The sequence below is a fragment of the Ictidomys tridecemlineatus genome, chromosome 10 (assembly GCF_052094955.1).
Source record: "Ictidomys tridecemlineatus isolate mIctTri1 chromosome 10, mIctTri1.hap1, whole genome shotgun sequence".
Lineage (NCBI taxonomy): Eukaryota > Metazoa > Chordata > Mammalia > Rodentia > Sciuridae > Ictidomys > Ictidomys tridecemlineatus.
This window is the reverse complement of record NC_135486.1, coordinates 127,623,565-127,687,234: the sequence shown is the minus strand read 5'-3', so window position 1 is coordinate 127,687,234 and position 63,670 is coordinate 127,623,565. Positions and strand designations below refer to the sequence as shown.

Below are 63,670 nucleotides of genomic sequence, written 5' to 3'. Positions count from 1 at the left end.
CACATCCCCTCCCCTCCCCTCCCATCACTTCGCTCTACCTAATCTAAGGTAATGCTATTCTTCCCTAGTGACATTCGCCTTATATGAATTAGCATCTGCATATTAGAGAAAACATTCAGACTTTGGTTTTGTGGGATTGGCTTATTTTTGCTTAGCATGATATTCTCCAACTCCAACCATTTACTGGAAAATGCTGTTATTTTTCTCTTCTTTAAAGCTGAGTAATATTTCATTGAAAAAAAAAATACACACACACACACACCTCATTTTACCAACCTAGGTGTCCCTCAATAGATGAATGGATAAAAAGGTGACTTTTTAAAAATAATCAAGAAGCAATAATTACACTGAGGTTTATAGCAGCACTATTCATTCACAATCACCAAGTGACGGAAATAACCCCCATGTCCATCAACAGATGAATGCACAAACCAAAACTGATATACACCTACTGTGGGATAGTATGCACTTACAAAAAAGCAGTGAAATCTTGACATGTGCTACAACGTGGCAGAGCCTTGAGGATATTATTAAAGAAAATAAGCCAGACCAGAAAGGGAACACGCTGTGATTCCACATACGTCACTTTCCTGGGGCAGTCAGACTCGTGGAGACAGAAAGTACTGTGGTGGCTTCCAGATCCTCGGAAAGGGGCAAATGGGAAGCAGCTGTTGAGTGGTACAGAATTTTAGTTTTACAAGATGGAAGAGTTCTGGAGGTGGTGGCTGCTGAACAATAAGGACATAGTTAGTGAGACTTAAAAATGGTGAGAATAGTACACTTTACGTTAGGTGTATTTTACCAAAATAAAATATTACGAGAGAAAAATCATTATAAATGAGTCTGGGAGGAAGGATGCCCTTTTCCCCCAGGCCTCTTGATAAATACTTGTTTCAAAGTTTCCCAGGGCTTTGTTCTGAACACAAAAGAGGTCAGTAAGAACTTGCTGGATACAGCATTAAAGCAACTGGAGATATTCCAGCCCCATCCCCAGGGCAGAAGTAATTTTTGAACCAACATTGAGACTATCCTCTCCAGAGTGCCAGGTCACACCCTGAATGCCTAGGTCTGTTCAGGGACCCTGGCAGTGTCTTAGAGAGGCTTTGATAATCAGTATGTGGATGTCAGAAAGAGGAGACTTCCCCCCAAGATTGCAAATCACTTTATGTTCTCAACCAGTTTTGCCTACCGCCCCTCCCCCCAGCCACCCAAGAGGATATCAGGCAGTGTCCAGATGGGGTGGTGGAGGGTGCTACCGGTATCTTGTGGACAGAGGCCAGAGATGCAGTCAAACAAGCCACATTGCACAGAACCAGCCCCACAATAGAGCTATTCAGTCCTAAATAGTAATAGTGTGTGGGGGGCTGAGCCTCAGCCTGGGAAGTCCTCTTACACATCCAAGGGCTTAACCCGCGTCCCCCCCCCCCCCCCCCCCCGGCCACTTTCTCTCTCTTACCTATACCCTCCTCAGTCCCTTCCTGGTATTTATTATGTTTTGATGAATCACAAGAAGTTTACAGCATAAAAATACACTTCTAAAATTAGCCTCTTGCTCAATATCCTTTAAAGCAAATGGCCATGCCATAAACATGCCTTGGATTTGATTCTGTGCCTGGGATTCTGCATAATAGGTCAGAGAGAGGTAGAGGGAGGAAGAGAGGGGCATCAGGGTGCAACGCCCCCTCTTTCTGCAGGGCCCCAGGAACCATCCCGACCTCAACAGACATTTAAATGTCAATCAGCCAGTTAAGTCTGGCACACAGACCACCCGAGGTAAGGAAGGGATGGTGTATTGTTTGAAAAACTATGTCTAATTTAATATACAACTTCAATAATAATAATAATAATAACAATAATAATAACAACAACAACAACAATGCTTAATATAATCACACAGTTTTGTTTTGAAATAAAACTGAGCAAATCATTGGCATTTGGTGTTTCTCAAGAGGTGCCCCCTCCACACTTAAGGCATGATGCAGAGAGACACATTGGATCAGAATCAGAAGTTAAATTTTCCATTTAATTGACAAAATTGTTCTTTTAAAGGTTTTATACAAAGCCATCTTCTGTTTGGATGAGTTAGTCGTTTTTAAAGTCACCCAACGGGGGCTGGGGATGTGGCTCAAGCGGTAGTGCACTCGCCTGGCGTAGAGTGCGGCCAGGGTTCGATCCTCAGCACCACATACCAACAAAGATGTTGTGTCCGCTGGTAACTAAAAAATAAATATTGAAAAAATTCTCTCTCTCTCTCTCTCTCTCTCTCTTTCCTCTCTCACTCTATCTTTAAAAAAAAATAAATAAAGTCACCCAACGGTCCTGGTAGCTCTTCCACTTTCAGTCTAAACACAGGTCTAGCCAGGCCCAGCGGTGTGACCTGTCATGCCAACTGCTCAAGAGGCCGAAGCAGAAGGATTCCGAGTTTGGGCCAGCCCAGGAAACTTGTGACACCCTATTTCAGAATACAAAAGCTTTTTGGGCACGGCGGTGCATGCAGATAATCCTAGCGGCTCAGAAGGCTGAGGCAGGAGGATCACAAGTTCAAAGCCAGCCTCAGCAATTTAGTGAGGCCCTAAGCAGCTCAGCGAGACCCTGTCTCAAAATAAAATGTAAAAAGGGCCGAGGATGTGATTCAGTGGTCAAGCCCCCTTGGGTTCAATCCCTAAAACAAAACAACAACCAACAATCATTCTGAATGGTTTTCCCTAAGTTCTTCATAAAATTTATAGACTCTTACTCCAATAAAAACAAACAAAAAACTGAAACAAAAATAAAGATATTAAGACTGAACATTTACTCTCCTCATCCCATTTATCAAATCTTTCTTATCCCTTAGGTAGTCAAGATATCTTTTCTCCAATAATTGGGGTAAAATACTGCTCTGAGCTTTTGAGAAAAGCATATTTTTTCTCATTTGGATTTGTTTTCTGAAGAAGACAGAAATATTTGGTGAAAAGGAAGGGGGAGAATAAAAGAGATTTCGTGAAGGTCCTTAATTAAGGCCAAGATTGGTTTCTTAACTCTGTCCCAGCATTGCATTTTTGTCATACAAAAGCCTATTTTCACACCCACACAAATACTGTAGTTTACTCCTGATCTCTGGGGATAGTTCCGAGACACTCAGTGGCTGCCTAGAACCATTCCTAGTACCAAACCCTAAATTTTACCCTATTTTTTTCTTATATATACCTATCTATGAAGGTTGAATTTGGGATTCTCTTCTGAGGTGCCATAAATACACCCATGGATTTCCTCTTGATTGGGTCCAGAAGAATAGAAGAGATCTTTTTCTAAGGACAGATTGGTAGTTTTATTTTTAACTTTTTATTGAGGTACAACACCCACAGGAAAGCATATAAATTGTAGCAGCTTAATGCAAGGTGAACCCTCTCCGGCAGCCAGCACCCACCCCCATGAGACACAGAGGACAGCACCCTAAAAGTCTCCATGTGCCTGGTCACAGGACTACCCCAAAGCTGGTGGGATGGTGCTTCACTTAGTTTTGAACTTCGTGGTCCCCGGTGTGTTCTCTTGTGTCTGGCTTCTTGTGCTCTGTGTTTATAAGGTTCATCAATTCAACCTGCACACGGATTTTCATTTCCCCGATGCTTCTTTCTTGGTCCCTGTGAAGACGTTGTAATCTTATATGTCATCTGTCAATTATTCCTCAATTGAGCTGTTAAAAAATGATCATATCTCAGGGCTGGGGTTGTGATGTTAGACCAGGTGCAAGAAAAGACCACTGACTCCAATTAAAATCAAATTAAAGCAAGCTTATTATTTCGACCGGCCGGGCTGCCTCTCCCTCCCAAAACGGCGGGAACAAGACAGCCCCAAGGCTTCTTTGTGGCCCAGTTTTATAGCCCAAAAAGTTACACAAAGGGGGGTTACAGATAACAACACTCCGAGGAGCATAACACAAGTTTACATTTTTGCTGGCCCCGGCATCAGAATTTATGGAGATCTTAAAGACTCAGAGAGGGTCGTTATCCGGCCAGGGAAGGCCAGAATTTATGAGGCGTCACTAAGGTTTAGGAAAGGGTTGTTATCTGGTCAGGGAAAATCGGACATGGGTGAGTTCAGGGCACGGGCAGGCATTCCAAGTAGGTTCAGAATTTGCAGTAATTTATAGTAAAGCCGAAATTATCTTTTCATGGTTTTATGGCAAGATGCCCAATTTTAAGAAAAGATCAAGTTGGGTCTATCAGTGGCTGATTGGTAGAGCATGGGCCTCTCACATGTGAGACCCTGGGTTCGATCCTCAGCACCACATAGAAAGAAATAAACAAAAAGAAAGACATTGTGTCCATGTATAACTAAAAAAAAAATTTTTTAAAATGATAATATCTTAGTTGATACCTGAAGGATGTGTAGAATTTGCCAGAATCAGGGAACAGTTTGGATGAAAGAAATGGACCATCCAAAGACAGTGAATAAAACTATGGGATGTAGAGGGTGCTGGAGTAGATAGTCCACATTTTACTCAACTGCTGTTTTTAAATCAGGACCATTCAGATTGTCCTCAATGTTTTTCATAATAAACAATTAAACTGAAGTCCCTACACATACCTCTTAATAGGACAGATTTCATAACTGGAAGCTTGCTGGATCTAGCCATGTGTCTATTCAAATGTTTAGTAAATATTGCAAGAGTGGGCCATGAAATATTATAACCATTGTCCTTCTGCCAGCAGTGTCTGAGTTAGCCTATTTCTCCTATCTTCATCAGTATTGAATGTTAGTTGCTTTAAAATTTTTTCTATGGATTTATAGTGAAAATGTTGCTCTCTCTTTTTTTTTTTTTTGGTCTTAATTCTCCCCTCCCAACTATTGGAGAGATTAAGCATCTTTTCATATTTATAGACCATTTGGATTTCTCTCTCTCTCTCTTTCCTCATTGCTGGGGATGGAACCCAGGACTTCACACATCCTAGGCAAGTGCTCTACAACTGACCTGCACCCCAGCCCTCAATTTCTTATTTTATAGAAGTTATTTAATTTAGGTAGTAAGGAAAAGGGTAAAAGAGAAAGAAAAATGAGGTGTGGGAACATTCTGACTATTCATATAAAATACATTCCTAGAGCCAAGCTCCCAATAGGTCCTCAGCAAACGGAAGCCATTTTTACTGTTCAACGCATGCAGATGGCGGGAAGATGGTGCCTTGCTGAGACTTCAGTGGACGGCTTCCTCTGTTCAACAACTTCCCAGCTGTGAAGAGCTCTGACACAGCCAACGCGTCTGGTTACTGGTGTGAAAGACACTTTGAATTTGGTACTGCAGGGAGCAGAGAAGGCTCAGGTGCTTCTGGGAAGCAGGAGATTGCTCGGGTTCAAAGGAGCCCTGCACTGCGAGCAGAGGAAAGACGAAAACCAGGCGCATTGCCAGCGGCCAAGTTGTCCAGGCTCCAGGGTGATCACACATTGAAAACAGCCCAGAGCCATTTCTATAGAGAGTCACTTTCAGAAGCAGGTGTACCTACAGCCAGTCTCAGGAGAGAAAGAAATGGCTCGATTTCAGTTTCTGTGCTTGTCTGCAGGCTGAGTCACCAGGCATCTGCATTGTAAATGGTGGCCAGTTTCCAGAAAAGGTTATTGAACTGAAATGATAAAGAAGCCAGAAATATCTTTCCTGGAAATACCTGGAATAGCAAGACACACAGTGTTTACTTTACAGGCTCCCAAATTTTCTTGGTTCACTCTGTGCCTAGGCCAAAAAGTTACCTAGCAGTTTTGTTTATTAAGTGGTTAAGTAAAAAAAACTTAGTAAATATTGATGTGCTAAAAACTTAGCAGTCATTTGAAAAAAAAATGTATATTGAAAAAAACAATACACATACATTGAAAAAATAATTCATGCATTGTTTGTTCATATAATATTGTATACTGAAGATAACATGCAATACCTAGTGATACACATACATTGAAGAAAACCACATATTTCTTGTTTTCCTCTTAGGTAGCTGTGATTAAACTACATGTTATTTAAGTTCCTAAATAACTTTTTTTGGTATTGGGATTAGTTACTGTGGATGCATGTGACTTTGGGGCGTGGCACAATTCTCAGACCTTGGAATCAGATTGGATGGGTGGACACTGCTGGACTCATTTCTTCTTTCACTTTGACTTTCATGGGACACGTGGATTTTATCATGGCATCTGCTGTACAAACTGCTTCACAAAGATTTTACGTCATTGAAAGGAATGTAGGAGCATCTGAGATTAAAACTGCCATCTATCTTGGCCGAGTAGCTTCAGATATTGAGCAGCACTTTGTTTCCTTTGAAATTTAAAATACTCATAACCCCTTGTGAACTCACTGTGACTCCCTGGGAACTTACAAGCTGGGAACTGCAGATTAAGTGTTTTAACCTTTCCTCCCATGGCTTTATTGAGGTAAAATTGAAGTAGAGTAAAGTGCACATATTTGAGGAATGCAATCTGATGAGTTTTTGACATGTGTGCAATCAATACAATCAATATAAAAAGAATTTCCATCTTTTTTTTTTTTAAAAATTGAAATCATGCAAGCCGTATTTCCTGTATGTTTATTATATTGGAATTCAATCCCTTATGGTATATAGAACCCCATCTCCACAAGTCAACCATTTCAAAATTAAATGGCACACACATAACTATCTCACAGGTCGAGGAAGAAAGCACTAGAAAAGTAAATAAAAAATGCTTTGAACTAAGTGACAATCAAAAGCTTAAAATATCAGAATTTGGGATGAAACAGTACTCAGATGAACATTTATAACTTAAAGTACTTGTATCAGAAAGAAGCTAGATTCACAATCAGATTATTTTCCAATTAGGCAGAAATAGGAGACAGAGAGGAGAAATCATACAGCTAAAAGTTGATAAAAATCAAGTCTGATCAAGAAAAAAGCAAGAACACAAAAATTAAATATCAGTGGAAAGGGAGCTAACAAAATAACCGCACAGATGCTAAAAATAAATTAAGGCAATATGACAATTGTATGCCAACTATGTGATAGCTTACATAACATGGTCTATATTAGAGAAAGATCTGTGTGCTGCTGCAAAGAAAGTGTATGTGGTCATTGATGGGTGAAATATTCTATATATTTCTGTAAACTCTAAATTATTAATTGTATTTTTTAGTTTTATAGCTTCTTTTAAAAAATTCATTTTAGTTGTGGATAAACACAATGCCTTTCTTTCATTTACTTTTAAGTGGTGCCAAGGTCAAACCTGGTGCCTCACATGTGCTAGGCAAGCACTCTACTACTGAGCGACAATCCCAGCCGCTCTGTAACTCCTTTATTTAGTTTTTGTTTGGAGGATCTGTTCAGTAGTGGCTGAGGCATGTTAAAGTCACCCAGTATTGTTGTGTTGTGGTCTATTTGACTCTTGAAACCGAGAAGGGTTTGTTTGATGTACGCAGATGCTCCATTGTTTGGGGCATAAATATTTACGATTGCTATATCTTGTTGTTGTATGATTCCCTTAAGCAGTATGAAATGTCCTTCTGTCCCTTCTGATTAACTTTGTCTTGAAGTCCACTTTGTCTGATATGAGGATAGAAACCCCTGCTTGTTTACTAAATACTTGTGAAGGATATGTTTTTTCCCCATCCTTTTACCTTCAGTCTGTGGATGTCTTTGCCTATGAGGTGAGTCTCTTGAGAGCAGCATATTGTTGGGTCTTATTTTCTCAATCCAATCTATGTCTTTTGATTGATGGGTTTAGGCCTTTTACTTTCAGTGTTATATTGAGAAATGATTTCTATTCCCTTCTATTTTGATTTATTTCTGGTTTTTTTTTTTTTTTTTTTTTTGCTTTGAATTAGTTTCTCATTTGATTGACTAGTCTAATATAGCTCCTCCACTTGATGGTTTTCACTTTTATTTTCATTTCTTCTTCATACAATATTTTATTAAGAATGTCCTATAGTTCAGGCTTTCTAGTTGTGAATTTTATTAACTTTTGTTTATCATGGAAGGTTTTTATTTCATCGTCAGTTCTGAGGCTTAATTTTGCTGGGTATAGTATTCTCAGCCTGCATCCATTTTCTTTCAGAGCTTGGTATATTATTTAAGACCTTCTAGCTCTGAGGGTCTGGGTTGAAAAAAATCATCTGAGATCCAGATTTGTTTTCCTCTAAATTTTACCTGCCATTTTTCTCTGGCAGCTTTAAAATTTTATACTTATTCTGTATATTAGGCATTTTCAAAATAATATGCCTTGATGTGGGTCTGTTGTAATTTTGCATATTTGGGATCTTGTAAGCCTCCTGTATTTTTTTTTAATATTTATTTTTTAGTTTTCGGCGGACACAACATCTTTGTTTGTATGTGGTGCTGAGGATCGAACCTGGGCCGCACGCATGCCAGGCGAGCGCGCTACCGCTTGAGCCACATCCCCAGCCCCAAGCCTCCTGTATTTGATGTTTCATTTCATTCTTAAGGTTTTGGACATTTTCAGATATTATTTCATTGGAAAGATTATGAATTCCTTTGGTTTGTATCTCTGAGCCTTCATTTATCTCCATATATTTTAAATTTGGTCTTTTCAGGTTATCCTATATTTCTGAAGTTCTGTTCATGGTCTCTTAACATCTTTTCTCCACGGTCAACTTTGTTTTCAGGATTATATATTTTGTCTTCATTGTCTAAAACTCTGTTTTCCAAGTGATCTAATCTGTTGGTGATGCTTTCCATTAAATTCATAATTTGGTTTATTGATTCCTTCATTTTGAGGATTTCTGCTTGATTTTTTTTTTCAGAATCTCTATCTCTTTATTGAAGTGATCTTTCACTTCCTGTATTTTCTTTCTGATTTCACTCCTTACATCATCCTTTACTTTGCAGATCAGTTTGACTATGTACATTCTAAATTCCTTCTCTTCCACATCTTCCACTGTGGTATCATTAGATCCTTTGTTGGAGTATCTTAGTTTGTTGGGGTGATTTGTTCCTTTGCTTTTTCATGTTATTTGTTTGTTTACCCATCTATCAGTATGAATCTGAGGTAGTAGAGTTTCTACTCTGTGGACTCATAGTGTCCCTGAAGGTTTCCAATATCTCACAATTTAGGGGGAGACAAATAGTAACAGCTAATGCAAACAATATATAACAATAAACCAGATAGTTCTATGATGTCTTCAATGTTAATTATCACAATAAACAGAAATGATATGATTAGTTATTTCCCACACTAAAAACAGCAAGTTTGCAAAATGGTTCACCATTTCAAATGGTGGACAGGGAGGGAACAGAAATGACATAGGATGTGATAATTATGAGGGAGGAGGAGAGAAGATAGAAGTAAAAAATTAAAGGAAGGGTGAAAGAGAGAGAAAGAAAAGAGAGGACGAGAATGAAGGGAAACAGGTAAGAGAAAACTATATAGAAGTAAAAATTTAAAAAAGAATAAAAATAAAGTAATACAAAAGAAAACTACAATGTACTAATCAAACATCCAAATCCTCAAAAAACTGATCCATGAAAAATAACTGGCTTTATAACAGCTAGAAATGACAAAAAAATATGAGTATGTATAAATGTCCATGTACTGTTAAGGTCACAATTAAATGCAAAAAGAAAGAAGAAAAAAAGAAAAAAAAATAAAGGAGAAAAAAATCTTAAAGAAACGTCAAAGAATTCTTTTAGTTGGAGTTCAAAATATCCTCAGCATCTCTTCTCAGCAGTTTTCGATGGGGCCAGCTGCAGTGTGATCCCCTCCCTCTGGATTGCTGGAGTGAGAGGCAGTCCTGTAGGAGGAATTCCTGGAAGCAGTTTTAGGCTTAGGTGGGCTCCAGGCTCTTTGCTGAATGCCAATTGGGCTGGAGATTTTAAATCAGTGCACCCCCAGCGCCCAGTAATTGCTGATCCACTCGGGAAGACTGTGCCCCAGGGATCTCCGCTGGGTTCCACTCTCCTGGTGCTGGAGCCAATTCTTAGTCCCTTACATCACCTGCGGACCCCACGTTTCCTGATCTTGGGTTCAGTCTCCAAACAATCTCTCCCATCTCCACCATTCCAAGTTCCCGGCCAGATGCATCTCTCCTAGCCAGTCCTGCAGACAGCGGAGTGGGAGGGGGAGGGGTTGTGGGTTTCCACAACCAGCTGTCCCCTCTGTAGACCTCTCTCCATGTTTGATTTTTCTCCTGGTCACTTAAGCACACTTTGTGGTGTGCAGTGTGTTTTTACTGAGCCTACAATTTTGGACCAAACTCAGGTTTGCCAGGAATTGTCTCCCTCAGGTGCCGGCCCCCAAGCCATGGCTGCAAAACAGTTCCATCTCTCGTCCTCCGCACACTACCTGGAGAGAGGGGGGCTTCTTTCCCTCACAAAGATATTGTGCAGATTAATCACTCAGTGTCCTTGATCTCTAGATGCTCTGTACCCAGACATGCCTCAGGTCTCCTAAAAATGGGGGTTCTTTTAATTCCCTTATCCTTCACTTTGCTCTTGAAGGACCACTTTGGTTGGTGCTTTTGGACCAGCCACGACAGTGGTTGTGCTGCTGGGGATTTCTTCCTTATTTTATTATATCCAACCTCCTGAGTCTCTGATCTGTTTTGAATGCACAGTTTTAAGCTCCAGTAAAGCCCACCCCCCTATCCCTTTTGGTTACTCACCTTTCTGAGAAACTGCCTGTTTTCTTGGTTTCACTCTACAGAACAGCCAGGAAAGCGATATCCTCTCATCTGCCGTCTTGAAAAATTCCTGCAGATTAATTTAACAAGTCTGAAGTAGGTGGTCTGGTCTGGGTGTTGGTCTGGTGGCTTGGCGATGTCGTTGTCAAGGATTTACCCAATGGTAAGTTGCACCTCATAGTCTCAAGATGGCTGCCAGAGCACCAGCACCACATTCTTGCACTTGCAAGAACCTGTGAATGAAAGAAATGGGGGAAGGGTAATATGGCAGGATAAAATGGGACCATCTTTTAGACTCCATCTGGACTTGGTGGTAGACTGTGGAGACATCTTGAATGATTACCACCTGAACAGGGATTAAAATTAGAGGCCTTGGTCATGCCAACCAGAGATTAGGAGACTGGAAGGTTTGCAACCAAAGAATTCCTTAGGAAAACACTGTCTCTCTAGGTATTAGGTGTTTCAGCGACTTGGAATGGCCGGTACATTGTGTATGAGGACATCAGGCCATGGAAAAATTCTCATGTACTAGAAATATGCTGTTTTACCTGAGTGACATTCAGATGTCCTCTGGAGATTCACTGTGTTGGGAGCAGTGGAGTCCATTTTGGCTCTGGATGAGGGAGGAACATGGCTAGAGGATTATCGTCTAGTTGACCCAGGTGCCAGGGAGGACGTGATACGTGATCTGAGATTTGAATGAGAAGTTGGCCAAGAGGGCAAGAGAGGACTCCAACGAGAGAGGCCAGGAGGGCCCAGGGTATCTGACTAATCTGGTAAATTGCATAAGGTTCATGAGACAAAAAGTGAATCAGGGGCTAGGACTGGGGTCTGTGACGAGCCAAGCGAGTTTGGTTTTCCCCTGAAACTATTGAGACACTGAAATGTTGTAAATCTCTGTAGATCAACAGTCTGGGGAACTGCCACTATCATAAGGCAGAAATTTCCTGGTATTCCTACCATGCCTTTCTTCTTCCTCCTGTGCACACAGCTGGACTGCATTTCTCAGCCTCTTTTACAGACAGATGAAACCACAGGACCAAGTTCTAGCCCATCAAGAATGGCTGGAAAGGGTATTTGCTCTTTCTAGGCCTTGCCCATAGCAATATTCTCTTTCCTCATGGCCTAGCAAAGATCCAAAGATCCCAGTAGTGGATCTCCAGGATGGAAGTAGCGCGACTCCCTGAGTCACCGTTTGGTGGACGGCCTGCTATGGATTGTTGTGTGAACAATGGAATCACTTTTTATTATGTTAAGGCATTAATGTTGAGGGGGATATTTGTTATAGCAGTTAGTTTAGCCTAATACAAACCATAACAATGGCTACTAGTTTATTGGGTTCTTGTTCTGAATTTGTTGGGGTCTGAACTAAATGCATTTTCTCATTTCAGCCACAAACAGACCTCTGCATTGTTAGTCCACCTTTATAGAAGAGGAAATTGAGACTGACAGAGCAGATAGCAAGTGAAGGGCAGAGCATTCTGATCCCCCCAGTCTGGACTGTTAAGTTGTACCCTGCTGGCTTCCAGTATGAAACAGATAAATGAAAATTGGGTGAGACACGGAGACCAGCTGAGGAGTTATAACGATGCTAGTAGGGAGCTCCTAGTTGTGAGATGAGGAAGCCGGCAGGTTACTGTACATATTGACCGAGAGGATGAACTGAGGAGTCCAGTGTAGGCGTGTGATGAATGTTAATTCGGTTTTTCAGAGCAAGAAGTGACAAAGGCCTGGGTGAAAACAGGAGAGGATTGTTCTGGAAGCCCCAGTGGAAGGGCCTGGACAAAGGATGCAGGAGACGGGGGTGTGGAAGGAAGCCTGAGAACCTTTCGTACAGTGTCTGTGGGCTGGGCGGAGGGAGAGAACAGACTCAAGATATCTGTAAGACAGCAGGTCCTGAAATTTGTAGGATGCACAGATGTTCAAGGGAGGCCCTGAGCCCTGGGGTTCCTGGCTGACAAGGGGCCAACAGATTGTCAAACCCTTGTCCACTTCTGTCCCGAAGCAGATACTTTGAATCCACACAACCATGGACAAATTCTTTAGCTTCTTTGTGTTGCATTTTTATCATCTGAAGATGGGGATAATGAGTAACGGACATATCTCCTAGGCCATGGTGAATGGAGGCAGCCGGCTTAGCATGGGTTTCCTGCGTAGTGAGCCATCCATGATGGAAACAATTATCATAAAATTCCCTTACGCTAACCTCATTCTCCAACTCTCTCTCATACGCACACTCAGACAATAGCTATGAACACAAAGAGAAATCTTTGCCTTCCTTGTTTATGGCTTCATTTCCAGCCAACTTGGAAGAGCGACAATTTAGGTATTTATTGGATAAATGGGTAAGGAAACACATATCATGTTGTTTTCTCTCTCCCTCTCCCCATCCATCATCCATCCATCCATCCATCCATCCATCCATCCATCCATCCATCCATTCAAGGTAATGGAATCTAGAGGCTTAGCCTACAAAGTAGTTTTTCTTTCCAACAGTGGCAAACTATGCACAACATAAAATTTACCTTCATAGCCATTTCCAAGTGTACAGCTTAGAGACATTAAGTTCATTCACAGAGCTTTGCAGCCAGCTCAATCATCCAACTCCAAAATACTTTTATCTTCCCAGACAGAAACTCAGTACCCGTTAGACATGAACACCCCATACTCTCTCCCCTCCAGGACCTGGGAACCATCATTCCACTCTTTGTACCTATAAAGTGACTATTCTAGGTGCCTTATAAAAGTTGAATCACAATGTCCTTTTATGACGGCCCATGAGTTAACAATCATAAAAGATTGTAAAACGAGAAAGTCATTTTACCCCTACCTTATGGACTTGTTGTGAGGTTAAAATGAGGTCACGCCTTCAGGTCCTTAACTCAGCATTTAGCACATAGAAAGTACTCCATAAATAGTAATGATACCTAACTACAGATTTTAAATTAATGGATACTGGTATTTTGATATCATTTTTATTAGTATATTCTCAATGGATGAATGAATATGGGTATTGTGCTTATCATGGGTCTGGCACTGTCCTGAGCAGTTATCAGACACTAACTTGTTTGAACCTCATCAGGACTCTACAATATTGGTTATCTCTCTCTATTATCCAGAGATTTAAAAATAAAGGTACAGAGAGGTTAAGCAACATGCTCAAGGTTACAGACGAGTTCCTGCAGAGCTGGGATTTAAATCCAGGCTGTGTGGGCTGGGCTGGGGCTCAGTGGAGTGTGTGCCCACGGGCACAAGGCCTTGGGTTTAACCCCAGCACCTCAGGGGGAAACAGAACACAGCAGAAAGGTCCAGGCTGCCTGTTTTCAAAGTCCACGTGTTTTACCACTGCACTACAGTGCCACCTGTCTCCACTGCCTTGTTTATACACTCGGTGTGGGATCAGGCTGTGAGGGGAGTGCAGGGGTCCAGGCCTCAGGTAGAAGATGTCCATGAGAATCCTGGAAAAATGATTGAACCGGAGTCTGTCACTTAGCAAGTGCGGCTCCCGATCTGTGGGCCCTCTTCTCGCTATTTACATAAGCTTGTTGCCTTTGGAGCGGGGACTGGGTGCTGGGCCCCTCCATCTCCTACAGAGCAGGGCCTGGAGCCAGAGCCTCCGATGATGCAAGCAGGCCAGCACCCTGCGCTCAGCACCTTTGCCCTGCTTGGCAGGAAGCCTAGCAATCCTTGACCCCCCACCCCGCCCAGTCCTGGGGAGATAAAAAAAAAAAAAATTTCCTCTCTGGGCCTCAGGGCCACCTCCCACCCAGGCTTTATTGCTCTTTTGACACCTTCAGTGAGCTTCTGCCACCCTTTAAAAGAGGCAGAGCCTGTAGCGGGATCAGAGGACCTGGTCCCCAAGCTAAGCGTGCGGGGACAGCAGGTGCGGCTTCCAGCAGCTCTGGCACGGCCCAGGCCCTGGGCTGTTTCTCACTGATGTCTGGAGAGGTGAGCGCAGGCCACATCTTCTGCCCCAGCCCGGCGGGTGAGGGTGGCTGAGAGGGCATTCCAGGTTGGGGGCAGAGGCCTCTGGCTGTCCTCCCACCCGTACCTCCTCTCCCCTCTCCCCTACGGCAGGCACCTATGTGTGACACTGAGTTTGGTGGTGGCAAGGTGAAGCAGCTGAGCATGAGCGTCAGGTGTCGCACGTCCTGGTTCGAGCGGTTTGTGCAGCCCTGCCTGGTGGAGCTGCTGGGCTCTGCCCTCTTCATCTTCATCGGGTGCCTGTCAGTCATCGAGAATGGGCCAGACACGGGGCGGCTGCAGCCGGCCCTGGCCCACGGGCTGGCCTTGGGGCTCATCATCGCTATACTGGGGAACATCAGGTGAGACCAAGGCTGAGCCTTCAGCTTGGGGCTGACTTGGGGAGCTGGGGGGAAGGTGGGGAGCAAAGCTCTTGGCAGGGACCCTTGGGCGTGTGGCACACGCTCAGGATGCTGCGGAACGTGTAGGCCGGAGGTCAGACCACCTGGCCCATCTTGGCTGTGCAGACCACAAACTTGGCTTCAGGCAAGTCTCTAAAACCAAAGTTCCCCACCTATCAAATGGGAATAATATACTTTTAAAATGATTTTTCAAGCCAACATTATATATGGCTGACCATGTACTGGTACTATCCTAAGCACTTTGCAGATACTGATCATTTAATCCTCATGGTGACCTTGTGGGACAGGTCCCCCATTTTACATCTGGGCAAGAGAAAGGCCCCGTAACCTGTCCAAGGCTGCAGGGCTGGAAAGCGGTGGAGCCAGGAGTCGAGGCTAAGCTGTCCAGCTCCAGCGCCCCAATCCACAGGCCTCCTAAGGGGAACATGAGGGGCTTGTCATACCTGGGGCTGAGTCAACCCTGATTGCTGTGTCACTGTTACTATTAGGAGGTGGGCTAGTACTGGGGTATGCAGGTGCCTGCGGGGGTCCTGGGGGGGGAGGGCAGGGAGCAGGGAGGTGCCCATTGCCCAGTTCTCATCTGGATGGGGCTCCCTGGGGAGGGCTGAGGGTGGGGCGTTCCCTGGGGAGACACCTGGCAGGGTGATTTGGGACAGGTTGGTCTGTATTTAATTTCATTCAAGAAATAGATCTGAGTGAGGAAATTGAAATGTTGTTTCTGGGGAGACCAGAAAGGAAAGAGAAATTTAATACCTTTGTAAATGTCCATGGGAAGCTGAAGGTGAAAGAGCACCTGATCTCTCAGTCGGTACACCTGGGGTTGAATAGAACTTCTGTCACTTCTTAGCTGGGTGACCAGGGCCAGTCACTAACTTCTCTGTGTGCAGCGCTGTACGTGCGGATAATCATTACAGCTGATGCTCATTGAGCACCAACTCCATAGACAGTGCAGGGTGCTAGACACATGTGAATTCATTATGTCTTTGCAACAGCCTTATCAGGGAGAGATTATTGAGGCACTGAGAGGTTATGTAACTTGCTCAAGGCCACACAGCTCTTCAGCAGAGCTAGGGAGTGAACCCAGGCCAGGCCAGCTGGGAACATCTCTTAGGCCCTACAGCAGATCATATTTGTAGTACTGACCTTTTATTCAATCACTGGTGTTTTTCAAAGAATATTTATTCAGCCGTTCCTGTGGACTAGGTACGGACTTTGAGGTTGTTGACCGGAGCCAAGATAAGGTGTGTAAAGCACCCGGCACGGTACTTGGCATGTAGTGAATGTTCAATAAATATTTGCCAAGTGAGCAATGACTGAAAGAACTAAGAAAGTGTCTTGCTTAGTTTGCAGTCAAGGAGTATAAACTTGGTCCAGGGAGCACATGTGGCCCTCAGGTGCCCAGGCCTGTCCCGATGGAGCCTTGCTCTCAGTGACAGCTTCTCTTCCGGCCATTTGGACCAGGTGCCAAGATAGAAGGAGAGCTGATGGCCTGGGAGGGGTCTGACTCTTTCACCCCCATCTGTCTCAAGCCAAGTGGGCCAGGGGGGCCCCTCTGCCCAATTTACATCTGAGCATCTGCTGGTGCTTCTGCATTGGAAGCTCCTGGGGGCCTGGGGGTCAGGCTGGGCCACATTGGGGAGATACGTTGGGGGCAGCTGGTGTTGAGGCACCAGGGTGCTGGACAGAGTCCTTTTGTCCAGAGCCAACGTCCTTGTCCAGCCTCAGCTCAATGCCCTGGGTCCACTGGGGAGTAGGCAGGCCTGCTGGTGGCTCTTAATATTTGAGGGGCACTTTGACTCTTGTGTGACATGGGTGGGGTCTTGGGGCCACTTTCCCTCTTAGGGGAGGTTCCATTCCTGGGGACCTGAGGGATTTAATGGGTCAAACTCTGGGAATAGTTCCTTCTTAGAGTGGGCAATCAACCAGACTTGCCCTTTGACCCTGACTTGTCTATCTCTCTCTCACATCCCAAACTCCCTGTTCCTAACCCGATCGTAAACCTCTAACCCCTCCCCAATCCTCAGTGCCAGTTCCAGCCTGAACTAATCTTGATTTTATGCTCATTACACTTGCAGACCAAACATAAGGTTTATCTTGGCTGAACAGGTCAACCATGTGCTCCATTCAGGCCCTGGCCACTTACAAGGGGAAGCCAGGGTCCCTCTCTTGGGCTATTGATTTGGAGTCGCCTCTCAGTCTGACCTGTGGCCACGTGTTGGAATGGCCCTAATGGAGTCTAGGAATCCCTACATGTTCTTCCTCTAGGCCCTTCTGGGGCTGGCTGAGGGGCAGCTCCTCCCTTCCCACCTCTCCTGACCCCTCTCCCTAGCATCTGGCACCTCAGGGAAAGGGAAGAGATTTGGGGTACTTGTTTTTGGGTTAGGGCCTGGACTGACTCTGGCCCTGGGAAGCCAGCCTGAGGGACTGGCTGGGACATCTCTTCGGGGGGCAGCCTGTGGTCAGCCCTGCACCCTGGCCTCATGATTTCTTCTGCTTTTGTGGTGTACAGTGGTGGACACTTCAACCCTGCGGTGTCGCTGGCGGCCATGCTGATTGGAGGCCTCAACGTGATCATGCTTCTTCCCTACTGGCTATCTCAGCTGTGTGGGGGGCTGATTGGGGCCGCCTTGGCCAAGGTGGGTGATGCCCAAGGGGGCTGGGCTGGCTGGGATGACTCCTGTGGGGCTGCTGGAGGGGTGCAGGGGTGAGGGAGTTGGGAAATGTCCAATTCTCTGTTTATGTCTGTCAGTGGAATTGAGTGGCCCTTTTCTTCTGGAGCAGGGGACACTCCATGGACCTTTGGCTCCCTCTAAACCTACCCTCTTACATTCATATGTGGTCAAATTCATGGCTTGACATTTCTCTTTCTGAGCCTATTTCTGGCTTTGGAATGGATTTGGATGGTTCTAGTGGTTTTTAAATTCATTCACTTCTTAATTCTATACATTTGTCACAAAGCTCTGGATGAGGACATAGGATAAATATGGTTACCCTCCTGGAGAAATTCCTGAGTGAATGCCTCTGTGTTCTTCAGGAATCAATACTCAATTTATGTTTAAAACTCTCCCATCCAGCTGGGTGTAGTAGTGCCTGCCTGAAATCCCAGCAACTGGAGAGGCTGAGGCAGGAGGATCCCAAGGTGAGGTTAGCCTTAGCAACTTAGTGAGACTCTATGCAACTTAGTGAGAACCTGTCTCAAAATAAGAAAATAAAAAGGGCTGGGGATGGAGCTCTCTGATTAAACAACCGTAGGTTTAATTCCTGGTACCAAAAATAAATAAATAATAAAAAATCCTCCCATTCAATCAATCTAGCTTTTCCTTTTCTTTCGTGCTGGGGATGGAGTTCGGGGGCTTGGGCATGCCACGCAAGTGTGCTACCAATGAGCCACCCCATAGCCTGAACCCCAGGACTTGTACAGCTGTACACAGAGCTCCGGGGTGGGCTCCTCTCCTCTCCCTTCTTTTGCCCATGAGTCTGTTCAGCCAGAGGGTCTTAAAGGTGTGGACTTGCGTGGTGTGTGTGTGGGTGTGCTGGGGAGGATGGGAGACCTTTTAGCATAGCCCAGTCCAGACTCTGGGTTCGAGTCCCGGTTTTGCTGTCTTCCCCTGCCCTGGCCTCTGCCTGCCCCCACAGGAGGCGGCGGCCATTTCTCTGTCTGGAGAGGGCATTCTGGGCCCCCCTGCTCCCAGGTGGGCAGGCCTGCCTCTAGCCCCCTCTGTGTGGCTCCCAGCTTCTCTTTGACCCTGTGAGACTGAGTGGCTTCTCTCCGCAGGTGGTGAGTCCTGAGGAGAGGTTCTGGAATGCCTCTGGGGCCGCCTTTGTGACAGTCCAGGAGCAGGGGCAGGTGGGGGCGGCGCTGGGGGCGGAGATCATCCTGACAGCACTGCTGGCACTGGCCGTGTGCATGGGCGCCATCAACGAGAAGACGCGCGGCTCTCTGGCCCCGTTCTGCATTGGCTTCTCTGTCACCGTGGATATCCTGGCAGGGTGAGTGTCCCTCAGCAGACACCACCATGCCCAGATCTGGGTGGTGCCTCAGGGGATCGATCAGGCCTGAGGGTCACTCATTAATTGCCAGTAGGGACTACTAGGAAGGTGCAGCAGATGGGGACAATGGGTTGGCTTTGGGCAGCAAAAGGGAGTGGTGTGGACTGTGGTAACTAGGAGGCTCTGGGACAAGGTGATCTGGGGTGACCCTTCCAGTTGCATTCAAGGAAAGTCAGAAAAAAGTTCTCTAATGTTTTGTATGGTGAATAACATCCCCGCAGGCTGCAGTCTCAGGCACATAAGGAGTGTCCACACCCACGTCTCTATTTTGGGCCTTTTAGAAATTGTGGGAAGGCATTAAGAGACAAAGCTGGGCCAGAGATTACTCCCATTTTAAAGATGAGGCAAACTGAGGTTCAGTGAGGGCAGAAGTGACTTATTTAGTGTCATTGGGCAATGGCAAGTCAAGTGACAGATCGAGAACAAGAGCTCACATCTGCTGAAGGGGTTAGGTTCCTTCCTAACCTCCAACTTCTTCCTTTCTTTTGGACACAGAACCAACTCTAGCCTTTCTCCAGGTCAGGAGGAGTGGTCTACCTTGTTTTTTTTTTTTTTGGTCTTTTTAATCCTTTTTTGTATTTTTTTATACTTTTTTAGTAATTGTTTTTTACAGGGCTGAGGACTGAACCCAGGGCCTTACGCATGCTAGGCAAGCGCTCTGCCACTGGGCTAAATCCCCAACCCCAGGAGGAGTGGTCTAGGGCTAACTGGGATGGTGTGTGTCGAGCAGTGGCGGTACTTTGCTGCCCCCTTGTGGCACTCACTTCACTTGCAAGCTTATTGGATCTTGACCTTGGCTACTGGGCACAGGAGGGATGAGGGCTTCAGAATCTCAGCCTGAGTGCCTAGGGTAAAGCTGCAGATAGCAGAGCTACAGAGATGCTCCTGGGGCGTGGTCCCCCAGGATTCTGGGCCCCAGGTGTGGGTGCAAAGGGCCTCAGCTTGGCCAGCTGGATTACAGCCCCCACTGGCACAAGGCTGCTGAGGCACGGGCTCTGTGGGCATTTCCTTACTTACTCCTGCAGACCACCTTTGGAGGGTCCTTTCACTTCACTGGAGACACACAGAGTTCTCCATCCAGCTGGGCTGAGAGCACAGAGAGGTTAAACCAAGGTCACAGCTAGACCTAGCAGGTCCAGGGCAGCGTGACTCCAAACAGATTGACAATAGACTGGCTTTGCTTTATGGACTTGGAGAGGAATTTGATCTGTTTTTATTTCCTGCAGTAGGAATTCTTTGCCAGTCACTCTTCTAGAAGAGTGAGTGGGGAGTGGCAGGCTGTATGTCCAGGTAGGAGCCACGTCTTGGGCTTCTTAGAGCGAACAGTCCTCTGCTTTCCCTGGGATCTGCCTGGGAGCTCCTGATATGGGAGGTTAGAAAGATTTCTGGGTGGCTGTTATTTGGGCCTATCTGGGGATCTGAGGAGAGTGGGCCTGTCTGGGGCTCTGGTGACGTGTGGCTATGTTTGTAGGGGTGCTATCTCTGGAGCCTGCATGAACCCGGCTCGTGCCTTTGGACCTGCTGTGATGGCCAACCACTGGAGCTTCCACTGGATCTACTGGCTGGGCCCACTCCTGGGTGGCCTGCTCGTAGGACTGCTCATTAGGTAGGAGTGGGGCCCAGGGCCAGGGCCTGTCCAATGGGCCCCTTGGGGACAGTTCCCAGAGAACCCAAGGCTAAAGGACTGGACTCTCTCACTTGGGCTTAGAGAAGGAAAGATGGAACCTTCTTCAGAGAAAAAGAACCTGTATTCACCCAGGACCTTTAGTTGCAAGTTACAGAAATCCATTCTCTAAGAGGGGATCCATTGGTTGTCATGATTGAGAAGTCAGAGCTGGAGCTGGCTTCAGTGGTGCTCAGACAGAGTCCTTAGGATCTGGGCTTTCTCATGGGCTCCACTTTGCTCTGTGTGGCTTTGCTGAGACAGGCTCTCCAATGAAGGCACAGCTGCCCACAGACCACTCGGCCTTTATGTTCTAGCAGCTTGACCACTCGAGGAGGAGGACAGCTCTAGCTAAAACCCTGTGATGGTCACTGGTGTGGTCTGTCCAGCATGGTGTCCACCCCTTAATCAAACACTGCAGCCAAGAGGATTGCAACTCTTGGTGATTATGTCTGCAGGCTGAGCTGGGTGTGCCCTGGAGTGGGGCAGAGCCTGATTACCTGACCACCTGCTAGTAGGGCCAAGAGTAGGGGAGCAGCAGTTCCCCATGGGGCTGTTGTACAACCTCAGAGGGCCCCTCCATGTAAGTGGTGTCCCCAAGGGCATTATGCCAGGAGATGCCATTCACATAAAATACAGTATGGACAGTGCTCCCCGGAATTGTGCAATGGTTAATAAAGTTGATATTGTCAGAAGGATAAGTGAACTCCAGGCAGAAAGAGCTAGAGTCCCCTTCCATCCTGCTTGATCTCTTGATCTCTCCTTCTCTCTGTTTATATATTATATATATACAGAGAGAAGGAGAGATCAATATATATATATATATTTGCTGATATACCTTTATTTATTTATATGGGGTACTGAGAATCAAACCCAGTGCCTCACACATGCCAGGCAAGTGCACTACCACTAAGTCCCAGCCCCAGCCTTTGGCTCTCTTCTTACATCCTGTTCCTTCTGCTCTGGATGGCACTGTCTGGGAGGGCACAGGCATGGGCTGGGCTGATGCTCACACCATTGCTTTCGGCAGCCCAGAGACCTCAAGACCCTCCTGTGTGTGGCTCAAGTGGAAAGCATCATTTGCCCTTCTCTTCTGATGCTTTCAGAATGGTGGCAGTGAGCACCTCCAGTGTGTCCCTGTCCCCAAGGGGTTACTGCTAAGGCTGGAGAGGCTCAGGAAGAGATCCTGCAATTCTGGGCTGGAGACATGGTGAAAGTTCTTTCCTCCAAGGGCTCAGAGAGCTCACGGTACCATCTTTCTCTCTGTAGGCTCCTCATTGGAGATGGGAAAACCCGCCTAATCCTAAAGGGACGATGAAGCAGAACTGCTAGAACTGCTGCCCCTATGCCTTCAGCTGCCCCATTCTGGGCTAAGGACAAGACAGTTTCTGCACTTCCTTCCAGGGCAGAGGACCAGATGAGCAAATGACCTGCTGCTAATGACTTGGGCCTGGCTTCTCAGACAGACAGACAAACTACCACAAAGGCCCAAGGATGCTCTATGTTTTGGAATTGCTCATGGCCATCTGAGGCCTCAGCCTAGGGAAGGCGTTGCCAGCACTTCCCAGAGATGAAAAGAGCACAATGTTTTTCTTGAGAGGGCAAGTCCCAGGATCAGGAGAGCAGTTAAGTGGCTGTTTATGTGCATCAGCTCATTTCCCCGCCTTATCCTTCTTGTCTGCCTTCCTCTATCTCTCCTTCCTTCCTTCACATTATTATTATTAGTTTTTCAGTGTTAAGATAGAATCCAGGGTCTCTCACATGCTAGGCAAGTGCTCCAGGCCACACTCTCAGCCCTTCACACCCCCTTTCTCCTTCCTGGATTGTCCCTTGATTCCTCTGTTACAGAAGGGCCTTCTGGAGCCCGACCACTTCCTTGCTTCCCAAGCTGCTAATCTAACTTTGCAATAAAAAGTCTAGTCTTTTCTTCCCTGTGTCCACTGGCTTGCCTTTTATTGGAGAAGTGGGTACTGCTGAGGATGAAGTAAACTTTCAAAGTGGGGTGCTGACTGTCCAGTCTGGCTAACTCCAGCAGAGCCCAGCTTCCAGTGCCAGTGCAGGTACTTGGGAATGCCCGCCTCACTTAGCCAGACCCATCTGGGTGCTCAGAGCCCACCTGGACCTTAATCAGACTCAACTCCAAAGCAGCTCCCTCAGGACCCTGCTGGAAGACCAATGCAGAGTCCAAGACTTGGTTGAAGGCCCAGTGCTGCTGGGACACAGATCAATCTTGTCACTGCATGCCAGCTGGGTTGGGGGGGGGATGGGGTGGGGCAGAGATGCAAGAGTTTCCTGGGGAAGCAAAATCCTGAGCAAGTGCCTGAGCACAGGCCTGGAGAGACAGGGTATTTGAATGGTAGACACGAATAGAAAGCATAAGATGGGAGAGAAAGACAACCTGAGCTTCATGCCTTTCAAGTGCAGGGTGTATCTTCTCTTAAGAACCCATGGGTCGGGCTGGGGCTCAGGGGTAGAGCACTTGCCTAGCATGTGTGAGGCACTGGGTTCAATTCTCAGCATTGCATATAAGTAAAATAAAATAAAGATCCATCATCAACAACAACAAAAAAAATAAAAGAATAAAAGAATCTATGTGTCAAAAGGAGGAAAAGCATGTTATGAAAATAGAAGGGAGACCAGCAGAGTAGAGGGAGGGGATATCAGGGAGAAAGGAGGATAGGAAAGGGGAGGTGCAGGGGAATGAAATTGACCAAATCGTGCTTGTATGGTAAGTCACACTCAATCCCACTATTATGTAATTATAATGCATCAATAAAAAGAAATGAGTCATTTATGAAAGTTAATCATTATGACACCATAAAGAAATGTCAGGGAAAATCATCAACAATAAAACATTCACCCAATTCTAAAAAAAAGATGAGCAAAATACTCACTGGAGTAGAAGTGAAGAACTGGTCACTGGGAAAACCTGCCTAATCCTATAGGGACTGTGAAGCAGAGCTGGTAGAGTTGCTGGTGCCGCTGTGTCCTATAACAGACATCGATTAGAATGTGCAGAGATACATCACACACGGATGTTATATGATACCTCCCTTCCCTCCCAAAATTTCTGAGAGGAAGAGTAACAGAAGAATAACAACCATGAAAGACAGAGAAAGGCAGTAAATAATTTGAGAATGTTAGTAATGAGCAAATTTAGAAGACTTAGTAAGAAGTGTCACTATTTCATTCACCTAAACAATGAAAGAAACCTTTGACTAATGTAGTAAATAATAAGTCAGTGATATGTACATGCAGTCACCCACACACACGATGCTCCTCTCCAGGACTCTCTGAGCATTTGCTGTGTATCAGGGCCTGCACCGAGTGCTTGACTTGTATAGTGTCCTTCACACCCCGCCACAGTCCTATGAGGCAGTGCAGAGGACTGAATGGTGTCCTTGCAATTCATGTCCATGCTAACCTCAGACTGTGACCTCTCCTGGTAATGGGGTCTTTGTAGATAAAACTAAGGTAAACATCAAGATGCAATCATACTAGATTAGGATGGCCTAAGTCCAACAATAGTGTCCTTATGAGACACAGAAAATGACACACACAGACACGTGTACAGTGAAGTCCACATGAAAGTGGAGGCAGAGATGGTGTGATACCGTCAGGAGACCTCATCAAGAAGTCACTAGGAGCTGTAAGAAGCAAGGAAGATTTTTTCTCTGGAGCCTTTGGAGGGAGCATGTCCCTGCTGACACCTCAATTTCCAACTTCTGGTCTCCAGAACTATAAGAGAATATATTTCTGTCCTTTTAAGGCATCAAGTTTGTGGCAATTTGTTACAGCAACCATAGGAAATGAATACAAAAAAATACTCTTTTTTTTTTGCATTTGTATTTGGTATTTGTATTTGGTAACTGTAGTCAGGTAGGGTATGGCTTCATAAATTAAGTATGTGGGGTCTTTGGGTTTATTTTTTGTCCCTGGTGAGCACAGCTCGCTCTCTCTGCTTTCTGTTTGCCATGCCCTTCTGCCATCATGCTCTGCCTCACTTCAAGCCCAGAGCTATCAAACTGACCACTCATGGGCTGAATCTCTGAAACCAGGAGCCAAAAACCCCCGTGTCTTCCTCTCCGTTGCTCATCAGGTCTTCCATTACAGGGATGCAAAGTGACTAAAATATCCAGTGACTCCTATATTCACTCACCCCACAGAGTAGAAACCAAAATTGATCCATATCACCTAAGTTCACTTCTACCTCATTTCCCCTTTTCTCAACAATAAGGAAGTCACAGAATTTTTTAGGATTTTAGAACTAGAAATACCATTATAGTAACGAATATGGTGGCTATGATGTTTGAATCCTGATCAAGGTCTAAATTTAATCTCAGAATTGTCACTTTTTTTTTTTTTTTTTTTTTGCTGCATGTGCTTGAAGAACTTCTCTCAGCCTCAGCTTTTCACTTCTAAAATGAAAATACTGTCTCAGAATGCTTGTAGGAGTTAACCCCAAGTTTATAAAGCTTTGGCACAATGCCTAGTATGCAGTAAATGCACAGTGTGATAGCAGTATTATTGTTATCATCTAACTAAAGACTTTACAATTTCCAAGTATCAGAATCATGGTAAAGAAGTTTCTAAATGCACTTGGCACATCATGTGTTTTTTCAGTTATTTTCAGGAAGGATCTTTAGGACTCTAAAGATTGGGAACCATTCATCCTGACCAATCCTCAAACCCCGAGAAGCTAGGTAATTTGACTATTATTCAGTTAGAATTGAGGGTTTTGGACACACAATCACACAATGTCCTTCCTGTTCCAGACCCTTGGGTACAAGTACTGATTCATTTCCTTTTGCCAGAATTGTCCTAAATCTCCACTGCCCTTGTTGTTACAGTCCTGCATCTCTCCCTCATCACACTGTCCAGGAACTCTGGGGGTTTAGGCAATCTGAGTGGTAATCTACTCCAGCTGGAAAGAAATGTGTAAACCTTGGGTGTGCAGATGTGCCATTCAGAGGTCGTCTGTGCTCCAGCTGAGACCCACGTGTCTAGGACACAGAGATTTCTTGAAAGCAGGCTCCTTTACCCATATTTCCATGACATTCACACTAGCACACCTGCATGCTCCATGAGCTTATACTCAGGTACCCAAGCGACTCTTAAGGTCTTTTAGGCCTTATCTGCTGTCCCTCAGCCCTCAAAACATACATTCCTATACCTCTTTCCCCTCGAGTCCCAGTGTCTCAGGGTGGGGTTAGGAAATTTGCCTGTCTTGGAACCTGTCTTGGAACCCAAAGCCAGTGTCCTGGACCCATCCTGGAGTTGAGGGTCTTGTCATTAGCTATGTTCCTGTTCATGCTTAAAACGTGAAGTATTCATTCTCTTTCCCAAAAGTCTAGTTGCCTCAACTCATTTACAGAACTTGAACATTTGTAACCCTTAGAGACTTCCCCCTCGGTTTACCGTCTCATCTAATTGCCAGATCTGAGTTGGGTCACAGCCTTCACGTTCTGTGAGGACAGGTGGCTTGGGAAGAGTGCTGACATGACACTGCAATGAATACTCCCAGCTTTATCTTGGCTTTATCCAAAAGGGTGTGTGGCCATTTACTCAAGGAAAGTAAAGCCCACAGGACTCACCTAGCTCTCAAGAGTCTGCAGACTGTGACCCCGAGCAGGCATAATTCTTGAGGTCTTTGGGTTCTATTGCAGTGAGGCCGACAAGTCTATGAGATAGAAACACCTTGTCTAGAATTTACCTCATGTTCAGGTGAACTTGCTCTCTGAGCCCACCCTGTGGTCCTCTCTCCAGTTTTCTTCCCTAGCTGAGCTGGAGGCACACCCTTAGCAAATGGAGAAATCTCTTCAGAGACTCCATGGTCCTTGGGGTTGGGACCATTATGGTAAGGGCTGAGTGAAAGCCACTGGAACTCTTCCTTTTATGCCAAAACAGTGACAAAAGGAACACTGTGGTGACCATACTGCACCAAAATAGTTCCCCTTTTGGCATAAGGATATTTTCAGCTCAAAGCACTTGAAAAATAGCAGGCCGAAGAGGGACGTCCTGACTCCTCCTCTTTCTGAAAGCAGGAGATGCAACCTCCAAGTGAAAGATATCCTCTCCACTCCAGGAGGAAACATTCTTATCACCAGAGATGGAGAGTTGAGCCAAGAGAATTCTGTACAGATCTTGTTAAAATAACTTTTAAAAAATTTTCTTAGTTGTAAATAGATACAATTAATTGATTAATTAATTTTTTATGTGTGGTGCTGAGGATCAAACCCAGTGCCTTGTACATGCAAGGCAAGCACTCTGTCACTGAGCCACAATCCCAGCCCTAAAATAACTCTTTTTGTCCTCTGGGCTTCCCAGGTATTCTACCTCCTCCCCCACTGCCTCTCTGCTCAATCTGGTACAGAATGGCTTGTGTTGTGCTACTTCCCAGGTCTCTGTTTCTCGTGGAGACTCCCAGATAAATAGACACATCTGTGGGCTTTTCTGCCATTAGTTTGGTTTATGTTAATTTCATCCTCAGGTCCAGCCACAGAACAGGAGTACAGACGTAAACTTTGCCTCCCCTATGACTGTATCTTGGGGGAAACTCACGATTTCTTCCACACTGGGCTGGGGATGTGTGCCGCCTCAGAAATACATGCAGTATGCCCAGCCAGTGCCAACTCCACCCTAGTGTTAGAGCCAAACACTATTTGGGACAATGGCAGTGACAGTTACCAGAGGACTGCTGTGTGGGAATAGCTGTGGACTCACAAAAGATCCCTTCCTGTTAGTCATGGGGGACAGACATGAACTGGAATAAAACTGAAATTACCCCCCCTTTTTATTATCTATAAAATGAGCTTATAACTTCCTATATTTTCTTTTCCCAAATAGAAAAAGATCCTTCAAATTATGGCAGGAATCGAAGGGAGCCATTTATTGTAGCATTTATTTCACATATAAGTTTTCAAGACATCTAAGTGAACATTAATACAAAACAACAGACAGACATACATTTATACTTGGTCTTGGAACACATTCAGGCAGAGGCGAGGCTTACAGTTACACACGTGACCCAGACACTCCTTCCACTTGGGGCTTCCCCAGGCCTTCATCATTGGTTTCGTCTGTCCCTGGGCACCAGACCTCACAAAACTTTCTTCACCTGAGCTACCTGCCGGTGGCTTTCAGGGTGCCTGGGGGCTGCCTGCCATTGGACCTTCCATTGTCCTTCCTTCTTATCTAGCAAGCTCTTTTGCTGTCACAACACCCCTTCCCTGAAGAGGAAGTAGACTCAGCATGGCCCAAGGCTCCCTGCAGTGGGGAGCCAGGTGGGGGGCCTGGCCTGATGCCCTCTTCCGCATCTCTACCACACGCCACCCAGCCTCACCAACACAAGGGCCTGAGCAGTCTTGGCAACTGAGTTAAGCTTCTCGAGCACAGAGAGGCTGTGATTTGTCAAATATCACTCAGTAATGACAATGACAAGACCAAACCTGTCTCTTTTGGTTTCTGGTCTAAAGCTCATTCCATAATGATAGGCTGCCCTGAGCTGCTATATATGTGTGTATGATGTTTTCCTCTTCAAAAAACTAGTATTTCTCTCCAGATAAACAAATTAGGTCAAAAGTGTAACGAAATCAACAGTAAGAATTAGAGGTATTTGTGGAAATCAATGCAAGTCCAGGTAGAAATTACGAGTGCAGGTTCTAAATATCTCAGATAAGATATCAGAGAATAAAATCTCTATTTGTTTATACCACTTTCCAAAAATAGGATTGAGACCATTTTCAAAGAAACAGGACAGAATTAAATAAATACAGGTTTAGGCAGTTGGCTCAGTGGACAGTTTTGTTGAGCTTTCCAGCACCCAGGACAAAGAGCGGAAAGGTAGTAAGTTATAAAATCACAGTGTTCGTAAGATAAAGCCTGTTTTGTTCTTGCTTAGGATCAGAGCATTTCCTGGTACTATGACCTAAAAAACCCTTTTCCTATGGATCTCTAGAAAGGCAATGTGATGTGATACAGAAAAACATATTTCTCAAAACGTGATCATCTATTTTAAAGTTCATGCCTTAGCATGAAAAAAAGATAAAATGCAGGGAAACAAGGTGCACTGACCTACAAGGTGGGAGAGGTCTTCTATTTCTTTAGAATGGAGAAGGTCGACAAGATACCACATGCCACACAGCCCATTTACAACTAAGAACATAGGCAGGGAACCAATTCCACCTCAGCTTGAGGCCAGCCATTTCTCCACTGCAGATGGAATAGGCCTTGACCCTTTCTGCCCCGTGGAGGTGTGAGAGACAGAGGTACCAAATTTTAGATCTTAGATTTGCAATTTAGAGAAACTCCTCAGTAAGCAACAGTGATTTCCTCCGAGTTACTGACCTTTTGTAATCAGCATGGGAGAGCCGGCATTGCCTCTGCTGCGATACTGTCTCTATCCTAATCTCCTTGAGGACAGGCACCACGTTCCCTTTTTCATTTTGTACCCCTCGCTGCATCTAGAACACAGTCTTATACATAACAGTGCTTAGTAAATACTTATGAGTAAGTCACTACTTTCCTGAATCATGCTTCCCTATAATCATCAATCCTGTGTATGTATTACTAAGTGGTGATTTATATTAATGTGCATTTTCTAGAGTTGAATTCCAGGACGTCTACACTACAACAGAAGCACAAACCCACTGGCACCACACGCTTCTCACTGTGCCAGGCACAATTCCAACATGGAACCACACACACCCTTAGAAGTCTATAGAATCCAGACACCACGGGGGATCCACTACTGAGAGGTGAACAGCCATAACACTTCCAATCAATGTACATCAGAAACGTTTACCCATGTTTACCTGAGTCACCTGTCTTCCAACAGGCCATACCCTACTCTGGCACCATACACTGAATTTCTTTCTATGGTCTACCCTCCTTGGTACTTTGCTGAACAGGTTTAAAAAGATTCAAACGTACTCAAAGGAAAAAGTATTACTTCTAGATATCTTTAAATAAGAGAGCATTTAACAGAGGAAAATTAAAGCAAACTAATGATCTACACACAGCCCTGAATCTGGTTATCTTTCTACTAAACTTGTGACGTCTCGCTCCCCCAAGCAAAGCCACCATGGGTTACCTACATACTAAAGGTATAAATGCCATGGGCCTTGTCCTGGAGCAACTGGTTTTGGAAGATCAAATTCTTGGATTTCTTCTGTAATTCCACTTATGAATTTACTGTCCCCCATGTAACCTTTCTACCAGTATTTACTGGGATAGTGTGTGTGTGTGTGTGTGTGTGTGTGTGTGTGTGTGTGTGTGTGTGTATGGGGGGTAGATTATCATATATTTTTTGGACAAATCACATAAATGAAAAAAAACACACATGGTGTTCTGGATTGGAAGTTTCTATAAATATTTCCACTTTTGCTCAGTGAGCTGTGGAGCTGCATATTTACTCAGGGCTCTACAGATAGGTTCATGACCCTATGAACAGGGACTAGAAGCCTCAGAGCAGAGACTTGGCATGTCTAACAGCCAGCCTGGAAGTGCTGGTCTCGATGGGGGTGGCTCTCTGATCCAAAGCAGCCCTAAGGGGTCCAATGGTCCTAGAAATATTAAATGTTTCAGGTCTCTCTCACTTCTTCCCTATTCCCTTAGAATTTTAGAAACACTAAATGTCTAATATTACACTGACATGTGGGGGTGGGAGGTATAAGACAGGCCAACATATCACCAGTCACATTCTAGGTAAGAGCAAGAGGAGTTATCAGGTAGAATTAGAATGTGCCTGAAACCCTAATTTGATAAGACACACCGTAAGCATGCATCCTTTCAATCTTCAGAAGGCATGGTAGTCCAGAAGAGTCAGAAGAGAGCACCCAGAACAATTAAGAGGTAAGTGTAAGACTCAGGAGAAACAGCAAAAGGAACTGGGGTTACTTGCAGCCTGCAAGAGCAGCAGCCACAGGGATTTAAGTCTTCAGGTACAGAAACAGATGATGGGGATCAACTGCTCTCCTCTTGATGGAGGGCAAGGCATTAGTAAAACTATCTCAGTGACAACACAGGGAGTCTCCCCTAGCTACCTGGATCAACTTCTTGACACAAAAAAGGTATACCATAATAGGCTTCTGAAGGAAGCTATAAAATCTTCTCTCTCCTTTTGTAAATATCTTCACACAGAGATGGATCTGATAGAGTTCTGATCAGACTCCTGAAAGCTCTACCCGTGTGTGAAAATCGGTTATCAAGCTGCATCCAGGATCTTGTGTAGTAGACAACAACAACAAAAACCTTTCAGCAGTTATCCCCTTGAAAACCACTCTCACCCACATGGAAGGATCTTGAATGTTGCTGAATTTAGCAATCCAAGAGCAGTGGCCTCAACACTGAAGAGAATTTCATTCTAAACTCAGACAATAAATCTTCTCCACTTTATTAAAGGAGAAGTGGAGATACACAGGAAAGGGACAGACTCATCGAGTTAGAGGCAGAGGTGAGAACAAGATGGAAGTCTAGTTTATTTATACTCTCAAGTTTATCTTGGGAATTACACTTTAGAGCTAAGAAAAGATTGCTTCAAGAGTGAGATGAGGGTGAGCTGGCTAAAGGGGTGTGGCAGGAGAGAGGAGCTCCTCATCAAAGAGTCCTCCTGAGCTCCTCGGCCTTCCCCTTCAGGGGGTTCTCCGGCAAATACACAGAGGTCGGGTGTGGCAGAAGCTTTTCTCTCATGTGAACTTCCCGGTGTTTGGTGAGAACAGAACTCTTACTGAAACGTTTTCCACACTGGGCACATCCGTAGGGCTTCTCTCCAGTGTGTATTCTCCGGTGTTCTCGAAATCTTGTGCAGTTATTGAAGCTTTTCTCGCAGTCCACACACTTGTAGGGATTCTCCCCAGTGTGCACCCTGCGGTGGGCACTGAAGTGGGAACTGTTGGTGAAGCTTTTCCCACACTCTCCACACTGATAGGGCTTCTCCCCGGTGTGGGTCCGCTGATGGATGATAAGGCTAGAGCTCTGACTGAAGCACTTCCCACACTCTGTGCATCTGTACGGCTTCTCCCCTGTGTGGATTCTCTGGTGGGCTCCAAAATTCGAGGAGTCATTAAAGCTTTTGCCACAGTCAAGACACTTAAAAGGTTTTTCTCCTGTGTGGATTCTTTGATGTCGGATGAGGCTTCTGCTTCTACCAAAGCACTTGCCACAGACACTACACTTGTATGGATTCTCCTTCTGGTGGGGCATCCGGCACATAAGACGAGCACTCCTGCCAAAGCTTTCTCCATACTTGAGCAGTCTGTAAGGTCTCCTCCCCATGAAAGGCCTCTGATGCACCACAGCTTTCCCTGGATCTCTAGGCTGAGGCATCAGCTTTCCCTGTCTAATTCCTTGAAGGCTTTCCCATTGTCTTCCTGAGATGCACTCCCTTTTACGATACTTACTGGAATCAATGTTCTGGGAAATGATTCTTTTAGACTTTTCTATTAATGCTCTGTGAGGTTCTGTGTCCTTATAGATTACCTGTGTTAGGTCCTCCTTGATACTATTTCCAATTTCAAAATCTGAAAAAAAGACAATATAAATTTCACACAAATCCTATGTTAACACAAACAACCTGGCTTGCAAGGTTTGGTGTTTATGATTCCTGTACATTTTGTGGGTCTCAGATCCTGGGACTCTTCCCGGATTTCCTTATCCTGGATTCTCCTTCAGTTCCATAAACAGGCTAGTAACAAACATCTGGTACAGAGTAGGTCTTCAGAAATGTTTTCTGAATTGAATATAATTCAATTGAATTATAATCCAAACCATTATTCCCCATGAATATTCTGATTAACATGGAAGCAACTTGGCTTATCTCCCTGAAGTTCTGTTCTGATTCATCCTGTTTTCATTATTTCAAATCAATACTAAAGTATACTACATTAACCAGTCTTCAGTAGATTCTAGTGACCAAGTCCAAGTTCTTCAAGGGAGTTCTGAATTCAACATCAGCTAATCATGTCCTACTCAAGAGTATTCTTTTTTCTTAGATGGTCTTGTAATTTTGTTTTTCTGTCTATCCCACTGACCACACTAACCAAACCTTAATTCTCAGTTTATAAAGTTGGAATTATTTTCTCCTTACTTTTTCATTTACAACCTACTTTAGTACAAGGCATACCTTGGATCCAGCTTTTCTATGATGTTTTCTGGACAGAGTGTACAACATGGTGAAGTGACACAAGCTTTAGAATCATATAACTCTGGTTCTGATTCCTTCTTGGTCATGTACCAAACATGTGATTTTTGTATTAATTTCTTATTTTGATAAATTTGAACAGAAAATACAGAAAAATAAAGAACAGTATGTATAATGAACTCCCATGAATCTCTTACTTCTTACCTCATCTGCATTGGTGTGGGAAGGAAGATGGTGATTTTAGTTTGACTAGAATTTAGCAGTCAGCAAGAAATACAGTGATGGAGTTCAGGACTAAAATGATTTATTTCTCTCTCATTTTGTTTCTGCCTCTTTTTTCTCATGTACACCACACATGACTGAGATGTTTCTGATTTGAACTTACTGACACTCCTCCTTCACCCATTTTCTCTCATGCATAATTCCAAGTTCATCCCCACAGCATTTCCAGGAATTATAAAACACCATCTGACCTATACAGACAAAAACAAACCTGAGATCCTAAAGACTGAGTCACTAGAATGAGTGACTAGACTGAGTAGGTGAGTACCTCCTTTGAATGGAAGCACCATGAATACAGGACCTGTTTCATTCATTGCTATTTCCTGAAACAGCACATGGCACTCAAATATATGTTGAATGAATAAGTGTGCATGAGCCTGTGCCACATCTGATTTTTCAGTTAAGTTGCACCTTCTCTTCTTTTAGACTAGAACCTTAGGAGATCCTTACCATTTGGGCTTTGCAGCAGACCTGGAGGTCTCTGGAATTCTGGCTCTGGTATAATTTCTTCCTCACTCATCCTCTCACTGCCAGAATCTTCTATTACTGCCTCCTGTGAGGTGTCCTCAGGTTCCCAGTCTATAGGTCCTTGGGGTTCCATTTCAACATGCCCTCTTTGTTGCCTTGAGGGTGATGGGACTTCTTCTGGGGGGTTTGTGGAAGGCGCAGATGCTCGAGAATTAATGAGGGCATCCATCTCCTTGTAGAACGCACAGGACTCCAGCACGTGGCCATTCTTCACTTTGCGGTAACTCTTCTGCAGGCTTTTGAATTTGGTTCGACACTGTTCTGGTGTCCGCAGGAAGCCACACTCTCGAAGTTGTTCAGCTACAGCCCCATACAACTTGCTCTTCCGATGACAGGCTTGAAGTGCTTCATAAAACCGAGTCTCACGAAGAATATCAAGAAAAGTCTTGGTTTCTTCATAGCCCCAATGCACACCTGCCATTCAAGATAAAGTTCAGAGATAAGGAGTCTGTAGGCTCTCTATTTCATATACATTACAAAATTTAAGGGTTAAAAAAGAAATGCTATTTGTAGTAGCAACAGGAAATGTGATACGCAGAGGAATATACTTTGCAAGAAATAAGAAAAAATGTATAATATTTTATTGAAAGACATGAAAGACCTAGAAAAAAATAAGAGAATGTTTCTGAACAAGTGGACTCAAGTTATATATATATCAGGTCTTAAATGAATCTATGAAGTAAAAATCCCAACAGTTTTTTTTTCAATGAAATCGATAAACTAACTGATCTTAAAGTTTATCAAATTTGGAAGAATAAAGGTATAGTGTCCCAAATCTGTCACTGCTCTTGAGACTCAAGAATTTAGCTGTCTGGAAGTATCTTTCCCATGTGATTAAGAACAGGGGACCAGCAACACTCAATAGGAACTTCTCTGATTAGTGGGGTAGAGAAGATAGTACCAGTAACAGTGGTTATCAGTTACACTGTATTTTAGCATTTTCAGAATGCTTTCCTCTCTATATTCCATAGAACCCTGATAACAATGCTGTGAGGTAGTCTTACTTATATAGTATAGATGAGGCAACTGAAGCCCAGTGTGGTTACATGATTCATCTACCATCAAACAGCTGTTAACTGACAGCTTAATTATGTATGTCCCTGTTCCCAAATAGTCAACACTAGCTTTCTTTTGCATGGAGCCTCTTTTTTATTTTTTCAATTTTAATATCTGAGTTCTTGTATTTAAGATGCATCTCTTGTAAACAACATATAAGCTGTTTTTTAATGTGTGATAATCTTAGTCCTGTAAGTTTGTTTATATATATATATATATATATATAAATTTTTTGTTTGACTTATCTATTTTATATTCTTTTTATCTTTCTTGTCTTCTTTTACATTAAGCAAAAAATTCACATGTTTTTTCACTCTTGTTAGTTACATATTATTTTACTGGTCATCATCCTAGGTGGTATAATAATGTATTCTTGACTTATTAGAATCCAATTCTTAGATAATACTGGATCCCTGGACCCCTTTAACTTCATCTGTCTTCCTTCCACAAGGCCTCAGACTCGCAGCATTCATGCTATGCTTTAAACCCCAGGGCTGCTCAGTGCTGTCATTAAGCTGTGCTGGGGGCAGCAATAGACACTGAGGTATTTTCATGGGATTTTTATGGGATTCACATCACAGTGAAGGCAGCAGGATGTGTGATAGCACTCTCCAGGTTTAGTGGCTTCACATCTATTCCCTTTTCTACAGACCACACTTCTGTTTTCATAACAGGGAAACGAAATACAATTCTTACCACTCAGGTTTTGAAACAAGACAGGAGCACCCCGAATCTCAGACTTTCGGATAAATTCAATGCCTATTTCATCACCGTCAGATTCTTCTGCAGCTTCCTCCTCTTCTACCAGACTAATCTGTTCTCTAGCAGTGATACCAATTCTCTTTAGCCTTGGGAGAGGTATCACCTCCTTTGGCTTATCGGTGGATGAAGCATGGGCAGCAGGATTCAATAAAGCATCCATGTCCTCAAAGAAGGCACACGGTTCTAGAAGGTGGCCATTTCTCACTTTTCGATAGCTTTTCTGAAGACTTTTAAACTTGGTCCGGCACTGTTCTGGTGTTCGGAGAAAGCCACATTCTCGCAGCCATTCAGCCACAGCACCATATACCTGGCTATTTCGGGGACAAGCCTGAAGTGTTTCATAAAAGCGAGACTCCTTGAGAATTGCAAGGAAAGTCTTAGTTTCCTCATAGCTCCAGTGCACACCTGCTATCTTTTCATCTTCTAAACCCCACTGTTGCTGCTCTCTCCATGTTTTCCCTGCATTCCTGGCAGGAATCTGAATAGCATGAACTGACTTTTCCTTGATGCAGTTGCTTCGTAGTATATTCCTTTTATTAGAGGAATGGAGACCTATGGTCCATGGCTCCTTTCTTTGTTCCAAACGGCTTATCTTGTTAGATGTAGACACTGTACTTCCTGTGGTAAGAAAACACATTTCATGGTAGGCACAGATGTCGTTACTGCATGCCTCAATCTTCTGCTATGACATGCCCTCCTGGACCATGTGCTTAGGCCAAAGCCTTGCTCAATGGGGCCAATGCATGCTGTGGTTATTCTTATAAGACTTCTCTGGCATAATCATCTCCTAGTCATCTCATTTTACTTCTTCCATATGTACCACTTCTCCTATCTAGTTCTTGAAGGAATACATTTAAGGTTAAGAAACATATTTTACTACCTTTGATTCCCTCAGTAGTTAGCATTGTGTAAGGTTCAGATTAAGCTCCTAATAGGTATTTGTTACTCACAAATCAACTGTGCTAGCATCTGCACCCTACACTGTCTCCCTGGGCACCTCAACAAATAGCTATGAGAGATTAGAAGTAAAGATGTTTTGTCAAACTACATTAAAAAGCTACTTACTGATAGTATGATACTGACAAAAACAGAGAGTGCAATAGAATAGAGCCCAACAATAAATTCATTCATGCATAGTCTTTTAACCTTTGACAAGGGTGTCAAGAACCCACCACTGGGAAAGGATAATCTGTTCAATAAACAGTGTTGAAAAAACTGAATATTCAATTGCCAAAGACTGAAACTGTACACCTATTTTACACTACTCAAAACAATTAACTCAAAATGTATTAAAAACTTGAATGTAAGACTTGAAACCATAAAACTCCTCAAAGCAAGCATAGGGAAAAAGTAACTCGACACTGGTCTTGGCAATGACTTTTGGATATGACACTGAAAGAACAGACAACAAAAGCAAAAATAAGCCAGATGTTAAACTAAAAAGCTTTTGTACAGCAAGAGGAAACAGTCAACAAAGTGAAGAGATAAGAAACTACAAGCAAACCATCTATCTGATGAGGGATTAAAATCTAAAATATACTAGAAATCATAAAACTCAATAGCAAAAAAATCCAATGAAAATCATGGACAAAAGATCCGAAAATCTGATTAGATATTTTTCCCAAAGAAACACAAATGGCCAACAGTTCACAAAAAGGTATTCTATATCATTCATCAACAGGGAAAAGAAAATTTAAAAAACGACAATGAGATATCACCTCATACCTGTTAGAATGGCTAACATCAAACCAAATGGCCAACAATTATATGAAAAAAATGTTCAATATCTTTAGCTATCAGGGAAATGCAAATCAAAAGTATACTGAGATTTCGTTTCACTCCAGTTAGAGTGACAATCATTAATAACACAATAACAATAAACGCTGCTGAGGATGCAGGGAAAAGGAACTTCTTACACTGTTGGTAGGAATGAAAACTGGAACTGCCACTATGGAAATCAGTATAAAGGTTCCTAAAAAAGCTAAAAATAGGGCTGGGGATGTAGTGGTAAAATGTTTGCCTAGTGCATGCAAGGCTGTGGGTTCAATCCCTGGAACTTCCCCCCTGCTCCTCAAAAAAAGTCTAACAATAGAACTACTGTATGATCCAGCTCTTACCACTCTTTGGTATTTACTCAAAAGAACTGAAAGTTAGCATACATAAGAGATATATGCATACCTATATTAACTGCAGCACAATTTATAACAGCCAAATTATGGAATCAGACTTGTGTCTATCAACAGATAGAAGGATAAAGAAAATGTGGTATATATACAGAATGTGGTTTTATCCAGCCATATAGTATGAAATTACACCATTTGCAGGAAAAGGAATAGAACCAGAGGACATAATTTTGAGCAAAATAAATCAGACTCAGAGAGTAAAGAAAGTCTTGTGTGTTTTCTCTCATTTGTGGAAGCTAGAGGGGGAAAAAACAGGGAAAAAAAGAAAAAGGATGTCATGAATGTAGAAGAGAGACCACCATTAGGGTGGAGTTGGGGGGATGGGAGAGATATTGGGAGTGAAACTGATCAAATATGTTTTTATGTATATACAAATATTCTATATAGAAACCCAGCATTCTGCATAATTATTATGTACCAACAAAAAATAAAGCATAAAAAGAAAAGATAATAAGTGCTGGACAGGATGTAGAGAGAATGGAATGCCATGCACTATTGGTGGGAATGTGAACTGGTGTCACTGTCACAGGAAACAATACTGAGATTCCTCAAAAAATTAAAAACTGAATTATCAAGTGAGTCAACAATCCTAATTCTAGGTATGTATCTGATGGAAATAAAATTCATATCTTGCGGTATTTGTAGTCTCATGTTCACTGTAGCATTATTCACCACAGTCAAGACACAGAGGCAACCTAATGTTTGTCAATGGATGAAGAAAATGTGAGAATAAAGGGAAAAAAGATCAATCAATCAATCAATCAATCAATCAATCAATCAAATAAAGTGTTATTTAGTCACAAAAAGAAAGAAATCCTGTCATCTGTGATACGTTGAAGGGACCTGTAGGGCATTATAATAAAAGAAATAAGCAAAGACAAAAATCATATGATCTCATATGGGCATCTAAAAACTTTGGACTCAGAATAAAATGGTAGTTGACAGGGGATTTGGGGTGGGGGAAATGAGATGTTGGTCAAAAGGTACTAACTTCAGTTGTAACATGAGTAAGTTCTAGAGATCTTGTTCTAGAAAGATCTTGTAATTAAGCTTCATGGTCTGAGACACAAAGTACATACATGTTTCTTCAAAAGAGACTAAAATCTACTTTCTATTACTTCACATTTTAAAATTATTGGTAAAAGTATATTTTTCACCAATATTTACTGAAAACAAAATATTTCATTACTTTTGGAGACACTCTGGTAGGGCTAAAAGGAAAGACTTGGAAGATTAGGAAGCAAATTGAGTTTACTGCCCTATAATATGGAAGAGATCAACATGTCTTAAATTTGGATCCTAGTCACAGTGCTTACTTACTTTTTATTAGGGGTTATTTTTAATCCTCTAAGTCTCAGTTTCCTATTCAAAGAGGTGCTAGCTTCCTAAAAAGTATCTAATGCCCCCAAGAGGTATGTAAAATTTAGTTATTTTTCCATACAACCTGCATAGAAGCTTTACAGAATACTTCTAGAGATTTTGGTACTGGGGATTGAACCTAGGGGTGCTTTACCACTGAACCCAAATCCCCCATTTTTTTTTTCTTTTGAGATAGTCTTGCTAAATTTCTGAAGTTGGCCTCTAATTTAGGATCCTCCTGCCTCAGCTTCCTGATTCACTGGGATTATAGGCATGCACCACCATGCCCAGCTGGAATTCTCCTACAGATCCAACATCAAATCAAGCCCTTCTGAAGGAACCCTGCAGATGGAGATCAGCTCTTTATTTTTCACACTAGAGAAGTAGGTATGGGACAACATCAGCATTTGATTAGGCAATGACTTCGAGGCTGGAATGGGAACTGTGGCAGGTGAGTAGGAGCCCTTTCCTCAGATCTGGCCAACTGTTGCTGTGCAGGAAAGAGGGCCTGTGATGTCTGATGTTTGAGTTTCCAAGACACACTGGACAACCATTTTTATAACCTAATTTTAAATGAAAACACAGTGTGGCAATTCATAATAGCTAAATTACGGAATCAACCCAGATGCCCATGAACAGATGCATGGATTAAGAAATTGTGATGTCTACACACACACACACACACACACACACACACACACACACACACAAAATGGAGTTTTACTCAGTCATAAAAAATAATGAAATTATGGCATTTGCTGGTAAATGAATGAAAATGAAGAATATTATGCTAAGTGAAATTAGCCAAACTCAGAAATTGAAAAGGTCGAAAGTTTCCTCTAATATGCAGGAAGCTAGAGTAAAATAAAGAAAAGGGGGAGAGAGGGATAGGATAACATAAAAAAAAAATCAATCAAACATAAATTAACAGAAGAGCAAAAGAGTCTTTCTGACTTCATCAATCTTTTAGTCTAGTGGATGCAAGTTTACATTTTCTATACTCTGAATATGACAATAATATATAATTCTTCTCCTATAATTTAATTACTAAGTTATATTATTATTACTACTACTGGTAGGAAGAAAAGGGTGAGATAAGAGAACGCAGCTAAGTGATTACACCAGAGAACCCATGGAGAATCTTTAAGGATTAATAGATTTTATCACCAGTTGGAATGAATACATAAGAAATCCCCAAGGATTTTTTTTTTTTTTAATCTATGAAAGGAAAGAATCCTTACCTAGGGAGACCATGGTTCCAACACTCTCTTTCCTGATATCCCTGTAGAGATGTCTGTGAGCAGGAATCTGATGCACACTCTTTTTATAGGAAAAGCCTCTTGTCATCTGGACATCTTTCATTGGCTCCTGTAACAACACTAATACTAGTGACTACCAAGATAACTGCACGGGTCTTCAAAGGATGAAATGATCATGGATGAAGCAGAGAAGGGCCCTAAAGAAGAAGTAAAATTAAGGAGCCAAATGTGTACTGTGTGTCCAGTGAAGCATAACTACGAAAGCTACGAAAAGAATCAGAAAATGAGAGAAGGTAAAAGAGATGATCCAGCAAGGAGTCCCATTACTCAGAAGGCTGAGTCCAATATTTTCTGGAAAAGAAGTCTCTTGGAGAGAGTATAAAAATCTGAGGATACTGAAGCATAAGAAATCATTGTGACTAAACACCCTAGGAAGGAGAAAGGCCAAAGAGGACAATTACAATTTACCTGGGACCCAGCAGATAGATGTGTAGCTGTCACCTCCTGATCTATGGTGTTCCATTCATCAGCAGGGGTAGGAACCCAGGGAGAAGACCGAGCTATACAAATTAAAAGAAACAATTAGTATTCTGGGCTCTGGCCATTTAATTCTTGATGCTTCTCCTTTCAAGAAATGAGAATGATTTAAAACCAACAAGATACAAATCGGTAATTTTTTCAATGAGTTCAGAGCAATGCCTGAAACTATATTATCCTAAAGCTGGGCTCTCAAACTCAAGTGCTTTCAAGAAGTAAGCAGGTAAAGTACACAGGAAAGGGGCGAGGTTGGAGCCATGCATGTGGAACTGGAGAGCACACGCCCTGCTGAAAGGGCATAGTCAATGCCCAGTACCAGCTGTTGCTGCAAGGAGACCATGACTCTTGTAGAGCCAGAACCTCTAATTTTTTGAGAAGCCGAAAATCTGTACTTTCATGAAATCTCAAATTTTAAACCTTAAAGCAAACAACAAAATCCCCAAACAAAAACTCTTTGTAGGTGAAACAAAACAAGTCTGACTCGGTGTGCAAGTTACTGATTTGTGACCATTAGCATAATTTAAGCACCTAAGAATTAATATTGTCATATTTTCCTCAAAGTATGAATATTGTTATAAGAACTCAAAAGCTTGCTCCACTTCTACAGAAGCAAATTAAATAATTTCATTGAAAACATTCTATTCCCTGAAATCCACATGGCTGAAATCATAGATCTTCCTTTAGAATGAATTAACCTTTCTGAGATATCCATCCCTCAAGATTTCCTTTTTTTTAATATTTATATTTTAGGTATACTTGGACACCTTTATTTATTTTTAAGTGGTGCTGAGGATCGAACCCAGGGCCTCGCACAGGCTAGATGAGCACTCTGCCGCTAAGCCACAACCCCAGCCCCATCTCTCAAGACTTCTGTCCTCCTATATCCCAGAGTTAGTACTTCAAAAGAACAAGCTAATTCCCTTCAGAAATTCCTCATCACCTTGGGATGGTAAAATCCAGAAATACCATAAATAGGTATTTATTTGAATAACTACTTAGATAAAGTCCCTGGGACCACCTAATCCATGTGACCATGAATGCTAATGAACACTCTGGATAATTCAGAACATCCAATCTTTGCAATGCATTCTATCATGGGTAATATGAACTTGGAGAGTGGTACTACCCCAGGTATGGTAGTAGTGAATCTAACCTCTTGATGAAAGGTTGTATAGGTCCAACAGAGTTGAAGTTTAAGAAAAATTTTGCCATTATGAGAAAGGAAGCTAACGTGTATCAGGCATTATTATGCACTAGCCATTTTACACTGCCTCACATTAAATCTGTGCTAACACCTTGTTATTTCCCTTTTACATAGGAGAGAAAGGAAAGTTTGAGAAGTGACCTGACCAAGGCCACACAGATAAAAAATGGGAGTCAGGTCTGTCTCTCAAGTCCCAGGTCTTATCCTTTTAGTATTAATGCTCCTTTTCATATCACTTGCTCAAGATCTCACACAAAAAGGGGGCAGAGTCAAGATAAAAACAGAAGACTTTTGATTGTAAGTCCAGTGACCTTTCCATTCGTCATCTTCTTTTTTTTTAGCCTGTTATGAAGCCATACTTCAGGAGACGTGGAGAGAACTGGGAAGGCCAGTGTGGTACACCTCCTTGTATCTGACTTGATTCATTCATGTCTAGGGTGGCTATGAACACCAGTGTCCCTTCTTTGTGACATCCTACTTTTATCCCTCTCATTGCCATTATGCAAGTCAGTTTTGAAACACTGGACTTGTTTCCCTTTCCACAGAGATTTGCAAGTTATTTATGGTCAGCCAAGAGCAAATACACACACAGGAGGACTGAAAACACAAGCTGACTGCAGAATGGAGATTTCACAAGACTCAAGGCTGGCTGGGCAATGCTAAGGTTCCCCAGTTTTCACCTTTAAGATCTCTCTTTAATGAGGTTTTCTAAGGGCCCAACTCTTGAAGCTAATGAAATCTTTCTTCCCAAATATTCAATTCACTCTGAAATCATGTATTGAGCAAGTCAAATATGACTCTGAGCAAGTTACAGTGTCAGGGACGCAGTACATATATATTTGTTTTAGGCATGTTCTGAGTCCTTCTTACTATTCTTCTTCTTTTTTTGTTTTTGTTTTCCTTCTTACCATTCTTGGGTAAGGGCCGATGTGCTCTCTTTTGGTTCAGCTGTTCCTGGTGTCCTGAGTGGAGGCTTCCAGCTTCCTCCCGAGACACTGCCCTGGATTGGGTCTCCACCTGCGCTGGCTGAAAGTCTGCTACCTCCCACACTGTTCCAAGTGGGGCTTCCTTCTCAGAGTGGATAGGACTGCTGACCTGAGAAATAAAATCAATACCATAATGGAAAAGGGAAGGGAAAGAGGTCCAAATTGGGGCCCAATTCATACACACACACACACAGATACATATGTATATATATTTTAAATAAAGGACAGAAGATATGAGAAACAATGAAAATTTCATTCCTTTCCCGGTGGAGTCTCTGAGAGTGTTGGTCTCACCACACTGTACAAGAGTTTGGGTAGAAGGAAAATTTTATTGCTACAAAGAGGGGGGAAAATCTGTCAGGAATAAAATACAGAGCAACTTAGTTTCTAGAATAAACATTATTTGAACCCCCTCATGTCTATTAGGTTCAGAACATGAACGTATTTACTAGTGAACAGAAATCTTTTGCATTACCCACATCAATTTGTCTATTCCAGGTCAATACAGCAACTTGCTGATACTCAGATCTTTACACAACGGAAATACTGTGCAAGGTGAAACTGCAAACCTGGCAAATGATGCAGGATTTCATGAGGTCAATGAAAGGTTGTTGAAAAACAACCAGAAGAGCACCAAGAGCCACAAGAAATGAAGATCTAGGAGTAAGATTGGAGATGAGAGATGGGATCATGGTACTGAAAGCACTCAGTGCTTCAGAAGACACTAGCTGGCATATTAAAGGATTAGAAAATATTCTGGGATAACTCTTTTTTTCTCTTTTTTGGGAGAGGTGCAAAAATAGCATTGTTTAGGATCAAACTGCAAAAGTCAAACCCTATGAAGCATTAACTGTAGTGTTCTCTCATACTTTTGCTGGAAACATTATGCCAAGGATTAAAACATATTTAAGTGCAATGCTTAGTTTCATTTGGAAGATAATTTTTTTTTTTGTTCAAAACTTTTCCCCTTTCTATTTAATATGAAATTCTGATCTTCTTTTAAGTGCATTCCCTTTAAGGCTCTCTTATTAGTAGCACTGAACTTTCCATAATAAGTACTTCTTGCAATGCAATCCTGTCTTTCCCACCCCTTTCTTTCTAAAACACAAACATTTGCAAGATCCTTGCTCACCTGCTGTCTCAGTCTCCCAGTCTCTTTTTCCAAATGGACGACCAGGGCCACCGCCTCTTCTCCACTTTCCGGGTATTGCTTCTGTGCCCAGACCTGAATCTTCTCCGGCAAAATAGTGAGAAACTGCTCAATCACCAGCAGCTCTAGGATCTGCTCTTTGGAACGTATTTCTGGCTTCAACCACCGGCAGCAAAGTTCCCAGAGTTTACTGAAAGCTTCATGGGGCCCAGTCACATCCTCATATGAGAACTGCCTGAAGCATTTGCGAAAAGTCTCACACTCAATGCTCTCTGATCCTCCCAGAATGGGTTCCGACGCCCACTCGGGGTCCTTTTCCACCTTCATGATGAGGCACCCCTCAACCTCCAGGGGCACGTCAATCTCCGAATCCAGGGCCGTAGCCATGCTCCAACGGGGGGGGGGGGAGGTGTCGCGGGGTGGTGTCAATGTCAAGTCTAGCTCCAAGTCTGGGCTCCCTGCCTAATGTTCTAAAGTGTGGGATGGGAGGCAGGTTAAAAAACCAAACCAAACCAACCCCCCTGGCAGTGTCAGCAGAACAGGGCAGTCCTAGGCCCTTGAAAAGTCCCCAAACTCGGCCCCTTCACCAAATAAGAAATGACCCCGCCCGCAATGTGGTTTCCAGGGTGCATTCCTTTCAGTGCAATGTCGAGGACAGGGAGCGAGGCTCAAGGACTGGGAGGAAATCAAGCCGACTGAGGAAAGGATGGGCGGAGGCGGCCGGCCTGGAGGGGGTGTGTCAGCCGCCCCGGGGTCCTGCTCTGGGAGGCGAGGCCCGCGTGGGTGGGGCCGGATGTGCCGGCCCCGCCCGGCCCCAGGTTCCGGCCGGCCTCGGGTCCGGCGGCGCGCCCAGGCCGCAGGTGGCCCGCGGGGAGCAGCGGTGTCCGAGACCAGCGCCGGGCTCTTCAGGGCCCGCGGCAGCCCCGGCCGTCCTCGGGAAAAATCGGCACGTCGAGAAAAGGCCGCAACGCGGTTCCGCCCCGAAGGAATAAAAAGTCGCGGGGCCAAGTCAGGCCTCGCGGGGGGCGGCTGCCGGTTCCCGGCGCTCGGCCTCGTCCGCTCGGCCCGCGGAGAGCGCGGGGGGCGCTGGGAGCCGTCGCCGCGCATGCGCCGCCCGCGACCGCGCGCCGCAGGGGCTTCCTCGCGGCGAGGGGCTGGGGGAAGGGGCTGCGTGTTGTACTCTCGCGAGAGCGCGCAGCGCGGTGTCTGGCGGCCGAGGGACTTAGAAGAGAGGAGGGATGCGCGGGCTGCCGCGGAGGGACACCGCGGGGCTTGAGCTGTCCGTCGGCCAGCGTCGGCGAAACAGAACAGGGAAGGGGAGCCAGAGTCTTGCCTCTAGGCAGTGGGAGCGGCACCACTGGGGAGGGGGCGCTGCCGCGCAAGGAGGCCCCGTGGAGCGGGGACTCCTTTGACCGGCGAGGGTCACCGTTCTCGTGGCGGAGGGATCGTGGCCCGTGTGGCTGCGAGTCCCGTGGAGGGAACCTCGGTGGACGGCTGGAGCGTGGGGCGCCCGCTGTGGGGGAACAGCGCCCCCTGCGGGAGGATTGCGCCGTCTTCACCACCCCGGGGCCTCTGGAGGTGTCGCCCTCCGGTTATGGGGATTCTTACTGCCCTGGGGTCTGGGGAAGTCGGCGTGGCTAAGTGTGATCAGAGGGGACTTCTGGGACAAAGTCTGTATGGGCTCCAGCTTCACTTTACCAGTGCCTTCGTGCATATTCTTTCATCCTTATGTATTAACTGAGCATCTACTCTCACGCCAGGCAGTGTTTTAGGCATTTGGCATGCATCGGTGGACAAAACAGAAATCCTTGTTGTAGGGGTAGGTAGCTCCTTGGAAAACATGCCTTAATGACCTTCGTGCCTCACAGCTTTAGTTAGAATTTGAGGTGCAAATTCTCGCAGTCTAAAGGCTCAGAGTACCATATAGATAACGGGTGTTAGAGGGAATCTATCTAGTATGTCATTACACAGCTTTCCTTCTGGTTATTTTTCTTGTAGGATAATACACTAAACTTTCATGTGACTTTATTAAAAATTATATTTATTGAGCACCTGTTTTGTGCCTAGCGTCTTAATAGGTGGTAAGCAAAACTTGGTCATTATTTTCAGTCTGGTGGGACACAAGCATTAGCCAAAATAAACCTTAAGCTAATGCACAGTTGTAACTGGTGGGTGCTACCAAGAAGAGAAAATGAGAGGGATTTGAGCTAGTCAGGTCTTGGAAGGTTTCTTTGAAGAAGCATTGCTAGGGATGAGATCCAAAGGTAAGGGTTTAAGAGCCAATTAGGCAAAGCTCGGTCCCCACAAAAATCCTGTGAAGCAGACTCGATCACCTCCATTTTGGAGGGTATGAAGACCTCAGCAAGATGATGTGATTTCCCAAGGTTACTTCAGGTGAAGCGGTAACCCAGAATTCAGGTTCAGATAAGAATAGGATCTTTTAAATGCTCCTTGGGGCATTTGGTAGTTTTAGGAGAGGCAAGTATCCTGGCAGCTTAGGAACAGGGGTCACTAACTCAAAAGTCTACAAGACTCAGGTAGATGACAGTGAAGTAGACAACCTGTGACGTTAGGGAATGATGCAGGCTGTAGTAAATCGGAGGCCACCAGTCTTGCTGAAGGTAGCAGCCATTAATTTTAACCTCTTGTTGCCATGCAGGGGTATAGACTGAAGCCTTGTCACATGTCCTGATTTTTTAAAAAGTTGGCAAACAGTCCTTATAATGAAATCCTCACAACTTTAAAAAACTGGAAAAAATACCTGTCTTCCCCACTAGATTGTATTTTTTTTTTCTTTTTTTGGTACCAGTGATTGAACTGCGCGCTTAACCACTGAGCCACATCCCCAGCCCTTTTTATTTTTTGAGATAGGGTCTCAGTAAGTTGCTTAGGGCTTCACTAGGTTGCTGAGGCTGGCTTTGAACTCCTCCCTCAGCCTCCCTGCTGGTATTACAGGTGGGCACCACCGTACCTGGCTCTGCTGTTATTTTTTTAGAGCTACTTTGTGCCAGGAGTTTCAAACAGTGTTTCACTCCTAGAGGCACTCAGCCAACCTCCTCCTCTGTCCATGGGGTGTGAGCAGTGTTTCCCAGGCCTGCATGGTTTCATGTTTTTTTAAAGCACTTTCATACTCACTTTGCCACTAATCTCTCCACTTACTTGCTTTGGATTTGGCTGCTGCATGAAAAGCCCACAGGAGATTCCCCCAGGAAGTTTTTGGATGTGTCTTCCTGCTGTATTATTTTCACCTTGTCAGTTTTTACTGTTGTTTTATTTTGTTGTTTGGATTCTGACCTAAATCTTCAGTGCATTGGCCTCGGACCCCTCACCATGATCAGGCATCCCAACCTTACGCTGAGCCCCAGTCCCTGCAACTCCAGGCTGCTCCCTGCTGCCTTTTGTCAAGGAGGTGCTTAAGAAGTTTGTATTTCTGTCATGGAATTGCCTTCCTGAGACATCTTGTTCCAGAGGAAAGTGAAGATCCCCGAGCATCAAACTTCCTGCTCTATCTCATGGACTTTAGCAAGACAAAAATCTCTGCCTCATTATCTCTTAGGGGCTGGATCACTGGATCCTTGGGAATTACTGTTATGTTTTGATGGCCTCTCAGCACATACCCATGCCTATGTTTATTTTTAATGGGAAATTTCAAACATAAAATAAAGCGACTCAGGAGGCAGAGGCAGGAGAATTGCAAGTTCAAAGCCAGCTCGAGCAACAGCGTGGCTTGCTAAGCAACTCAGTGAGACCCTGTCTCTAAATAAAGTACAAAATAGGGCTGGGGGTGTGGCTCAGCTGTCCAGTGCCCCTAAATTCAATCCTTGGTTACCAACCCCTCCCCCCCAAAAATAACATTAACTCGTGTTTTTGTCCTCCAACTTTAACAAATATCAACTCATGGGCAATCTTGTCTTCCTTATACCTCTACCCACTCCCCTGAACCCAGATTATTTTAAAACAAATTCTGAAACAATATCTTCCTTGTAACTATCAGAATCTATTGCTGAAAGATAGGAACTCTGTTTTGAAACATGGAACTTTGATGCCACAAATCTTCCCTAATTGTGTCAATAATCCCTTTATGCCATTCAAAATAAAACACCAGCCTATTTGTTTGAAGAATGGTTTGCAAAAGAAAAAAAGAATCATTGACACTGTGCAGGTTAAAAAGAACAGGAGCCCTCCACATGTGCTAATTAGGTATTTACATTTGGTTCAGCATAAAAGTTTGTGCCTTGGGAATAGAAAAGCAGATTGTTGAAAAAGTAGTGAATCAATATATGTCAATAAGTGAAGCAGGGTACACTGTACTCGGAAACCTCTTGGAGGAGTGGTTGTATTCTCAAGACCTGTATCCTCCAGGTTTATTCGAACCCAGAGGCACTGTCTTCCTGTGATTCCCAAGAAGAGCACTCACATCAGTGTTTCCTGGGTAAAACATCTGTTACCACAGCTGTCATTTCACAAACAGCATAAGAGGGACTGTGCAGGCGGCATTGCTCTGTCCATGGTGCTGATCCGCCAGCACTTTGGCCACAAACCCAAAGAACTACTTGTTTTTAACCAGTGGAATTTAATGTAGGGTTACCATAAAGTTGGACATTAAATGTGCACTAGTTTGAAGAAGTGCTATCTATACCTTGTTAAGGTAAATTTAAAAAGGACCCCAGACTCCGAGCTTGGAAAAATTTCTAGTAATAACTAGTTACTTCTCATTTCTTTCATGCTCTGAAAATCCAGTCCATTTCTTTAAAAATTGAAAAGTGAAAAGGTTAGATAGGTATGTATTGAAGTGTCTATTTCAGACATAGTATTAATATTTTCAAGTTAACCAAGGTGTAATTGACATAGTTTTTCATTTCACAAATTAAAAATTGCCTTTCCCACTGGCCAGAGGACTGTCAGAATAAATATTAAAATATTCCGGTTCTTTTGACTCAATCAAGGAACACAATAATGAAATATACTCCAATGAGTGTGTGTATAGGGACTGAATCTAAGACCTCATGCATGCTAGCCAAGACTCTACCACTGAGCTCCACCCCAAGCCTCAACTATTTCTTGATATGCACATATGGTACCCAACAATTTTTCTTGGCTGTATACTTCTTTGTAAGGCAGTATGCTAGGCACTAGGGAGATAGATAACATAAGGCAAAACCCCTTTCCTCAAAGTATTAACAGTAAAATGGAGACAGTTAGAACTGTCATTCATTAGAGTAAATGTGGTAGAGGTATCTATGAAAGCCTACTTCCAGGTAGCGCAGAGTCACAGCCCCTCAAGCTACCAACAGGGTCTTGGAGTCTCAAAGGATGCCAAGCAGGAGGGGGGAAGAGAAAGATGTTCCAGAGAGAACATCATGACCTCAGTGGCATTTCAGATGATGGTATGTAGTTGAGTGTACCGAGCCTAGCACTGGTGAGTGAAGTGATAGAAGATGACATTGTGCACTCAGGTTAGAGGAGATTTTGGCTTCTAATGAGAGCAATGGAAAGTATGTTCATTGCTATGGGAAGGCAGGGCCACCTCTGCTCTGGGATACTCTTGGGGTATATTCTTGGGGCATACTCTTGGTATACCCATAGATGTGCTATGGAAATAGTACACCGATGTGTATGTGTGTGTGTGCGTATGTGTGTGTGTGTGTGTGTGTGTGTGTGTGTGTGTATATGTATGAATAGATATTATATATGTATATTTTATTCAAATATTCAGTTATGGGTATATTTATTCAAATATGGGGATATTTGAACAAAATGACTCCTAGGGTCTATTGATTTCTTTCTTCACCTGCACATCCCACCCATATTTAGAAGCCAGTTATTTTCAGGCCAAGTACTGAGTACTGAACAATGATGAGACAGACCTGATTCCTGCCCTTCAGGAGACTCCACTCTAGTGGAGATGGGAGGAGGAGGCGGCCGACAGTGTGCCAAGCAGACACGCTCAGAAGCAGGAGAATTTCCAGCTATTGTAAATGCTAAGAGGAAAATAGGATGATGGGCACAGAGTAATGGGGCAGGAGTCACTTTAGAAAACTTGATCAAGAAAAAAGGCCTTTTTTTGTGGTTTGATACTTGGGCTGAGCTCTGAAGGGTGGTAAAGAGCCATATGAATGCTCTTTATGGAAAAGCATCCCTGGAAGGGAGAGTGATAAATATTCACAGAGAACCCGGGGAGGGAAACTGTGAGCTGTTAGATCAACTGGAAGGAGTCCACCATGGCTGGGGCATCATGAGCAGCTGTGAGACATGAGGCCAGGGTGGATTACAAGGCCGGGCAGGGGCCAGACCACGTAGGAGCCTTGTAGTCCATGTGGAAAGGCTTGGAGTTGATTCCAAAAAATGGGCACATAAAGGTTTTCAGCTAGGAGTGGAATGATTGGCTTTTTTTTCCTTTTTTTAATGTGGCAGAACCATAGTGATGATGTTGAGATTGGGTTGGAGGGGGACAAGTTAAGGGAAGGCAAGTTGACCTAGGCCTATTAATTTAGTTCTGGCAAAACATGATGATGGCTTGGATGTAGAGTGGGAGAAAGGTGGATGTGTTCCCCGTATTTTGGATGCAGAACTGTCAGGGTTTGTAAAGGTTTGGCGATGAAGCATAAGAGAAAGGGAGGAATCAAGAGTTGGCTGCTGGTGTTTCGATTTGAACAACTGGGTTGACATTACTACAGTGTGTTGATTGGGGGAGAGGCAGTAGGGGCCTGTTTGTGGGTTTGGGGTGGAGCGGTGCAGGGGAAAAATCACTAATCTTGTTTTGGACACAATAATTTCTGGGTCTCTATTAGATATATAAGTGTCAAGCCGACAGAGGGTTGACCGCAATGGAGAGGTCAGGAATGCAGATACAGGTCTGGAGGCCATTGGCATCTATGTGAGGTCACCAGACTTGATGATAACAGGGAGAAAATGGGAAGAAGGAGGAGGAGGCAGGCCCACACCCTAGAGCACCACATCATTGATCAGACGGAAGAGAAGGGAAAAGGTTGTGGGTTGGATTGTGTTCCTCATGCTCCTCCAGGCGCTCACCCAATCAGCCACATCCATGCAGCCCAGGGCTTCCTGTGAAGGGGGTCCATGTTGATGCATGTGTTAACGTGTGTCAGTGCTTATTATGAGCCAGGCTTGGTTTTAACTATCTCATGTGTATTAGCTAATTTCCTTCTCATGCCATCTCTGGGCAGGGGGAGGGTGGAGAGGCTGTGATTGTCCCCCTCTACCCACAAGGAAATGGGAGCAAAGAGTGCCACAGTCCGGCTGCAGCAAAATAACCGGGGGGGGGGGTGGTGACGAGGAACTTGTGTAGATTGATACAGCAGGAGTGGGAGCCATTTACGGTAGGACAGGAGGGGTATATATACATCCCACACAGCTTATCTTAATTAACATAAAATAGATACAGCAGTCAACCAATAGGGAATCTCCACACTTAATGGCTCGCTGGCACCACTTCACAAACCACTCCCTCTGGCAAAATGCCAGGCGCCATGCTGACTTGTTTACAGACTCTAACATTTCCCCCTTTTGTTTAATTTAAATAACAACCATAGTAGTTTTTACACAAAGACCATAAATAATCTGCTACAAGCAGAAGGGGAGGATACAAAATGTAACAATACCAAGCCAATTGATGGCTCCATGCAAGAAGCCCTTGGAAAAATTATACCAGCAATGACACCATCTGCAAAGATACCAAGTTACAATTTGTTGTAGATTACAGTTTGTTGTCTCAGTCCAGGTAAAGCAGTGTCTCAATAGATTAACTCACAGTCCAGGTAAATCACAGTCCAGGTAAGTTCTGCAGGCAGCTAGCTTAAATCACAGTCCAGGTAAGTTCTGCAGGCAGCTAGCCTAAGCTGTAGCAGCAGAAACAGCAACAGCTCTGAAGTCTCTTGTCGGGTTCCCAGCAACACTGGAAATTCTTCCACCCTTGTCCTCACCGGAACTGGGATGAAGGCAGGAACTGCGGCAAAGATGCTAAAGAAAATCCTGTAGCATTCCACTAAGAAAAACAACCTTCTGAACAATTTAGTACATTATCTCAAGGTTTTTTACATTTGAAATAAGCCTTAATAGTACTCATTACTCATTAGCTTCCAGGTGTGGGAGAACCATTGTAGTTACTTGGAAATGATTAAACTTCAGGAACGCAGGCTGTCTTCTGCTTACAGCATCTGGGGCAGCCCCAGATGGCCCCAGGGAGAGTCCGGGAGTGTTCCGGACTCAAACTGCCACTGGGCACAGGGAGCAAGAGCCTGCGAGACTGTGCTTCCAGGTCAGGTCTGGATTTGGGCTCTGGCAGTGGCATCCTGCTCCCCGGGCTGGGGGCGGGGAAGAGCTGGCTGCTGCTGCTTGGAAAATCCTTGCTGTGCCATGACCGGCTCGAGCATGTGGCACCCTCTGGTAGTGAAAAGTATTCAGTAATAGCCTTTTGCTGCAGCTTTTTTCCTGATAATCCTTCTTTTTCTGATCTTTCTTTTTCTTTCTGACTAGAGTTCCTGGGCTTCCATCAACACATGCCCTAACTGCTCTTGGTTCCACTGGGGTGCCTCCTTCCCTTATCAATTTACTTAACACCCCTTCCATGTTTTCATCACAAAGACAATACAATACACTGAGACAAAACAAGACACAAACATACTGCATCAATCCTCTCCATTTTCTCGAAATGGCCATTTTTCCTCTCGCCCTGTCTAGGGACGAGCAGATTTGCTCCCGTCCTATCTGTGGACAGGCAGCTTTTTTTTTCCATCACTTACCCCCGAGTGTCCCGGGGCTCCCTGTACGGGCCACCATCTGCTGCAGTCCAGCTGCAGCAAAATAACCGGGGGGTGACGAGGAACTTGTGTACATTACTACAGCAGGAGTAGGAGTTGTTTATTGTAGGACAGGAGGGGTATATATACATTCCACACAGCTTATCTCAATTAACATAAAATAGATACAGCAGTCAACCAATAAGGAATCTCCACACTTAATGGCTCGCTGGTGCCACTTCACAAACCACTCCCTCTGGCAAAATGCCAGGCGCCATCCTGACTTGTTTACAGACTCTAACAAGAGAAGCACCATGCTCAGAGTGTTTTAGCCTATCGAGTCAAGGGTCTTGGAATCAAGGCCAAGTGCTCGGACTCCAGAGTTTGTGCTGCATCTAACCCTGTTCTTTCAACTACGGTGACTGCCGAGGTGAACAGGCTCCATTCATTATCTGAAAGGACTCAATGCTCCTCAGAGCTGGGCGGGAACAGATTTGATCCAGAAGCTGCTGCTCACCTTCATTTTCTGTTTTTATGTGCATTATTTTTCAGTTAGGCTGAAGCTGCCTTTCATAAAAACCAGGAAGTCAGTTTCCTCTATCTGGACCTGCATCCCTGCATCATTTTATTTTTATTTTTCATTTATTCTTTTTAGTTATACATGACAGTAGGATGTATTTTGACATATTATACATACATGGAGGATAACTTCCCATTTTTGTGGTTGTACATGATGTGGCGTTAACGCTGGTCGTGTGTTCATACATGAACATAGGAAAGTGATGTCCCATTCATTCTACTGTCTTTCCCATTCCCATCCCCCCTCTGTTCCCCTCACTCCCCTCTGTCCAATCTGGTGAGCCTCCACTCCTCCCTCCCCCAAGCTATTGTGAGTCAGCATCCGCATATTAGAGAGAACATTTGGCCTTTCGTTTTTTGGGGATTGGCTTATTTCACTTAACATGATAGTCTCCAGTTCCAAGCGTTCACCAGCAAATGTCATCATCTCATTCTTCTTTAAGGCTGAGTAATATTCCATCGTGTATATGTACCGCATTTTCTTTATCCGCTCATCTGTTCAAGGGCACCCCTTTCATCATTTTCTTATCTGTCCTGATAAGACCCATTTGCACTGGATTTACTTTTTTTTTTTTAAGAGGAAGTCACTTAAAGACCCTCCAATCTCTGTGGCTACTATTGATCAGCTGTCACAGGATAACCCTGTTACAATGTCACACTAAAAGGCGTTCTTCACATCCCTAGAGAAGTTGAGCAGGAGAGACAATGGAAGAGACAGCACAGGACCTTCCTCAGCTGGGATGGGGTAAGGGGGCTGTCTGATTAAGGAGTGAAATGCCAATTAAGGTTCCATGCCTCTGAGATCAGAATCTCAGTCTGGGGTAGTATGAGACTGTCCTGTAGGAAATCCCACAAACTTTCAGAGATTCTTGGAAACAGAAAATGGCAAGTGACCACCTTGGCCAGATGTGCCTGGGTTTGAGTCTGTGAACCACCTGCTTTTCACGGTTGGTGGGGGACTGAAAGGAACGTGTTAGGAAGGGCTAACCAGCCCCTTCTGGGGGCAAACTGCTCTTTCTCTTGTGGCTCAGCATATCAGGGAGGTTGAATACCGCATTGGAATTCAAATCCTGATGTTGGGACTCCAGTGTTCCCACGTATGAACACTGTCGGGTGGCGCCAGGTTGCCCTTAATACTCTCTTGCTTGGTTGGGGTGTCTGGGGTCCAGCTGTGTCTTCACGGGTGTGACTGATTGTGTGCTTATCTCTGGAGTTTGGGTCTCAGTGAGCAGGCATGTCACCCTGCCCACGCTCGGTGGTCTCAGAGTTGGCAGCGGTCATCTCTCGAGGGAGGTGAGATCCACACCTGTCCCCTGTGGGGGCTCAGCAGATGAAGTGACTCCTAGAGCTGCTGCCTTGACTCTCAGTTTGCCAGGAGTCTGCCGAGAATGAGGTCCACACAGAGGAGAGCAGGGCCAAAGAGTGGAGAGGGTTCCATAGAGTTCTCAAGTCAGTGGAGCCTCTAGATCCACCTGCACCTGGAGCCAGAAAACCTGCTCCTTTTTTTGAGTCATTAAATTGTTTTGCTTAAGTCACCGCGAGCTGAATTTCTGCCCCTTGCAAGCCAGGTGATTCTAAGGTATTAAATGAGCACTTTGCATATTATCTCTGGTGACTTAGAAATGATCACCTCAAATTTTACAGCCAAGAAACCGGAGGCTTGAGTCGTTTGCAGAGAGCTCCCAGGGAATCCATGAGAGAGCTAGCACGGGGCACAAGGTTCTTCCTCCTGAGTCCAAAGAAGAGGATACTTTACCAAAAACTCACAAAACTGTCTTGAAGTTTGTTTTCTCCAGGAAACCCAAACACCAAACAGCCATCTCTCTGCTGCTCGGTTGCAGAATGCAGTCAGTGAATCGTCGGCCGACTTCCCTTGTCGTTTGTATACCATCTGAGAACTTGCAGTTGATGGTGTTTTGTGATTTTGTTTTCCCTGCCATCTTGCTAATGGAGCTCTGTGAGCAAACATTGCCCGTGATTTCCATCCACCACATTAATGAAACACACACACACACACACACGCACACACGCACACGCACACACACACTCGCCTCTTCGGAACAGTCCAGAGCACTCTGATTAATCACATGTGTGAAGTAGAGTGTTTGCAGGAAATCGGCAGGTGGCAATTAGCTCCTTGGGAATTATCTGGGAAAGGCAACTGGAGCTGCCACTTCAGGGTGGAAATATGGCAAGAAGCAGCAAAATGACAAACCCCGTGGAGCTGGGAATGAGTGGGGGCTGCCGGGCACACAGCAGCTGGTGGAGGCCGCTTGGTGTGGATACAGACGACTTTCCAGCCTCTAACAATACTCCAGAGGCAGTCTCTGGGTAGAGAGGTGAAATGGTTGCCTGACGTACTATTTTAGAACAACCTTTTTTAAAAAAATACTCAGATCTCATTGGGCATGGTGGCATATACCTATAATCCCAGCGACCTGGGCGGGGTACTGAGGCAGGAGGATCACAAGTTCAAGGCCAGCCTCAGCAACATATTGAGGCCCTAAGCAACTTAGCCAGATGCTTCTTAAAAAAAAATATAAAAGGGCTGGGGACGTGGCTCTCTGGTTAAGGGCCCCTGGGTTCAATCCTGGATACCTGCCTCACCTCCGCCCCCACCCCCCCAAAAAAAAACCAAAAACAAAAACAAGAAAAACTCGGATCTTAGTCCAGACACAGGCAACACTGATGCGATCATACTGCTTGTTTAAATATCAAATTGTTTCCATAGTGGTTCATAAACAGCTGCCATCTTGAGTCCTCTGAATGATGCTCCATGGCCACCTTCCCTTGAAATCTCTGAGATCTTCAGGGTCCAGTGGTCCAAATGTTAAAATCTCAGTCCTGCTCCAGTGCTCAGGCCAGTGCCCATTCTGACTGCCTAGTGCCTGTGCTGATTGTTAAACATTTGGAATGTTGACCCTCAGGAGTTTCAGGGGCCATTGTGGAAAGCTGGAAAATGAGGGTGGGCATTCTGGAAGGAGCCGGAAGAAACAGTTTATTGGTCACTTTATCCTTGAGACTTCTTCATTAACAATTAAAAAAGGGGGCTGGGCATGGTGGCGCATGCCTGTCATTCCAGTGGCTTGGGAGGCTGAGGCAGGAGGATCATGAGTTCAAAGCCAGCCTCAGCAAAAGTGAGGCACTAAGCAACTCAGTGAGACCCTGTCTCTAAATAAAATATGAAATAGGGCTGGGGATGGGCTTAGTGGTTGAGTGCCCCTGAGTTCAATCCCCAGTACCACCCCCCCCAAATCAATATATAGAAGCTGTAGTTGTATCATCCAAATTTGTATTTATCTCTATATTACTATGGTTTAAATGTATCTCCCAAGTGTTTATCTGTTGGAAACTTAATACCCAAATTCACATGCTAATGATATTTGGAGGAGGGGCCTTTGGAGTTATTGAAATTAGATGAGGTCATGAGGGTGGTTCTATAAGAATAGAGAGACCCAAGCTAGAACACTTGCTCTGTTTCACCACACGATACCCTTTACTATGTTATAATGCAGCAAGAAGGCTCTGAGCAGATGTCAAGCAGATGTCAGCACCATGCCCTTGGGTTTCCAAGTCTCTAGACCAATGAGCGGAATAAACCTCTATTCTTTATAAATTACTCAATCTCAGGTATTTTGTTATAGCTACAGACTATGGCCTGAGACATATATTGGTATCATCTTCTGTGTATAAAGTGGCACTATGGCCCTGAATTCCAGAGCCTGCTCTACCATGGGCTATCAATGTGACCTAGCAAGGAAAACCCATGTAAACCCTTCATTTGCAGCCCTGGCTATACATTAAAAACACCATTGGGAGCTTTTTACGAAATACGTATTCCTGGAAAACACAGAGATTGTGATTGTGTAGATTTGAGATGAGGGCCACACATTAGACTTTTTTTTTTTTTTTTAAATCTCCCTAAATTATTTTAGCATGCCATTGAGACCCACTAACTTAAGTTTTCTAAGCTTCAGCTTTCCGTGTAATGAGTATCTGTGCCCATCTCATGGAATTTAATGAAATAATGGACAAAAAGCTTTCAGCACAGGGTGTGTGATGTGACCTTGTAAAAGTAGCTTTATTTTCTTTGAATTACATAGGCAGCAAGTAAATTCATCCTAATGTTCAACAATTCAAATAATATAGAAATAGAGGAAAAAAAATAGTGTGAAAGAGATGCATGTGAATCCTTCCGGAAATTTTCCTCACCTTTATTTACGTAAGTGTAAAGATTCACTTAAATCCTTAATAATTTAAATAAGATCGTTTGCATTCTGTAGTGCGTTCTTTCTTTTTACCTCCTAATAGGTCTACATATCTTGGAGATCTCTGCATGTCAGTAAATACAAGCATAGCTTCTCCTTTTAACAATTCCATTTGCTATCTGAATAATGGATGTATCATAATTTATTTAATTCCTCCCCATATTAGTGGGTGTTGTAGAGAGTTTCCAAATTTTCGTTCTTCCAAATTTGAGTGAACACTTTTGTGCTTGCATCTTTGTGCATACCAGTGAGTTTTTCTTTATTTTCTCCTAACATCGATATCTCAGCATCAAATGTTATTGCATATAAAATGACACTAAATTCTAATTGCTCTCCAAAAAAAAAAAAAAATCTGTGCCAATTTATGTTTTTAACAACGATGAATGAGAGTGCTTGTTTTCTCTTCCTTTTACCTCCCACCTCTCTGAGGGGGTCTTTTTGTTTTTGGTATGTCTTTTATAGCCCAGAATTAAAAACAAGCAAATAGACAAACAGCGAATCTCTGTCATTTGCATTTCCTTGACAACAAGCAGTGTTCAGCTCCTTTTCATGTGCTTGTTGGCAAATGAAGTCTCTGTCCAAGTGTTTTGTTCCTTTAAAAAATGGAACTTGATATCTTTTGTATTTGGCTTATGATTCATTTTTTTGTGCATGGGATGAGAGGTGGGGATTCTTTTCCTCTGTGAATATCAAATAGTTCCAGCATCATTTTTTTTAATGTTCGGTGATTAATTTTATTTTTAAAATTTTATTACATTATTTATTCTAACTTGTTATACATGATTGCAGAATGCAATTCATTTCATATTACACATATAGAGCACGATTTTTCAAGTCACTGATTGTACACAAAGTATTTTCACACCATCTATGTCTTCATACATGGACTTAGGGTAATGATGTCTAACTCTTTCCACTGTCATCCCAAACCCCTTGCCCTTCCCTTCCCCTCCCCTTTGCCCTGTCTAAAGTTCCTCCATTCCTCCCGTGCTCTACCCACCCTCCTGCCATCACCATTATGAATCAGCATCCTCATATCAAAGAAAACATTCAGCCTTTGGTTTTTTGGGATTGGTTTACTTCACTTAGCATCCTATTCTCCAACTTCATTCATTTACCTGCAAATGTCATGATTTTATTCTCTTTTAATGCTGAGTAATGTTCCCTTGTGTGTATATATATATATATATATATATATATATATATATATATATATATACCAAAGTTTGCCTATCCATTCATCTACTAAAGGACATTTAGGTTGGTCCCACAGTTTAGCTATTGTGAATTGTGCTACTATCAACATTGATGTGGCTGTGTCCCTGTAGTATGCTGATTTTAAGTCCTATGGGCATAAACCAAGGAGAGGGATAGCTGGGTCAAATGGTGGTTCCTTTCCAAGTTTTCCAAGAAATCTCCATACTGCTTTCCAGATTGGCTGCACCAATTTACAGTCCGGCCAGCAATGTATGAGTGTAACTTTTCCCTCATATCCTCACCAATACTTATTGTTTATATTCTTGATAGCTGCCATTCTGACTGGAGTGAGATAAAATTTAGAGTAGTTTTGATTTGCATTTCTGTAATTACTAGAGATGTTGAGATGGAGATTCCTTTCCTCTGTGGATATCAAATAATTCCAGGATCATTTTTTTAAAAGGTCTTTTCTTTCTCCATTGCATTGACTTGGTACCTTTGTTGAAGACGGGAGGATTGGATTTGTGTGTAGGATTGAATCTTGTACTCTCTTCTGTTCATTGGTCTCTTTGAGTTTGTGACATTTAACTGGAGTTTATTGGCGGACCCTGTTGACTCTTCCTTTAAATGGGCTCAGTGACAGCCAGGGATAGGACAAGCAAGCAAGGTGGCCACACAACCAGAGAGCCAGTTCACAAGCCACCAGAAGAACAAGCCCTGCTGCCCCATGTGTGGCTTTTCCTTCCCCCATCAATACTCACAGAGCGAGGGAACGTGGACTTGGTCAACATTTTCTGCCTATGATGCAGGGAAAGACAAAATAGAGCTGCCCTAGTCGGGGTTTCCCTCAACTCCAGTGCAGCCCAGGGCCTTGGATCTGTACTCCCTCTCTGACTTGGTCCACTGTTCAGAAACTTCCAGAACTACTCCCCACATCTCCAAGAGCTGGTGTGGCCATACCTCGTTCTGCCTGATGTTACTGTTTTATCTGCTCACTTTGTTGGCTTTTCTAATGACCAAGACCCTCTGTACTGGTCTGCTAGGGTGTCCACAACAAACGACCTACAGACTGGCTAGCTTTACCACAGAGATAGATTTTCTTATGGTTCTGGAAACTGGAAGCCCAAGATCAAGGTGTTGGTAGGGTTGATTTCCTGTGAGGTGTCTCTCCTTGATTGTAGAGGGCTATCAGCTCTGGGTCTCCACATGGTATTATGGCTTGGGTATTACTAAGTGTCCTCTAGGGGCTCCTAGGCTAAAGGCTCAGACACCAGCCTGCCGTGCTGCTGGGAGGTGGAGCCTAGCGGAAGGAAGTTAGGCTATTGGGGGCGTGGCCTCAAAGGGGATATCAGGCCCTGGCCCCTTTCTCTTTCTGCTTCCTGGCCACTGAGAAGTGAACAGCTTTGCTCCACCAGCCACCCTCTGCCATGATGTTCTGCCTTGCCATGGGCCCCAACATAATGCAGTCAAGTGACCATGAACTGAAATTTCTGAAACTGAGCTGAAATAATTTTTCCTCCTTTTAATTATCTCAAGAGTTTTGTCACAGCAGCAGAAAGCTGATTAACACACATGCCCCCCCCCATATCTTTGTCTAAATTTCTTGTTCTTAGACGGAAACCAGCTAGCTGTGTGTGGTGGCACATTCCTGTAATCCCAGAGACTCGGGAGGCTGAGGCAGGAGAATTGCAAGTTCAAGGCTAACCTCAGCAACTTAGTGAGATCTTGTCTCAAAATAAAAAATCAACAGGGCTAGGCATGGGGCTCAGTGGTACAGTGCCTCTGGGTTACTGGATAAGGGCCAACCCTAATGACCCCATTTGAACTTAAGTACCTCTTTAAAGACCTTACCTCCAAGTACAGAAATGTTCTGAGGTACTAAGGATTAGAATCTGGAATGGGGGACACAATTTAGCCTACAATACCTTGTAATGGAGTGGCTAGAAATGTCCCTGACCCCATTAGGTCCCAACTGGACTCCCCAGGGTACCTGGCTGGACTCCAGTTCTGGGTTTGGCTCACTTCTGGCTTTGGTCCCAGAATAGACAGCCCACTTCTTTCTTCTTCTTCTTTCCGACTCTTTTAAGTTTCTTTCTGAATTCACAACTTCATTTTCTTGCTGATAACACAGACACGATACCCAAACCCTTTATGAAGTCCTTTGTAAATCTATTCCTTAATACATTTCCCTCCTTTAATGCAGTAGTTTACCTTCCCATCAAAGAGTTTTGTGAGTTTTCCTCTTGCCATGATATTTTGTTTTCTGCTCACCGCTCTTCCTGATTTTTTTTGCACCCCCCCATTCTCCTGTATGTTGTTCCATTGATTGAATTTCTTTGGTTCATTTTTTTTTCCATATTGGATTTTGGAAGTTATAGATCCTATTCTATTCTTCAGTGGTTGCTCTAATATTTTAACACATTAAAAAATCATTACTAAATTAGAGCACAAATATATATATATATATAAACAATAAAACTAAGCAACATAGAAAGACCTAGCGTGGAAAGCAAAGTGTTCCCTCCCCTCATTCCACTCCTCAGAATAATCCACTTTTGAACCATTTCTCTTCTCAGTGATTCTGGTTGTGACGTCCACAACTTAAACAACATTTTGAAAGTTTTACATATCATTGTATATAAACTATTTAACTTAATTTTTTTGTGTGTGAGGGTACTAGGTATTGAACTCAGGGGCACTTGACCAGCCCTATTTTGTATTTTATTTAGAGACAGGGTCTCACTGAGTTGCTTAGCGCCTTGCTTTTGCTGAGGCTGGCTTTAAAATCAAGATCCTCCTGCCTCAGCCTCCCGAGTCTCTGGGATGACAGGCATGCACCACTGTGCCCAGCAACTTTTACTTTTTTTTTTTTTAAAAGTATTTTTTAGTTGTTGATGGATATTTATTTATTTATTTATATTTATATGTGGTGCTGAGAATCAAACCCAGTGCCTCACACACTAGAGCTAGTCAAGTGCTCTACCACTGAGCCACAACCTCAGACCAATTTTCCTTTTTAACCTATCACCCTGTAGACTGTTTTTTTTTTTTTTTTTTTTTTGCTGAAGCTCTATTCTGAAAGTTAGGAATGGTCTTAAAATCCTTCTTCCAAATTTAGCCAGCTATTTGATTATTGGTAGTTTTTCCCAGTAATGACTCCTACACATTAACTCTGATCTTTAAGCTTTGATTTCTTGTGCCATTAGCTTTAGACACCACCTCTTCATACCTTCTTTTTCTTTAATATTTATTTTTTAGTTGTAGGTGGACACACAACCTTTATTTCATTTTTATGTGGTGCTGAGGATTGAACCCAGTGCCTCATGTGTGCGAGGGGAGCACGCTACCACTGAGTCTCAGCCCCAGCCTCTCTTGATACTTCCAAACAAGGGGAAATTAAGACTCCTATGATTTTCTTCATGTTTCCTGCTTCTTCCAGTCTCAGCTTCTACACATTGCAAGGTTTACAATATATATATATATATAAATATAAATATATATATATATATATATATATATATATTTTTTTTTTTTCTAGTACTGAGGTTTGAACCCTGGAGTGCTTTCTCACTGAGGGACATCCCCAGACTGGATCTCTCTAAGTTGCCCAGGCTGGCCTCAAACTTGTGATCCTCCTGCCTCAGCGTCTGGAGTTGCTGGGATCCCAGATGTGCGCCACCACACCCGGCTGACATTTTGTTAACAGGTTTAAAACAGAGAGCCGTTACCACAGGCAATATCATGATCGTAGTCACATCTTTCATTGTGGAGTAGTGGGATACTTCAAGAATAAAATCTGACCTATGCTGTTAAATCTTTGTGCTGTAAGGAAAGTATTTCAGGGCATCAAAATAAAATGGATGTTTTTTTCTCAGTCTTTCAATTGCTCAAAAACACTTTTTTAGTTAACTTCCTATTTGGAGCCTGAGTTTCTTATAGAATTTTCTTTTCAGCTGGGCAATGTCACATTACCTTTTCTTTCTTCTCCTTCTTCTTTTTTTTTTTTGCCCTTAGCTCAAAAAACCTGTCTTCACCACTTACCTAAAATTAGTCATATTTCTCTTTTCCTTTATTTATCTTCTGATGAACATGCACTAGTTGTGCATATTAATGGGGCTCTGGGTGATATTTCAACACACACACACAACATTCACTAGTAATTAGCATTTTCTTCTCCTCATGAGTTTCCTTATGTTGGGAGCTTACGGGTTCCTCTCTTCAATAAAATATTTGATAAATTCTTGTGAACTAGAGTTATCTTGTGCTGCGGAACACCAGGACTAATTTGGAACTGGTCTTGGTACCCATGATCCAATCTTCCTTTAATAGACTCTTCTCCACCTCCCAACCTCTAATCATTATGATTATTCATTCAAATCTATGTTTTCAAAAAAACATTTCATTTGTTCTTTTTAGTTATACATGATAATAAAGTTTATTTTGACATGTTTAAACAAACATGGACGACATCTTATTCTAATTAGGACCCCTGTCTTGTGGATGTACATGATGTTGAAACTCTCCGTGGTATATTCGTAGATGTACATAGGAAAGTTAGGTCAGATCTGTGTTCTTTAGCTTCTAAGTATGAATGAGAGCATTCAGGGTTTGTCTTTTTGTGTCTGGCTGACTTCTCTTAACAAAATACCTTCCAGTTCTATGCATTTTGCTGCAAATGACAAGATTTCATTCTTCTTTAT

General features: G+C 43.6%; 2 protein-coding genes and 1 long non-coding RNA gene across 4 annotated transcripts; 1 reads left to right on the top strand and 2 right to left on the bottom strand.

Annotated features, from left to right (window-relative positions):
* Positions 1–3,752: 3,752 nt before the first annotated feature.
* Positions 3,753–11,086, bottom strand: LOC144367520 (uncharacterized). Its single transcript, XR_013426984.1, has 2 exons — positions 10,607–11,086; positions 3,753–5,639 (listed from the first exon to the last, which is right to left on the bottom strand). It is a non-coding gene; the product is annotated as an uncharacterized LOC144367520 (long non-coding RNA).
* A 3,256-nt stretch (positions 11,087–14,342) lies between these two features.
* On the top strand, positions 14,343–22,652 carry Aqp8 (aquaporin 8). The gene is made up of 6 exons (XM_005323768.5): positions 14,343–14,572; positions 14,702–14,949; positions 17,519–17,645; positions 18,785–18,999; positions 20,531–20,665; positions 21,992–22,652. Exons 1-6 carry the CDS (start codon positions 14,561–14,563, stop codon positions 22,038–22,040), a joined length of 786 nt encoding a protein of 261 aa, XP_005323825.3. The 5' UTR covers positions 14,343–14,560; the 3' UTR covers positions 22,041–22,652.
* An 8,439-nt stretch (positions 22,653–31,091) lies between these two features.
* Zkscan2 (zinc finger with KRAB and SCAN domains 2) lies at positions 31,092–44,886 on the bottom strand. Of its 2 annotated transcripts, XM_005323769.4 has the most exons (7): positions 44,150–44,886; positions 42,940–43,126; positions 40,759–40,850; positions 40,273–40,399; positions 35,424–36,107; positions 33,594–34,085; positions 31,092–32,241 (listed from the first exon to the last, which is right to left on the bottom strand). In XM_005323769.4, exons 1-7 carry the CDS (start codon positions 44,552–44,554, stop codon positions 31,319–31,321), a joined length of 2,910 nt encoding a protein of 969 aa, XP_005323826.2. In that variant the 5' UTR covers positions 44,555–44,886; the 3' UTR covers positions 31,092–31,318. The 2 variants fall into 2 exon arrangements, with proteins under 2 accessions (XP_005323826.2, XP_077880302.1); XM_078024176.1 differs by lacking the exon at positions 35,424–36,107.
* Positions 44,887–63,670: the final 18,784 nt, after the last annotated feature.

Excerpts from the sequence above, each read along its gene's own strand:
- Aqp8 (XM_005323768.5), top strand. Across the intron at positions 19,000-20,530 it reads ACCGTGGATATCCTGGCAGG|GGGTGCTATCTCTGGAGCCT; the intron begins GTGAGTGTCCCT and ends CTATGTTTGTAG. Across the intron at positions 20,666-21,991 it reads CTCGTAGGACTGCTCATTAG|GCTCCTCATTGGAGATGGGA; the intron begins GTAGGAGTGGGG and ends TTCTCTCTGTAG.
- Zkscan2 (XM_005323769.4), bottom strand. The coding sequence starts at position 44,554 with ATGGCTACGGCCCTGGATTCGGAGATTGACGTGCCCCTGGAGGTTGAG. Across the intron at positions 40,400-40,758 it reads ATCTATCTGCTGGGTCCCAG|GAGCCAATGAAAGATGTCCA; the intron begins GTAAATTGTAAT and ends GTGTTGTTACAG. Across the intron at positions 32,242-33,593 it reads TCTGCTGCAAAGCCCAAATG|ATTTTGAAATTGGAAATAGT; the intron begins GTAAGGATCTCC and ends TCTTTTTTTCAG.